Source organism: Eriocheir sinensis, unplaced genomic scaffold (assembly GCF_024679095.1).
Source record: "Eriocheir sinensis breed Jianghai 21 unplaced genomic scaffold, ASM2467909v1 Scaffold195, whole genome shotgun sequence".
In the NCBI taxonomy this organism is placed as follows: domain Eukaryota; kingdom Metazoa; phylum Arthropoda; class Malacostraca; order Decapoda; family Varunidae; genus Eriocheir; species Eriocheir sinensis.
In genome coordinates, this window is record NW_026111350.1 from 206,391 (window position 1) to 278,479 (window position 72,089).

The window sequence follows — 72,089 nt, forward strand, 5'->3', positions numbered from 1 at the left end:
AGTATTAGAAACAGAAAATAGTATTAGAAAAACTAATGAAATAATAATAGTAGTGACGGGGTAGTTAGTGAAGACCCCAAAGTTAATAGAAATAGTAGTAGTAGTAGTAGTAGTAGTAGTAGTAGTAGTAGTAGTAGTAGTAGTGGTGGTGGTAGTAGTAACATATAGGAAAATTTAATTATGATATTAGTAATATTAGTGAATGAATAGCTTGTGATAGTATTATAAATGAATGAATAGTATGTGATATTAGCAATAGTAGTAATAGTGACGACCCTTGTGATAGTATTGATAGTACTGAATCAAGGGAAGAGTGAGTTATTCAGCACCACAACACAACCACAACTCTCGCTCCCACGCCAACAAATACCTTCCCCGGCGCATCACAAATGTAATCAAGCCAAAGACTCGCCTGTGATATAAGCAGGAGAGCTTCTGTGAGGGCGCCCGATCAGCTGACTCGACCACACACCACCACACTCCCTTCAGACGCGTGGCAATGGGTGTATTTATTCATTTATTACAACAAGGGAGGCAGCACAAGGCAAAAAAAAAAAAAAACAGAAAAGGCCGGCTAGACGCTGCTCCAACAAAAGAAGACAGAACGAGAGGCCAGAGGAGAGGTGTCTTTATACTCTCCTCTTTACTGAGTTCAAGTCGTAGGCAGGAGGAAATACAGATGAAGAAAGGCTGTTCCAGAGTTTACCAGCGGAAGGGATAAAAGAGTGAAGATGCTGGTTAACTCTTGCATAAGGGATTTAGATAGCATACGGATGAGCAAGAGTGGAAAGTCGTGTCCAGCGGGATAAATTTAGATTCAACAAAAACATAGTGGTTTATCAGTAGAGTGGTGGATGAGTGGAGTAGGCTTAGTAATCATGTGGTGAGTGCTAATACGATAGATAGATTCAAGGTTAGATAAATTCGTGGATATTGAGGTTAGGTGCAGAGGAGCTGCCTTGTATAGACCTACCGGCCTCTTGCAGACTCTTCCGCGTATCACATCAACTATTTCCAAAGGCCAGAAAAGAGATCAATCGGGTTATCATGAGCGTTGTTTTTGGTTCACGGTACAGAAGAACAGTCATACTACCACCAGGGTCATAAAACTACCCCAGGAAATGCCCACAACTCCTGCGAAAGCCTTGTCAAGTGTGAGCTGGGCCGTCGAAATGTTTAAGAATATGACCCCTACTGTTCTTATCTCGGCGTTTCCAGGGGTTACTTAAATGGCTGTCATAAATCTATTCTCTTTATAAAGAAACTGCAGCTTCATTCCTGAGCAATATCACTGAGTTGCTGTAATGACAAGGTTCAATATAGTCCTTATAATTTCAACCCCGTGATAGCAGCCTTTGAAGTAGCTCCGTGCTGTACATTGAATCTGTTTTGATATGAGACAATTTTCTATTCAGACTAATGGCGTACCGATCGATGGACTGATAACTCATCGGGTACTTGCTGGGACAGACTGAGGACCCCGGACCAAGGCTGCTCTCCCACCCATCCCCCTCACCCCCATATGTGAGGGAGCCACAAGTGCGTGTGTCGCGGCATATGTTGTGTTGATGCGTTCCCCAGCGTTACCGAAGTGATGGAGCGACGATAACTGGCCATGGAAAGGGAAGGGTCGGCTATGAGTGTTATATTTTAGGTTCATAGTATAGAAACCTCATCAAACTACCACTAGAGTCATAAAACTATACATGGAAAAGCCCGCAACTCCTTACGAAAGACTTGTCAATATGTGTGCTTGGGCTCCGACCCTTAGCCACTGTCACTCGCCTTCTTTTGTGTGTATTTCCTTCTGCCTACGACTTCACGCATACAAACAGGAAGTATCAAGAAGCCTCTCCATCTGATTCTGATACTCTTTCTCTTATTTGCAGGAACAGCGCCAAGTTCTTTTTCTTTAAACTTTACTTTGCCATTGAGCTGCTTCCTTGACTATGAGAGAATGTTATTACTTGGGCAGGTCTTCTTTCCCTCACGTTACGTAATGGACTTATGACTCGTATACAAGCTACACTTCCATGGCCTCCTCCCTCATTCGTCCTTGTCCCGGAAGAAGCAATCGGCACAGCGCCCGCCCATGCAGCTGTTCGTCCGGCCTTATGGTTCTGTCGATAAATGGACGCACGAGGCAGCCTGGGAAAGTAAATTGGCAGTAACCCGAATGTCACTGGCGGCCCGACGCCCCGAGGGTTATGGCACATGTCGAGCCGGACCCCAAAGGACGCGAGCACACAGGCGACGAGGGTCCTTGGCGCGGATCAGCCGCTCGGCAAACACGACGGCCTGTGCCTCGGAGCCTTTGATCCGGGTCTGTTTGGGTCTGTCATACACACACAGGCCTTCACCTTACCTCTCTCTGGTCCTCTGAGTGGTACCGACAACCCGTAACAAACCTCCCTGTGAAACGCTCAGTGGTAGACAATAACATGGGCGGTACTACTAATTTTGCAACACTCGATCACTGTTCTATTGCTGAAACACGACTATTATGATTGGTTGCTGAAATACACGATTAATCTTGCAACATTCGATCACTGTTCTATTGCTGAAACACGACTATTATGATTGGTTGCTGAAATACACGATTAATCTTGCAACATTCGATCACTGTTCTATTGCTGAAACACGACTATTATGATTGGTTGCTGAAATACACGATTAATCTTGCAACATTCGATCACTGTTCTATTGCTGAAACACGACTATTATGATTGGTTGCTGAAATACACGATTAATCTTGCAACATTCGATCACTGTTCTATTGCTGAAACACGACTATTATGATTGGTTGCTGAAATATATACACGATTAATCTTGCAACATTCGATCACTCTGTTGATTAAACACACGATGGACTGTGCCTCGGAACCTTTAATCTCGGTCTGCCATCCCCAGCCAGGCCTCTACCTGACCTCTCTTTGATCCCGTGAGTGGTAAAGACACTCACAACCCCGTAACTAACCTCCCTGTCTCATTCTCAGTGCTATTACTAACACCAACACGCCCTCCCTTTGATCCTCTCCTGGCCTACTGACACTAACACGGCCGTATCTAACCTTCCTTCGGTTCTCTGAGTGGTACCGACACGAAGATAAGAGACAGATAGCTGTTCGAAGATAGAGACAGATAGATATTCCCGTTGAACACTCCCATACCTGGCCTCCCTGTGAAGCGCTCGGTGGTAGACACTAACATACGCAGGACTACAGTTTGCAGCACTATATTACTACGGTATTCTAATAATGAAACAATGGCTGAATCTTTTTTTTACTTCTAAAGCTTAAATTATCTAACTGGTACTTGGTCACTTCCAGAAACTGCCTGTATCTTTTTTTTCTGAACCGGAAATTATCGAACTATACTCCCTGTTACGTGTCAAAATTGTATATTTTTCTTTCTTAAACACAGACAAGTTATATATATATATATATATATATATATATATATATATATATATATATATATATATATATATATATATATATATATATATATATATATATATATATATATATTGTTACGAATGTGCTGTATGTGAATGATTGTATGTGTAATGTGATGAAATTGTAGCATGATGCAATGTTAGCTCAGCATGGTGCAACTCTACTTGTTGGGACAAGAGAGACAGAGGGGAGCCCGGGGCCACCGGCCGCCGGGCAGGAAGTGCTGAGTCGGCAGAGTGGAGGGTGGCTGAGGAGTTGTAGTGGAGAAGGCGCGTGTCTGGGCTTAGGGAGTGTTGAGCTGCTCCGCTCGCGAGCTGTGTGCATCCGGTGTGCGTGTCTGCCGTGCCCCTGTACTGTGCCTGATTAACTGTTCTGTGCCCTTGAAAGTTGCTGTACTGTGTGAGGAACCTGTCATTAAACTAGAACTTAGTGTTCAACGTGTATCCTTTGTGCCCTGCCTCGTTCTCTCCTCCCCTCGGTGTTCTGTGTGGGCCGCTGTGAGTGACTGGTGCCCGTGTGGTTGTTCTGAGGATCACGCCACCTGCCTGCCCGTGTATGGTGTCTGGTAGGGGGGGTGGCGTAACACTTGGTGTCAAAGGAGTGGGATAAGTGAACAGTGAAGCGCGCCGAGTGTCATGGCGTCCCCCAGTGATCGCCGTGAGGGTGAGGAGACGGGCAAGGCCGAGGCTGACCCGGGTGAGGTGAAGCCGGGCCAGATGGAATTGTTCGCTGCCATGCTGGCCAGTATGAGGCAGGATTTGGATCAGAGGGCAGACGAGAGGGCATGCGAGCAGGCTCGGAGGGCAGAAGAGAGGGCAGACGAGAGGGCTCGCGAGCAGGCTCAGAGGGCAGAAGAGAGGGCAGACGAGAGGGCTCGCGAGCAGGCTCAGAGGGCAGAAGAGAGGGCAGACGAGAGGGCTCGCGAGCAGGCTCAGAGGGCAGAAGAGAGGGCAGACGAGAGGGCTCGCGAGCAGGCTCAGAGGGCAGAAGAGAGGGCAGACGAGCAGGCACGCCATCTTGCCGATATCCTCCAGAGCAGTCTCTCGTCCCTGAAGGCGGAAACCCAGCAGTACACCGACAAGGCCTGCGACAGCGTTAAGAGTGAACTGCTGGGAGAGGTGCAGACTCTGAAAGGCGAGGTCCAGGGCCTGAGGGAGGAGGTGGAGGCGGAGAGGCGGCGGCGAGAGCTGGCAACGTCACGCGGGGAGGAACAAGAAGCGTCACGCGTGCTGGCGGCAAGCACCAGGGTGACGGACTTGCTGGGGTCCTCATGGGGCCCCTGGCAAGAACCCCTGGGCCCTCGCAGCGTTGTGTCAGAGCCAGCAGCTGCCGCAGGAGGTTGGGGAGCCATCGGAGCTGCCCCCTTGGGTCCAACTGGCGCCGGAGTCGGACCCACTCACCCCGCCTCTCTGCCGCCGTCACCGCCGCCCTCTCCATGCCGGCCGGCTAACAGCCCACGTGCTCCGCTTTCCCCCCCATCCAGCCCCTCGGCTTCCCGCCGTTCGGGGAGGCGCAAGCCGGCGGAGTATGACGGGAAGGTGGCCTGGGAGGCCTATGTTGCCCAGTTTGAGATGCTAGCTGCTGCCCAGGGCTGGGACGAAGCTGAGAAGGCGCTGCAGTTGGCAACAGCGCTTCGGGGCCCAGCTGTGGAAGTGTTGGGGCACCTGCCGCCGGCCCAACGTGCCTCTTACGGGAGCATGGCGGAGGCCCTGCGGCGTCGTTTCGGGCACCACCTTCAGGCCGAGGTGTACCGAGCTCGCCTGAAGAAGCGGACTCGGGAGCGCGGCGAGACACTGTCGCAGCTGGCGCAGGACGTGGAAGCGCTGGTCAGAAGGTCGTATCCTGCTGCCCCGGAAGAGATGATCGTGGTGCTGGCCCGCGATTTCTTTGTTGACGCTCTGCACGACCAGCAGCTGCAGATTTACGTTAAGCAGGCGCACCCTGGGGACCTGCAGGTGGCGCTGGCGAGGGCCTTGGAATTCGAGGCCTTCCTGAAGACGACCAGCGGCCTAGGGGCGGCCCCCCAGCCCCGCCGTGACCTCCGGGGCCGGAAGGCGAAGGTGGAGAAGAAGGCGACGTCGAGGAAGGCGAGCCCGGACGGTTTTCTCGGCTCGTGTTGGGGCTGTGGCAAGAAGGGGCACATGCGCAGTCGTTGTCCGAGGGAGCGAAGGACGCGTTCCCTTGATCGACTGAGTTCGAGCGCCTGCCTCAAGCCAAAGGAGGTAGTGCAGGCGGGAAACCCGGACAGGCTGGAGAAGGGGGCCGAATCCCAGCCGTCAGTCCCCGGGCCCCGACTTGCGTAAGCTGCCGCCGGATAACCAGTGCGATGCAGGTGGAGGGCTCAGTGGACGGGAAGCCATGCCGCCTGACAGTGGACACCGGGGCTGAGAAGACCTTGGTGCGGCCTGATATGCTGGCCGCCACGCGACTCCCAGACGCGCCACAGAGGCTGTGCGGCGTCACGGGGCACTGTGTGCAGCTCAAGGGCCCAGTGGAGGTTCGTATCGGCGTAGGCAGCGCTGTGGAGCGGCTGCCGGTGTACGTCGCCGATCTGGACGAGCCGTGTTTGCTGGGCCTCGACTACCTGACGCAGAGCAAGGCTTGTGTCGACCTCGGACGGAAGCTGGTGAGGGTACGCGGTCAAGACGTGCCTTTGCTTCCGGAGGTTGGCTGTGCAGAGGTAGTCGCGGCTGAGCGTCTGCACCTTGCCCCTAGGACGGAGGCCAGGGTCCGGTGTCGCCTGTCCAGAGCGATGCGTGGAGCGGAAGGCATGGTGGAGCCCACGGAAAACCTGCGGCTGGCTGACGGCGTGGCAGTCGGACGGAGCCTCGTTGGGGCGGGGGAGGAGTTAGTTACGGTGCTGGTAGCTAACTTCTCCGACGAGGCCCGGAAGGTACCCGCTGGTGCCAAGCTGGGCACCTGTGAGGAGGTGGAGCGCCCAGAGGAGACGTCGGGCAGCAAGGAGTCGGCCGCTGTGGGGCCGCTGCCCGACTTCCTGGAGGATTTGGCGCACCGGAGCGCCGCTAACCTGACGGAGGCGCAGACGGAGAAGATGCGCCACACCCTGGCCCAGTACGCGGACGTGTTCAGCAGGGGTGACTTGGATCTGGGCCGCACGGGGTTGGTGAAGCATAGCATCAACACGGGAAATAGTGTGCCCATCAAGAGCCCGCCCCGACGTATTGCACCAGCCAGGCGGGAGGAAATGCAGCGCACTGTCAACGAGCTGGCGGCGCAGGGGGTGATTGAGCGGTCAGACAGTCCTTGGTCCTCAGCGGTAGTCCTGGTTAAGAAGAAGGACGGCACGCAGCGCTTCTGTGTGGACTACCGGGCGCTGAATGATGTGACTGTCAAGGACTCTTACCCCCTGCCTAGGATCGACGACACGCTCGACGCACTGGTGGGTCCAGGTGGTTCTCCACACTCGACCTGAAGTCGGGTTACCACCAGGTGGAGATGGCAGAGGAGGATAAGCCGAAGACCGCTTTCTCTTTCGGGCAGGGTTTGTGGCAGTTCAACGTCATGCCCTTTGGTCTCTGCAACGCCCCTGGCTGTTTCGAGCGCCTGATGGAGAGGGTGTTGGAGGGCCTGCAGTGGAAGACAGCGCTCGTCTACATCGATGACGTCATCGTCTTCGGGAGCACCTTCGAGGAGGAGCTGGAGCGGCTGGAGGAGGTACTACAGCGGCTGAGGAAGGCCACCCTCAAGCTCAGCCCCAAAAAGTGTTCGCTCTTCCAGCACGAGGTACCGTTCCTGGGGCATGTCGTCAGTCGGGACGGCGTGTGCACCGACCCGCAGAAGGTGGCAGTGGTGGAGAAGTGGCCCGTTCCCACCAATGTGGCGGAAGTTAGGAGTTACCTGGGCCTGTGCACGTACTACCGCCGCTTCGTGCAGGACTTCGCCAGCGTGGCAGCCCCTCCACCGGCTCACCAGGAAAGGGCGTGCTTCCTGTGGACGAGGAGTGCCAGGCCGCGTTCGACGGCCTGAAGAAGGCACTGGTGGAGGCACCGGTCCTGCCTTACCCGGACCCGAAGCTTCCCTACCTGTTGGACACCGACGCCAGTGCCGAGGGCGTCGGGGCGGTCCTGTCACAGGTGAAGGACGGAAGGGAGCACGTCGTGGCCTACTACAGCGCCAAGTTCAGTAGACCTGAGCGCAACTACTGCGTGACGAGGAAGGAGCTGCTGGCGGTGGTGAAGAGTCTCGAGCACTTCCACCCGTACCTATACGGCGCTGAGTTCACCGTCCGGACCGACCACGCTGCCCTGCAGTGGTTGAAGACGCTGAAGGCGCCGGAGGGTCAGCTGGCGAGGTGGTTGGGGCGTCTCGAGCAGTATAACTATCGCATCGTCCACCGCCCGGGTCGTGTCCACAGCAACGCTGACAGTCTGAGTCGACGCCCGTGTGAGGCTGGCTGCTCACACTGTGCCCAGAAGGACTCTGACCCTCTGTGCCTCCGCCTGCAGGTGCTAGCGGGCGTCGCTGAGGGGATGACAAGTGGCGTAAGGCGCAGCGTGAGGACGCTGATCTCGCTCCCATCATCCAGTGGCTCGAGGCTGGCGGGGGGCAGTGGCGGTGGAGAGCCCCGCCACCAAGTGCCTAGTAGATCAGTGGGAAACTTTGCGAGTAGACGAGAGAGGTGTGTTAGTAAAGCGCTGGGAGGCGTTGAGCGGCGTGGGTGGTGACGCGTGGGTTGTAGTAGTGCCCCGAGCCTTGCGCGCTGAGGTGCTGAGGGAGTTACATGCCGGGCTTACCAGTGGCCACTTGGGCGAGAAAAAGATCCTGTGCCGTCTCCGTCAACGCTTCTACTGGGTGGGAATGCGAAGTGACGTGTCCGAGTGGTGTAGAGCGTGTGACGTGTGCAGTGCAAAGAAGGGCCCCGCCAAGAGAAACCGAGCTCCGTTACAGGTGTACTGCGTTGGGGCGCCCATGGAGCGGGTGGCCGTGGACATTGCCGGCCCGCTGCCTCTCACGCCACGGGGTAACCGGTACATCTGTGTGGTGATGGACTATTTCACCAAGTGGCCCGAGGCGTATGCACTCCCTAACCACGAGGCCGAGACCGTGGCGGGCGTGCTGGTGAATGAATTCTTTACCCGGTTTGGTGTACCCGCGGAACTGCACTCTGACCAAGGCCGTGAGTTTGAGTCCCGAGTGTTCCGGGAGTGTTGCGAGCTGTTGGGGGTGCGCAAGACCCGGACGACGCCCCTCCATCCGCAGTCTGACGGCATGGTGGAGCGCTTCAATCGGACCCTTGCGCAACAGCTGGCCAAGTATTGCGGGGAAGGCCAAGAAGACTGGGACGTCAAGCTGCCCGCTATGTTGATGGCGTACCGGTCCGCTGTGCATGAGGCAACGGACTACACGCCCGCCCGCCTTATGTTCGGCCGGGAGCTAAGGCTACCGGTGGATTTGGCCACGGGGCGGCCCCCCGACGTGAGCTTGCCCACCGTCACCTCTGGCTTCGCAGCGGCACTGCAGGAAAGCCTGGCTGAGGTGCACCGACGCGTACGGGGCAAGCTCAAGGTGGCAGGCCAGGCCATGAAGGAGACATACGACCGGCGCATGAGGGACGTGAGGTACTCCGTGGGTGACAGAGTGTGGCTGCATAACCCCCGCCGTAAACGAGGGCTCTCGCCGAAGCTACAGAGCCCCTGGGAGGGGCCGTACACGGTGGTGGCAGCCCTCTCTGACGTCACCTACCGGATTCGACGGGGACGAAAGCGCCCGTCTGTTGTCCACGTGGACCGGCTGTGGCGTTACCACGGTCCAGGGCGCTACTCCTGGGGCCACGGTGAGGAAGGAGAGGACGTAGGCCCCAGCAGCAGCGACGAGGACGTGTCAGAGGTTGACCACGGGGCGAACGAGAACATGGGCGGTGCGGGCGAAGCGGCAGATGTCAGTGACGACCCTGAGCAAGTACCTGGGGCCGACGACGCGGCTCTGGGTGCCACCGCCTGCCTGCCGCCGCCCGCATCCCAGCGGCGCCCTCGGCGAGAGAGGCGTCGGCCGGGATGGTTAAGAGACTTTAGTGATGTCCCAGGGGACTGATTAGTTTGATTAATTTCATGTTTTGTTTGTTGAATGTTGGGGCAGCCGGGTCGACTGCCTTCTGAAGGGGGAGATAGTGTTACGAATGTGCTGTATGTGAATGATTGTATGTGTAATGTGATGAAATTGTAGCATGATGCAATGTTAGCTCAGCATGGTGCAACTCTACTTGTTGGGACAAGAGAGACAGAGGGGAGCCCGGGGCCACCGGCCGCCGGGCAGGAAGTGCTGAGTCGGCAGTTGGGAGCAAGGGTGGCTGAGGAGGAGTTGTGGAGGCGCGTGTCTGGGCTGATTGAGGGTTGAGGTGCTCCGCTCGCGAGCTGTGTGCTTCCGGTGTGCGTGTCTGCCGTGCCCCTGTACTGTGCCTGATTAATTGTTCTGTGCCCTTGAAAGTTGCTGTACTGTGTGAGGAACCTGTCATTAAACTAGAACTTAGTGTTCAACGTGTATCCTTTGTGCCCTGCCTCGTTCTCTCCTCCCCTCGGTGTTCTGTGTGGGCCGCTGTGAGTGACTGGTGCCCGTGTGGATGTTCTGAGGATCACGCCACCTGCCTGCCCGTGTATGGTGTGTGGTAGGGGGGGTGGCGTAACAATATATATATATCTATATATATATATATATATATATATATATATATATATATATATATATATATATATATATATATATATATAGACGAAACAAACAAGATGTATTCGTGAGCACTCAACGTTCCTATTTATAGATTATTTACGAGGCACCTCACCATCAAAGGTCATGGGGAAAATGTCGCTATCTGTGGGCCATGAGTGTCCTGCTCGAATCTCACGGGATGTGTTGGCGTGGGACAGCAAGGCAATGGAGACCGTGGCCCGCGGGGAAACACTCGCAGCCTCGTGAGTGGCGGACCGTCAGTGATAAACGTCAGATCATGGGGAAAGCGGAGTAAGGAGAACATTAAGGTTGAAGGCGGAGGAGGAAAAAAATTAAGGGTGGGGAGTAAGGAGGAAATTAACCTCAGGTCACATGGAGGAGGAGTAGGAGAGGATTTAGGGAGTTACTGAGGGATGGGTGGCTCGGAAGGAGGATCCGCCCGCAAAAATGTGTGACGTCACGGAAATGGGAGGCGTAGGGGATGAGATGTGAGTGAAGACGACGAGAGAGACAGTAAACCGATCTACTGCTTTAACTTGGCATATGCACCACAGTCACCTATCAAAAAGAGGTTGCATCCATTTCTTGAGCGGACTGATGTCATTGCCGCAGCTGTCATGGGCCCCAGGTTTAAGCTGGCATGGATGCCATGTAAGAAAATGCAAAAGGAAAAGGTTTCCAAGATTGTGGACCTAATTATTTCAGAGTCAACTCAGGCGACCTTGAAGAAGAAAACATTTCAAGAGAGTGAGCTTTTCGTCTTTTCGGCTGGCATGAGTGCAACACGACCTCGTCGTTTTGCCTACATGCCTCCAGCTGGGCAAATAATGGCAAGAACCTGAAACGTACTTAGAAGAAGGTGTTTTGCCTTTTGATGTCAATCCACTGAGGTACTGGCGTGATGCAAAAAGCTTCAAAAATTTGAAGCACTTTGCCAAGAATATTCTAGGGTGCTGTGCAACAACATGGACGCCCCGGGAAGCATGTCACATCCACGAACATAAAAAAAAAGTCCCCGCAGAGAAATTAAACAGCTGTCGTGATGATAACAGAAAAAGAGCAAAGGGCGGGAGGCGAGGGGGATGAAAGGGATGGAGGGAGATGAAGGGGAGGGAGAATGGAAAGGAAAGGGGGCTGATGAAGAAGTTTGAAAGAAATGTATGTATAGAGAGCAAGGATGAAAGAAAGGGAGAAATAGAATGAAATAAAGAAGAGAAAAATAGAGGACAAGACGACTAAAGAGAAGTGGCAGCCCAATACAAAGGTTAGGAAACTTTAGTGGGCCGTCCTCGTGAGTCAACACGCTCACTGGTGTTCTCCCTCAGCAGGTGTGTGAATGCAATGTACCTGAAAGACGTTAATTGGTGAACCAATTCTTACTATGTAAAATCAATCAATCAGTCAATCAGAGAAAGAAAATATAATTAAAAAGAAAAATTGGAAGTAAGAAAGAAAAGGGAAAAGGATGGTGCGCCGGAAGCCGCGGCGAGGATTTCTTATGATGCTTGTGCGCGTCCCCGAGGCCCGTCGGTCCTTCATCCAAGAACCGATAAACGCGGTGACCGGCGCCTTCACGGCATTTATGATTAATTTTATAATCCAGTCTGGTAGTTTTAAGAAGCGAGTTCTTGCATCCGCCCTATTCGAATCGGCGGGGCGGTGGAGCGCCAGCGAGCCCAAGGTCTCCCAGGCGAGCATGGCAGGACTGAAGGGCTCCCGCCCGGGCGCCTCGGCGTCCATCGGGACCCCGACGGAGGTGCCGGAGATCTTTCGGCTACAACGCCGGGCAGGTGGGGCTCGTTAGCCGTGGCAGGCAATCTGCCTAGGAGAGCAAACTCCGAACAACAAACCCGGGCAGGTGAGGTTCGTTAGCCGTGGTAGGCAATTCACCTAGGAGAGCAAACTCCGAACAACATACCCGGGCAGGTGAGGTTCGTTAGCCGTGGTAGGCAATTCACCTAGGAGAGCAAACTCCGAACAATAAACCCGGGCAGGTTGGGCTCGTGAGCCGTCATAGGTAATACACCTTGGAGAGCAAACTCCGAACAATAAACCCGGGCAGGTGGAGGTCGTTAGCGAAAGCAGTTCATCTAGGAGAGCAAACTCCGATTATAAAACCGGGCAGGTGAAGGTCGTTAGCGTGAGCAGTTCACTTAGGAGAGCAAACTCCGATTACAAACCCGGGCAGGTGGAGGTCGTTAGCGAAAGCAATTCATCTAAGAGAGCAAACTCCGATTACAAACCCGGGCAGGTGGAGGTCGTTAGCGAAAGCAGTTCACCTAGGAGAGCAAACTCCGGTTACAAACCCGGGCAGGTGAGGTTCGTTAGCCGTGGTAGGCAATTCACCTAGGAGAGCAAACTCCGAACAATAAACCCGGGCAGGTTGGGCTCGTGAGCCGTCATAGGTAATACACCTAGGAGAGCAAACTCCGAACAATAAACCCGGGCAGGTTGGGCTCGTGAGCCGTCATAGCAATTCACCTAGGAGAGCAAACTCCGAACAATAAACCCGGGCAGGTTGGGCTCGTGAGCCGTCATAGGTAATACACCTAGGAGAGCAAACTCCGAACAATAAACCCGGGCAGGTTGGGCTCGTGAGCCGTCATAGGCAATTCACCTAGGAGAGCAAACTCCGAACAATAAACCCGGGCAGGTGGAGCTCGTCAGCCGTGGTAGGCAGTCTGCCTAGGAGAGCAAACTCCGAACAATAAACCCGGGCAGGTGGAGCTCGGCAGCCGTGGTAGGCAGTCTGCCTAGGAGAGCAAACTCCGAACAATAAACCCGGGCAGGTGGAGCTCGTCAGCCGTGGTAGGCAGTCTGCCTAGGAGAGCAAACTCCGAACAATAAACCGGGGCTTGTGGTGCTCGTTAGATGTCGTAGACAATCCACGTGATGGGAACACCAATGTAAAGGAAAATAAAAAGGAACACCAGATAAAGGAAAATATAGTAACAAAACATCAAGAAAATAAAATAAAAAACACAGATCATCCACCTTCAGGCCCTAACATCTCCAACATTATGGATGAGTCTTTTCTGGGGAGAAAGAGGCTCATCCAGACCAAAGAACATAAAAAAGGGATGATATAGAAAGGAACACCAAAAAAATGGGAAAAAGAGAAAAAAACATCACAAAAGAAAAGTAACAACAATAACAGAACAACGTCAAGAAAAGTAACATACAAAGAAATATCATCCACCATTCGGCCCCAAACTAACATCACCAAAATTATGGGTGGGTCTTTTCTGGGGAGAAAGAGGCTCACCCAGACCAAAGAACATCAAAGAGGGATGATATAGAAAAGAACACCAAAAAATTGGGGAAAAAAGAGCAAAAAAACATCGCAAAAGAAAAGTAACAGCAATAACAGAACAACATCAAGAAAAGTAACATACAAAGAAACATCATCCACCATTCGGCCCCAAACTAACATCACCTTCTGGGAGGAAAGCGGCTCACCCAGACCAACGAACATCAACAAGAGGATGATATGAAATAAAAGAACATCAAAAAAGAAAAACAACAGCAAAGAAAACAAAGAAAAAGATAAAGAAAAGAAAAGGAAAAAGAAACAAAAAGAAAAAGAAAAACACCAAAATAAAATAAAACAAAAACAAAAAAATTATCCAAATAAATAAATAAATAAACAAATACAGAATACAGTAAAATTAACGAACTAACTAGCTAATTCAAACTGTCTAACTATTAAACTACCTATCTAACTAAGGGTATTATACAAGAGTACTATTGGACTACCTATTAACTAACTAACTATCAAATCATCTAACGATCGAACATGTATTTGTCTGACTCCTTATCTATTTATCTGCATGGCTATCTATCATTATGTTTATCTATCCATTTTTTTTTTTTTTTAGGAAGCAGCTCAAGGGCAAAAGTAGATGAATAAATAAAAAATCCGCATAAATAAAAATAAGTTCTATCTCTATATCTTTTATTTGTTTATTTGTTTATCTTATCTGTTCATCTTATATATTTGTTTACTTATCTATTCCGTCATCAGTCATGGTCAGTTCTACCTACACGTTTCCCTGCCACAATTTTTTTTTCATTGTGTAGTCCTTAGTTCCAGTCCGACCTTGAGCTGGAAGGGAAGGACGGAGGCAGGGAGGCAAGAAGAGGGAGGAAGGGAGGGAGGGGGGAGGTAGGACAGAGTAATAGGAAGAATTTGGATTATATCGGTTTGCCCCCCCCCCCTCCCCCTCTGCAGCCAAAAAATAAAACGAAGAAAAGCGCCAAGTAAAAAAAATAAAATAATAAATGGTAGCTAACAATGATAAAGAGTTTGCTAAAAAAAAAAAGGGAAATCGATGAGGTAAGGACTTGGCAGTTTTCTTTTCTTTCTTTTTTTTTCAACACAGAAGACAGAAAGCTCAAGGGCCAAAATAAGAGGATACAGAAAAAAAAGATCGCTACGTCGCTGCGCCCCAATCTTTATCCTTTTGATTATATATATATATATATATATATATATATATATATATATATATATATATATATATATATATATATATATATATATATATATATATATATATATATATATATATAAATATATAAATATATATATATATATACATATATATATATATATATATATAGATATATATATATATATATATATATATATATATATATATATATATATATTACAGTAAGATTGTGAAACTAGGGATTTCGTGAAATCCCTAAAACTTTCAGGGAATTCGTGAAATTACTGTTTCACTTAGGGACTTCATGAAATTACTAAAATATCTAGGGATTTCATGTATTTACTGAAATGATACTACAGTTATTTCATGAAATCCCTGATGATAGTAAATACTTAATGAAATTACTAAAATATCTAGGGATTTCATGTATTTACTGAAATGATCCTACAGTTATTTCATGAAATCCCTGATGACAGTAAATACATAGAACAACAGAAGATTTGTTAATATGTGTTAATATGTGTTATGCCACACTTGCAGTCAAACTTTGGGTTAAAGCAGACACAATCAAAGTTAACACTGGCCTTTAATAGTAAGTTGTAACCCTCCACCACACAATAGCACACGTACACCTGTTCACTAGGCAGCGCATCATTATTTACACTGACAGGTCTAGAAGCAAGTTTTCGAACCACTGAAGTTCCGATTCTAGAAGCAAGTTTTCGAACCACTGAAGTTCCGATTCTAGAAGCAAGTTTTCGAACCACTGAAGTTCCGATTCTAGAAGCAAGTTTTCGAACCACTGAAGTTCCGATTCTAGAAGCAAGTTTTCGAACCACTGAAGTTCCGAGCATTCCCTCTCTAAGTTGAGAGTGGTTTGAAAGATCAAGTGGTTGGAGCACCCTGTACAGTTATTCACCACCACCTGCTCAAGGACTATCAGCCATGGCTGTACATTTTGTTTACTCATGACGATGCTTTGAGGTGACGAGGGTTTACAGTGAAACCAGTAAATACATGAAATCCCTAAATATTTTAGTAATTTCATGAAGTCCCTAAGTGAAACAGTAATTTCACGAATTCTCTGAAAGTTCTAGGGATTTCACGAAATCCCTAGTTTAGGTACTCATCTCCGCACCGTTGAATCTTTGAGCTTGTGGAAGGCAAGAACCTGTTATATAGTTACCGGCACCATCTGAGAGGGTGTTTAGTAAGGCCGGAAATTTTTACACTCCTAAGCGAGCAAAACTCGGCCCGAAAACCTTCCGGGCATTAATGACGACAAAATGCAATTATGATGTGAAGTGTAAACTTGTGAAAAAAGTATCTATATATTTTTTGTATAATTTCAGGAGTATTTTTATTTGCATCTTTGAAATCTGGAATAGGAGTATTTTTATTTTTATTTTTATTTTTAGATTCAGGAATATAAGTATTTGTATTTGTATTTTTAGATTCAGGAATAAAAGTATTTGTATTTGTATTTGTATTTTTGGAATCCCGAACAAAAGTATTTGTATTTGTATTTGTATTTTTGGAATCCCGAACAAAAGTATTTGTATTTGTATTTGTATTTTTGTAATCCCGAACAAAAGTATTTGTATTTGTATTTGACTTATATAAAATCAGTATTTGATCCAACCCTGCACCTGACCCGTCATCCGAAAAACCACACCGCCTTCTACCGCACCAGCGCACTGCATTCCACCACCTCACCTCCCCCCCCACCACCCCAGACCCCCATATCCCTTTCATATTGTACATTTTCCTTTTTTTTTCTATTATATTCCAAAAGTGTATTTGTAACGTGTATATTTTCAGCTTTACAGCTGCTATCATTTAATAAACCGTTTATTATTATTATTATTATTATTACACACACACACACACACACACACACACACACACACACACACACACACTCTATTTAGGTCTGTTAACATTTATTTACGGCTAGTTACGTCAATGTTCTGTTTGTCACACACACACACACACACACACACACACACACACACACACACACACACTATTTAGGTCTGTTTACATTTATTTACGGCTAGTTACGTCAATGTTCTGTTTGTCACACACACACACACACACACACACACACACACACACTATTTAGGTCTGTTTACATTTATTTACGGCTACTTACGTCAATGTTTTGTTTAAGTCACACACACACACACACACACACACACACACACACACATGCACGTGATGCCCTCCCTCCCTACCCCCCCTTCCCTGCCCTTGGTCGCGTCATCCAATCAAGTTTTAACAGGCACAGAATCTCTGGCTTGCCACCACGAGAGAGAGAGAGAGAGAGAGAGAGAGAGACCACACACACACACACACACACGAGAGAGACGAATCGGATTTTCATTGTTTGTCACATTCACGGTACAGAAGAAGTCACACTACCACCAAGGTCATAAAGCTACTCCTGGAAACGCCCACAACTCCTACGAAAGCCTTGTCAAGTGTATGTGCTTGGGCGAGGAAATGTTTAAGAATATGAACAGACGGAGAACACACACTTACAGCTTTCCTTTCCTTTCCCCATCATCTCTTTCTGATCTCCTTTCTTTTCTTTTTTCTACCCCCCCCCCCCCAACCTTTCCTTCTTGTACTACATTCCGTCTCGCCCCAAGCCTTCAAATTAACACCCTCGCCACAAAAACATGAATTATACGAAGGAACAACATCGCAAATACTCGTCTGCTGTCCTGAGGTTTGTTATTGTAAAGAAAACTCCATTACCGTTGACTTTTCCGTTCTACCGCAAGGCATATAGATAACCTCAGGAGTGTCTCCTCTCTCTCTCTCTCTCTCTCTCTCTCTCTCTCTCTCTCTCTCTCTCTCTCTCTCTCTCTCTCTCTCTCTCTCTCTCTCTCTCTCTCTCTCTCCTTCCATGCATTTCGTAAAGCAATCACTGCGTAAGAAGGAGGAGGAGGAGGGACATATGAAGGAAGGAGGAGGGAAGGAGGGAAATGAAGGAAAAAGAAGGGAGTTGATAGGTGGTCTTCAGTACAGCATGAGGGTAGAGTTCGGAAGAGTGGCGGTGACTGAAAAATTGCCAGCTTGAATGTAGCGGCGGCAGGGTTGCTGATTTAAATCATGATGATTTAAATCACTGATTTAAATCAAGATTTAAATCAAAAATTTTTTTTTTAAATCATTGATTTAAATCAATATTTACTTCTGCCCAAACCAACATGGAATGTAAAGGAAAAATATAAAAACAAACACATACTTACACCTGCTTTATATATTACTAAGGTATAGAACACTAAAAGCTTCCTTTTATAATACAACAAAAATTTCCACATTCCATTAAAAAAAAATAACTCAAAGGGTTTTACTTGTAATGAACTGTACTCATTTCTGAGGAGTAGAATATTAAAGCACTTCCTTTTTTCTTTTTTTCTTTTTTTTTCTTTTTTACGTCGTGGCCTATTGCGCCGGTAGGCTTCTTCCTGGTGGCATATTCGCCAAGTCTGGAACACCTCGTCTCCACGGGAAATTAGGACCAATCACAGCGCGCGCTCAGCCAGGCCACGTATTGCCAGCTCGTGACGTCATTACTTACCATTTATTTACACAGTTTTATCAAATATATGTTAATTATTTCGTGACAACACACATATTTTCAACAGTTGAGATGTTTATACTGATGTTACTGATGTCTGACACATTATAACACAGAGCAGAAACACATAACTGATAACTGTGACGAGCTAAGTTATCTGGGAACACTGACGGAATATCGTCCCTTGCTCCTCGGGCTGTGTTAATTTATTTTCAACGGCTGAGATGTTTCTACTGATGTTATTGATGTCTGACATGCTATAACACAGAGCTGGAACACATAACTGATAACTGTGACGAGCTAAGCTATCTGGGAACACTGACGGAACATCATCCCTTGCACCTCGGGCCGTGCTACTTTATTTTCAACAGTTGAGATGTTTCTACTGATGTTATTGATGTCTGACATGCTATAACACAGAGCTGGAACACATAACTGATAACTATGACGAGCTAAGCTATCTGGGAACACTGACGGAACATCGTCCCTTGCTCCTCGCGCCGTGTTACTTTATTTTCAACAGTAGAGATGTTTCTGCTGATGTTATTGATGTCTGACACATTATAACACAGAGCTGAAACACATAAGTGATAACTGTGACGAGCTAAGTTGTCTGTGGGGGCGTGAGCTGGATACAAGGGGAGCGTGATTCCGTCTGCCAAAAATTGCATTTTTGCAAGAAAGACACCCACCCACCCACCCACACCCATTGCAATAAATAAATAAATACACACATCGCAAGAAATACACACACACACACACACACACACACACACACACACACACACACACACAGGCTAACCATGGAGAAGTATATATCCCTAACCTATCCAAATGTAACAAGCAGTGATACATTACTGAACAAAATTTTGTATCTTTACCTAAAATAATTTTTGACCAATATCCCATCATTCTGCTCTTTACATGTATGCCAAGTGGAAATACTCCCAGTTCACCATATATCATGTCATTGCTAGTATTCTTATGAACTCCCAATGCCTGTTTTAAAAATTTCATATGCGAAGGCTCTAACTCTCTAACTCTGTAAAATCCCCAAATCTCTGAAGCATAGGTCAGTACGGGCAACACCGTGGTATTAAATAGTTCAGTTTGCATGTCGGCTGGCAAGTCAAATTTCCTACACTTTCCTATCAGTGAATACATTGCCCGTGTTGCCTGTTCTTTAAGCTCCAGCTCGCCTTTACGGAACCTTCCTTTGTAATTAAATAACACACCAAGATACTTATAGTCTTCCACTACTTCAATATTTTCACCTCCAAATTCAAATTTGTAGTTATCAATGTTGGCTCTTCCTCTACTAAACATGACTATTTTTGTTTTGTTGCAATTAAGTTGTAGTTTCCACTGATTACAGTACAAATTCAAAGCAGTCAAGGCTTGTTGCATTCCCTCCTCACTATCACACACAATAATTGTATCATCTGCATACATTAATACCAGGAGTTTTTGGTATGAATTTAAGAAATCATCACCAAAATCTACATTATTACAATTAATTTCAAGCAATTTACTTTCAGTATCATTAATATGAAAAGCAAACAACAATGGCAACAAATTTTCTCCCTGCCCTACCCTGCATTACATACAAAGGTGTCTGATGTCTGTTGGTTCAGCATGACACAAGACCTGATATTGTCATACATGTTTCTGATTACAGTAAATATTTTCCCATTCACCTTTTCCTTCACCAACTTGCACCACAAACCTTCACGCCACACCATATCAAAAGCTTTCTTGAAGTCCACAAACACACAAAAAAGCTTCCCTTTTCTTCAGTTGAACAAATCAATTATACATTTAAGCAAAAATATATGATCCAGTGTAGAGTACCAATGCCTAAAACCTGCTTGTGTTTCATTAATAATAAACTTAGTATTTGAGTATTCATTAAGTCTCTCGTTAAGTGTTGAGGTAAGCAGCTTTCCCATACAACTAAGCAAAGTGATCCCCCAGAACTAAGTCTATATACTACCAAGTCGGGTTATGTGGATGACAAAAGTGAAAAACTTCTGCGCATCTTGTGAAAGGTGGCAACTCAGCGAACGCCGTGACGTCAGTGGTTCAGTCGTGGTTCAGCTGCCTGTGTGTACGGACGCGCTCTGGATAGTTGTGCGAGGGCATGTTTCGTAATTAATAAGTGATCATGTCTAAAAAATGTGCTGTTAAAGGGTGTGAAAATCGCTATAGACATAGGAAATCAAATTTGACTTTTCACCGCATCCCAAAAGACCCTGAAATAAGGAAGAAATGGGTTCTGGCGTGTAAATATGATGATAGCCGCCGCCGCCATGACACCGACGCCAGAGTATGCTGCACGCACTTTGAGGAGTCTTCATATGAGCCCACCAGTTTAAAGTATACACTACTCAATATAGCAGTGCCAAAAAATCAACGACGACTTAAGGCTGGAGCTGTACCAACGATATTACTGCCACACCAACAAGGTGAGTGTTGATTTTTTTTTAAGTGAATTAGATTTGAATTTAAAGTTAGATTTGACGGTGCTGACTGGCATACCGTGGGCGGTGTAGGGATGTTATCATTATCCTTGATGGCACTTTGGGATGAAATATTGAGTTCCTGTAATGCAGTGGTTCTCAAACTGGGGGTAATTACCCCCATGGGGGTAATGAAGCCGTTTCTGAGGGGTAATGAGGTATTTCTAAAATTAAAAATACTTTAGAGTAAAATTCAGTAAATTGATAAATAATAATAAAAACATGTAAATTAAAGAATTATTTAATGACTAACTAATATCGAACATATGCATTTTATGCAAGTTATACCAAAAATAAAATTGTTTTCTTCAATAAAAGGCTGAAAGAAAATGGGAGTACCATGAGTTTTTGTGATGTAACCGAGCAAAACAGAGTGCAGAAGGTAAACAGGGTAAGTTTTACATCGTGCCTTACTCATGTTACAGATGATGAAGCCCAGAATGGTGCCACAGACAGCTGTGTGACCTCATCACCTCACACAGGTCAACATTTTGAGACCAAAGGTAAGTTAAGCTATTGCTTGCCCCCAATGTATTGCAAGTATATACTATATAAAAAAATCTTGCAACAAGAGAGAGAGAGAGAGAGAGAGAGAGAGAGAGAGAGAGAGAGAGAGAGAGAGAGAGAGAGAGAGAATTTTAATGTCCATTAATGTGCTTTCATGAAATGATTTGTGCCTTACTCATGTTACAGATGATGCAGCCCAGAATGGTGCCACAGACAGCTGTGTGACCTCATCACCTCACACGGGTCAACATTTTGAGACCAAAGGTAAGTTAAGCTATTGCTTGTCCCCAATGTATTGCAAGTACATACTATATAAAAAATCTTGCAACAAATTAAAGAGAGAATATTGAATATTTTAATATCCACTGTTGTACCCACATAAAATGATTTGTGCATTTCTCATGTTACAGATGGTGCAGCCCCGAATGATGCCACAACCAGCTTTGAGAATGACAGTGTAGGGGAGAATGAGCTCCACCTTCAGGTTCAGCAGCTGTTACAAGATAGAACATCATTACAAAGAATAGTTGCAGAAAGAGAAGCGAAGATAGTTGTTCTTCACAAGGCAAAATGAAGAAGGAAAAGGAGTTGAATGCTATGGAAAGGAAATAGGAAAACTACAAGACAGCTTACGGTGTTCTCAGGACAAAATATGCATAGCCAAGAAGAATCTTAGCCAAATGTTCTCACGCTCACAAATTGATCATATATTTGCTGAGAAAAATATTACTAATTGGAGTGAAGACGATATCAGCCGAGCACTAACTCTGAAAAGTTTAAGCCCAAAAGCTTACTTTTTTCTAAGAGAAAAATGGAACTTTCCCCTGCCATCTAAGTCAACATTAAATCGACATGCCAGGAAAATGGATGCGGAACCAGGAATTTTATTAGCTATTATGAATTTACTTAAATTCAAAGCAGAGGCTATGCCAGAGCGAGACCGAGTTTGTGCTCTATCTTTTGATGAATGTAGCATCTCAAAGGAATGGTCATATGACAAGGGTAAAGATATTCTCTATGGTCCCAAACAAAGTGCCCAGTGTGCAATGATCAGAGGATTATTTGCACCTTGAAACAACTTGTATTTTATGATTTTGACTCTCCCATGACAAAAGAAATTCTCTTAGATATCATTATTAATGTAGAATTTGCTGGATTTCCTGTTGTTGCAATTGTTAATGATCTTGGGCCCACCAATGTAAAACTCTGGAAATCATTAGGAGTCTCAACAGAAAATACCTGTTTTTCAAATCCAGCGAATTCAGAAAGGAAAATTTACATATTTGCAGATGCTCCTCACCTTATTAAATTAATAAGAAATAATTTTCTGGACTCTGGATTTCTTTTAGCAGATGGAAACAAGGTTAGTCATGATTGTGTAACCGAGATTATAGCACGAGCCAAACATGACTTGAAAATCACCCACCGCTTGTCTGATAAACACATTCATGTAACTGGGCCAAGCAGAATGAATGTCAAATTAGCAGTGCAGTTGCTTTCTGGAACTACTGCTAAAGCATTGAAATACTTTGGAGAAAAACAGTTATTAACTTCTATGAATTGGAAGTGCACAAGCGAATTCATTGAGCTGTCTAATGCTTGGTTTGATGTTTTTAACTCCAGAGTTTGGTATGATGCAAAAAGTAGCAGGAATGCCTATGGAACAGATATAAGCACGCAGGACATCATACTCTCTAGAATGACAGGCACTGTGGCAGCAATGAAAGTTTGTGGCAGCAACAAAATGTATCAATTCCAAAAAGGACTGATGATTTCATCTCAGTCCCTCCCCAAACTTTTTGACATGTTAAAAGAAATGTTTGGAATTTCGTATCTGCTAACTTGTAGGTTGAACCAGGATTGCCTAGAACATTTTTTTGCCATAATTCGGCAAATGAGATTTTTGAGATAATCATGTCGTGATCTGCGATAGTACTGGGAAGGCAATCAGAGGTAACAATACTTTCTTTTTTGTTTGTGATTAGGACATCAAGTAGTGTGGCAGACTGGGGGGTGACACGTGTTGGTTTACTTATTACTTGGAATAAACCGCAAGCTTCAATTATTTTCTGCAGGTTGCTGTTGTTAACTAGAAGGTTATCGTTAAGATCGCCGAACACATACATGGGTTTCTTTCTTAGGTTAACGTGCTTGAAGACTTCCATTAGATAATCATATGAGGTAGCGGGGGCTTTGGGATGTCTGTATAAGCATCCTACAATGATTGATGGTAGTTTTCTGCTTTGAACTGTGATCCATATGTTTTCGATTCCAGTACAGGGTTCAACATCTGGTGTAATGATCTTGGAGCTTAGATTATCCTTAGCATAAAGACACACTCCACCTCCGCGGCCCTTATCGTATCGAAATAAACTGTTACCTGGTATTATTATTAGTGAGTCAGGTGTTTGTTGATGAAGCCAAGTCTCACTAACACAGAGAATGTCAATATCACGGTCATATAATAGTAATTTTATTTCCTCGAAGCTAGATAGAAGAGATTGGGCATTGATGTGTTCTATGGAGAGACCGTCCTTAGCTTTACTATAATGTTCAACGGCAACGTCTTCTTCGCCAATGACCTATCCTCTGTAGAAGTTACATAGTCTATTTTTGTGGCCTAATTGGTAACATGTTGTGCACCGTATTTTATGGTCAAACCTGCATGTGTTTTGCGTGTGGTTTGTTTCCCTACAGTTGTAGCACGCTCCTCTTTTGCGTGGCCATGGTTGCGGTGGTGGTGATGGTGTGGAGCTCTGGGTGTGGGGGTGGGGGTGGCTTCTAGTCCATCCATGGGAGAGATGCTGTTGAGAGTTGTCATATCGGAGGTGGGAGGTCGGGTAGTGAGGGTTAGTGCCCCTCCTATCGTCAGGTGTGGGACCAGGTGTTGTCAGGTTACTGTCCCGCCTTCCGTGACCCCCATGAGGGTAGGGGTGGGGGTGGCGCGGAGGATTAAGGTCAATGTTCCCCCTTCCGTGGTTCCCAGCAGGGTGAGGATGGGGGTGGCGAGAAGGATTAGAGTGGTGGGCCTGGGCGGATGGGGGTGCGTAGGTGCGCCGCCCCGCCCTTCTCCATCCGTCGCTGTCCACCTGGTGTGCTGGTGAGGTGGGGGTGGGGGGTGGCCAGGTGTCCTCTGTGTTTGCTTGTTAGGATGTTTGTGGAGGTAGTGTGACTGGAGATGTTTTCTGAGATTTTCCTTGTTAATGTGTCCCTGGAGAGGCGTACACTGGCCAGCCATGGCACGAAGTAGTCTTGTGGCCCCTAGTCTGATAAGCATGGATCCTTGGTGCTGGCCATAAGCGTAGTAGCAATCCTCATCAATGTTACCATCCCCCAGCCTGAATAGCGGGTCAGGGTTTATAATGGGTATTTCATTTTCATTACCCCATTTTTGTAGGTGTTCATTGAAGTCATTTATTTTGGCCTGCAATGTATCACTCTGCAGGCTTGGCACCAGCTGACTAACATAGATGTCCATGTTTTCGTTTTTCGTTTTTAATTCACTGATCAAGGCTGCGAGGTTATCCAGGGCTACTGTGTACTCGGATCTTTCTAGAATGTCAAAAAGGCCAGCGTAGATTATGCAAGTGGCCGGAGACCAGGAGAGTTTTTCTTTCACCCAGCAGCTCATGAGATCATAGTTTGCCTCCCCTAATGTTCTCACACTCCAGCTGTCTGATAAATCCGATACCTGGATGTTGCTGAGATTGACGTCACCAAGAATTAGATGTTTTTTCACTGGAGAGTCATGATTAGGCTGTGTTGTCTGGTGCACATCACTTGTATTACCACTTGCCTGTGTGTTTTCACTCGCTTTTTCCTCCAGATCACTGATACGGTGGTTTAGGCTAGTTAGGCTCACCGTATTTCTGACCTCAGTATTAACGTCACTATGACCTCCTCTACTTATGATCCTTTCAAGTTTAGTTAGGCGTTCATCCAAATGATGGAAACAGGTGTTCATTTTCTTTATTTCCTCGTATGAGTGTTCGATTTCGTTGTTCATACTTTGCAGCATTCCGTACAGTTTATGTATTTCACACTCCAGTTTCTTGTGATTCACTGTAGGTTCTTGAGGGTCATTACTTGAGTTTGAGTTACTGCCGTGTGAGAGAACATTGTCACGATCACTGCCCTGAGATGCTACACTTTCACTTTCGCTGTTGAGAGATGCAGGACTTTTGTCACGATCACTGCCCTGAGATGCTGCACAGACGGGTTCACTACTGGGGTACCCAGCACGTTCACTTTCACTTTCGCTGTTGAGAGATGCAGGACTTTTGTCACGATCACTGCTCTGAGATGCTGCACAGATGGATTCACTACTGGGGTACCCAGCACGTTCACTTTCACTTTCGCTGTTGAGAGATGCTGGACTTCCGCGTTCACAAGAATGATTGTTAACACTACAGCGTTTGTTGGTTGTCGATGTGCTGCACGGTGAAGGAGCTCCGTCGCTGTGGTTTGCCATTATCATTTCCACGAGCTGATCTTTGTTGGCCCACATTTGTTAGTCCTATATTGCGGCAGTGTTTCTGCAGTTGCACTTTGGTGAGGTTGTGAAGGTATTCTGTGGTAGGATTTGCCATGGAAGGTTCATTCTTGTTTTCCACACGTGTTGTCTCGAGTGCAGAGGTAGACGAATCCGTGTTGCTTGCTGATGATGGTATTAGAGATGATGGTATTGCAGTATGCGTCTTTATTAAACACTGACACGTATGTAGTCGCGTTGCTCTAGTGTGTTATCCCTGAGTAGTGAGGTTTGAGGGATTTGGAGCACATGTCCGCAGCTAGCGCGGAGCGACCACTACCTCTCCCTACGGCGGTCAGAGAGAGAGAGAGAGAGAGGAAAACAAAGAGATAATCAGAAAATGGAGGAGGAGGAGGAGGCGACAGAGGAGGAGGAATAGACAGAGGAGGAGGAGGAGGAGGAGACAGAGGAGGAGAAGGAGGAGGAGACAGAGGAGGAGGAGGAGATGGAAGCAGAAACATGGAAACATGGACTAGCAGGCAGCAGAAAGCCTGTTGCCTCTTTACTAGTCTGCCTGCGTTCAGTGATTCAATCAATCCGTTTGCCATAGGAGTGGCTTGCAGGGAAGGATTAAAGCACTTGTGTATCTACTCTTGGGAACGTTCAGTTCACTCCCGATGCAGCAAAGTGGCGATCAATGCGTTTCTTGAAGGAGTTGATGGTCTCTGCGCTAACCACTTCTGCAGGAAGGCTGTTCCAGTGGCGAACAACTCTATTCGAGAAATAACTCCTGCCGATGTCGGTATTGAATTGTTTTTCCGTTGTTTCTTGTTCTCAGGTTAGTTTGTAGCGTGAAGAGTTTGGAGTGATCAACGTTGCTGAGCTTGTTCAGGTACTTAAAGACTTGTATCATGTCTCCCCGCAGGCGTCTCTTTTCCAACATGAAGAGGTTGAGTCGCTCGAGTCGCTCTTCATAGGGCTTCGTCCTCAGTGATGGTATCATCTTCGTGGCGCGGCGCTGTACTCTCTCAAGTAATTCAATGTCTTTCCTGCAATTAGGAGACCAGAATTGTACGGCGTATTCCAGGTGGGGCCTTACCAGCGACTTATACAAGGATAACATAACTCCCGGCGTCTTGTATTTGAAGTTCCTCGATATGAACCCAAGCACTGAATTAGATTTCTTACAGGCGGACTTGCAGTGTTTTGTTTGTTTCAAGTCACTGCTGATGGTGACCCCAAGGTCTCTTTCTTCTTGCACTACATGTAATGGTTCGCCACCCATGTGGTATGTGTGGTAGCTGTTTCTGGATCCGATATGCATTACTTTACATTTGGTAGTGTTGAAGGACATCTGCCATTTTTCTGACCACCGAGTGATCTGGTCCAGGTCTCTCTGGATAATTTCGCAGTCTGCCGTTGTGAGGGCCTTCCCACCCACCTTTGTGTCGTCGGCAAATTTTTAAAGATTGGATTTTAATCCTAGTCCTAGGTCGTTGATATATATGATGAAGAGTATGGGTCCCAACACTGACCCCTGTGGCACTCCACTTGTGACCGAGAGCAACTCGGGGAGGAGGAGGAGGATAAATCAGAGAGAAAGAAAGACGGGAAAACCCAAACCCTAAGGAAGGGCAAGGAAGGGAAGGGTAAGGAAGGGAAGGGAGGGGTAGGGAAGGGTAGGGAAGGGAAGGGAAGGGAAGGGAAGGGTAAGGAAGAGAAGGGAAGGGAAGGGTATGGAGGGGAAGGGAAGGGTAGGGAAGGGAAGAGGAAGGAATGTTTGGAAAGAAAAGGGTGAGGAAGGGAAGAGAAGGGTAGGGAGGGGAAGGGAAGGGAAGGGAAGGGTAAGGAAGGGAAGGGAAGGGTAGGGAAGGGAAGGGAAGGGAAGGGAAAGGAAGGGAAGGGTAAGGAAGGGAAAGGAAGGGTATGGAGGGGAAGGGAGGGGTAGGGAAGGGAAGAGGAAGGAATGTTTGGAAAGAAAAGGGTGAGGAAGGGAAGAGAAGGGTAGGGAAGGAAAGGGAAGGGAAGGGAAGGGAAGGGAAGGGAAGGGAAGGGAAGGGAAGTGTAGGGAAGGGAAGGGAAGGGTATGGAGGGGAAGGGAGGGGTAGGGAAGGGAAGAGGAAGGAATGTTTGGAAAGAAAAGGGTGAGGAAGGGAAGAGAAGGGTAGGGAAGGGAAGGGAAGGGTAAGGAAAGGAAGGGAAGGGAAGGGAAGGGAAGGGAAGGGAAGGGTATGGAGGGGAAGGGAGGGGTAGGGAAGGAAAGAGGAAGGAATGTTTGGAAAGAAATGGGTGAGGAAGGGAAGAGAAGGGTAGGGAAGGGAAGGGAAGGGAAGGGAAGGGAAGGGTAAGGAAGGGAAGGGAAGGGAATGGAAGGGTATGGAGAGAAAGGGAGGGGTAGGGAAGGGAAGAGGAAGGAATGTTTGGAAAGAAATGGGTGAGGAAGGGAAGAGAAGGATAAGGAAGGGAAGGGAAGGGAAGGGAAGGGTAAGGAAGGGAAGGGTAAGGAAGGAAAGGGAAAAAAATACCCCTGGGAATGTCGGGTTCTAATAAGTGTTTTTTCAGGTTCATGGTACAGATGAAGGGTCAGACTACCACCAGGGTCATAAGACTACCCCTTGAAATATCGGGTTCTAATGAGTGTTTTCTCAGGTTCATGGTGAAGGGTCAGACTACCATCAGGGTCATAAAACTACCCCTTGAAATATCGGGTTCTAATGAGTGTTTTTTTCAGGTTCTACGCACAAAAGAAGGGTCAGACTACCACCAGGGTCATAAAACTACCCCTGGAAATACTGGGTTCTAATGAGTGTTTTTTCAGGTTCATGGTACAGATGAAGGGTCAGACTACCACCAGGGTCATAAGACTACCCCTTGAAATATCGGGTTCTAATGAGTGTTTTCTCAGGTTCATGGTACAGATGAAGGGTCAGACTACCATCAGGGTCATAAAACTACCCCTTGAAATATCGGGTTCTAATGAGTGTTTTTTCAGGTTCTACGCACAAAGAAGGGTCAGACTACCACCAGGGTCATAAAACTACCCCTGGAAATGTCGGGTTCTAATGAGTGTTTTTCAGGTTCATGGTACAGATGAAGGATCAGACTACCACCAGGGTCATAAAACTACCCTGGATATCCCCGCACCTCCTTCGAAAGCCTTGCTGTATACGTGTGCCTTGAGCATTGTGGCGTTTAAGAATACGGGCCATTTTCCCCCGCCAGTTCCCCATCCTCGCTCAAACAGTAACCCAGCGCTGCAGAATAGTGACCCTTCACCACTAAGGACATTAAGGAGCGTCCGGTTTTGAACAGGGTTGCCATATCTCTGGTAATTATGTATGAATCACTCTGATTTTATGCTGTGAAGTATTGACAACCTGTACATCAATTTTAGACATTCAGTCCCATTCTAGTCTCCAGCCCCGCCAGCCCCAACAGCCCCTTCTGAAATTTACGAGTGCTATTTTGGCGTTATTATTGGCCCCACACACTTCATTTTTTTGTGGCTAAGACACGTTATTATATAGTGTGTTTCTACGCTTTTAGATTTTTAAATTTTGCTTTTGTTTTTGTTTTATGAATTTTTTCATGTTTTTTTTTTTTTTTTTGCAAAAAAATAATAATATAAAATGACAGCTCACTTATATATAAAAAAACGAAGCGTACTTTTGATTAGGAAACGTTCCTCTGCCGCTTAGTTTTTGTTTCATTGAAATCAAGCTAAAACTGGCCCCAAAATAGATTTTAGAAGGGTAATAACTTATGTTTTGAGATACGGGCCGATAAAGTTTATTCATTGATCTCACACCTGCCATTACATACTAGGAAGGTTTTCAGGTACGATATGTTTTATTATGATTATATGCAAGCTAATAGTACAATCAGGTGTGTTTTTAAGCGTATCAGGCTCCTTCTCCCACCCCTGCCCTTCCTAAAGGCAAGGTGTTATCTTGTCAAGCGAGAGGTACCAACGTTGCCCATACTCCTCATGGTTGTTCAGCTTGATGTTTTCAGTTAGAAGCCACCAGATACATAGTCTGCTGATGCTTCTTCTTTCTTCTCTGGCTTTGGCTTCCGCTGGGCTTGGCTGTGCCTCCTCCTGTCTTTATCTTGTGCTGTGAGGGATCTTCTTAGTGCCTTCGACTTGATATTGAAGGCTGTCAGCAAACATGCCTTCTGGTACCCGAAGTTGTGGTCTAACATTCCTAGGGCACCCATCATTCTTCTCATGCCTGCAAATCCAGCATCATCTATCACAGACAGGTATGTCAATGATATGTTGGTCCTCAAGATCTTGGATGTCTGACGCCCAGCTATCACTGCTTCCGGTTTCGAAGTGTTCTTGAAGTTACAGCTTGTGCAGTGCATGTCTATGGTGTTTTCGTATGCATCAGGCTTGAAACTATAATCATAGGCAGGATCTGGGCATGAACAACGAGAGGAAAGTAGGCTTTTCAGCCTCCTTTTCGTCAGCATGACAATCTCGTCGTCACTTTCCACATCTTCATCTCTAGTCTCCATGTCTAGAAGATTTTCTCTAGCAGAGAGTAACGAAGTATCTTCTGTGTCCTTTCCTTGACTCTCCTTTGCGTGGGATGTGCTGGGCTGTGATGTGCTTGCCGTGGGAGTGACGAGTGTGGCGGAGAGTGGTGGTGGCGAGTGCGTGGGCGGCACGGGTTCATCTGGCGCGGTGGTGGTGTCAGGTTCAGCATGCTGTATTTTTCTCCGTTTCACATCGATGCTCTTCATCCAGGCATGCTTACTCTGCTTCTTCCTCTTAGATACCCGTCCCATGGCTGTGAGCAGGCAAAAAGCAGGAAACAGCGGGAAAATAAGCAGCGATCTCGAGTCTACGCGAGGACAGATGGCGAGCGCCTTCTCTCCTTCACTGCTTGGCAGGCACAAGCATCTCGGGCTTCTCGGCTGACAGTCCTAGATCCCACACACACTAGCTTTTAGTGTTCCCATATCATGTTCACCAAAAAATATAAAGATTTTGTCGTTCTTTCCACAGTTTTGGGGGAAGGAACCCGACGCTATCGATGTAAACAAACAAACGTGGTTGAGTACCGGACCTTTAAATGGGATTTAAACCAAAAGTATCGCGTGTTTTACCATAAATCTTTGTGAAATGATAGCCAATGTGTAACCCAACCACATTTTTTTTTTCACAAAAAGTAATATTTTTCATATTTTTTCGGTCTTCAAACCGGACGCTCCCCTTAAGGTCAAAATGGTAAGCGTGCAAGGGTTAGGGGAATGGTAAGGCAATTTAGCTCCAGTGATATCGCAATAGCCTTCCGGTGATAAAGCTTGTCTTCACGCGACCAAGGAGTGATAGATGTTCCACGTGTTCTCCGAGAAAGGGAGCACCGCTTTCCTACGACGCATTTCCTGCTCCCTCGTGTGTGCGTGGCATTTACAACAAACACTGATAGATATTTCACGCATACATATTGCTCCGTATAAGGGGGCGCCACATTCCTACGACGCATTTCCTGAATTGTGTGGATCTGCTGCACGGGCGGGGGATTCATAACTGATCTCCACAGAGTTTCTTGGTGTAGTCTATAAAGTCAGAGATTATCCCAATCTAAGAATGATGTCACACCATGGTTGTTTTGCTCACCGAGGTTACAAACTATTAGCGTCACCAGATGTTGCACAGTTGCAGACGGGTAAATTTGTGTACAATGCCTTAAATTCATAATAGGATGATTGTGGATTTCGATGTTACTCGGAATTTTCCTAACAGAAGACCTCATAATCTTAAAACCCCATTTTGTGGGATGTCTCTTGCACGAAAACGAGTTATTTATAGAGGCACGAGGTCTTGACACCATGGCATGAGAACGGCAAATACTGTGTCGTTTTTAGGTAAGAGTTAAGTAAGGGAAGGGAAGAGAAAGGAATGTGTGGTGAGAAAAGAGTGAGAAAGGCAAGAGAAGGGTAGGAAGGGAAAGGAAGGGAATGGTAAGGAGAGGAAGCAGAAAGAAGGTTAGTGAAGGGAAGAGGAGGGTAGGCTAGGGAAGGGAAGGGCAGGGAGGCTTACAGGGGAAGGAAAAGAAGGGAAGACAGAGGGAGAGATGGGTAGGGAAGGGAAGGGAAAAAAACTACCCTTGGAAATTGTTGGCTTGTTGGCTTCAATTGTGAGCGTGTATGTGAATTCTTATATGCATGTATATGCATGCATGCTTATATGCATGTGCTTGCATGTATCTCGTGATGTGCTCTGCCATGAGGTATGTATACGTGTGCCTGCAAGGCTTTGTATGCTGATGTGGACAGGTCGATTTATGAAAGGCAAATACAAGTGTATATATAATTACTGTTGTAGGCCCTTTCTCTCTCTCTCTCTCTCTCTCTCTCTCTCTCTCTCTCTCTCTCTCTCTCTCTCTCTCTCTCTCTCTCTAAGTCAAAGGCTGTCAGTCAAAGGCAGTCAAATTCATTCAAAGTCAGTTTGTCAGCCATAGTATGTCAGTCATAATCTCTCAGTCAATCAGTCAATCATTCAAGGTCAGTCAAATCAGTCAAAGTCAATCGTTCAGTAAAAATTAGTCAGTCAATCAAAGTCAGTCACTCAGTCGAAGTTATTCATTCATTCAGTCAGTTAGAGTCAGTCAGAGTCAATCAGTCAGTGAAAGTCAGTCAGTCAGTCAGGGCCAGTCAGCCAAAGTCAGTCAGTCATTCAGTAAATCAAAGTCAGTAGGTCAGTTACTCATTCAAAGTTTCAAAGTCAGTCAGTTAGTCAGTTATAGTCAGTTAGTAAGTCGAAGTCAGTCTCAGTTAGTCAGTCGGATTCAGTCAGTTGGATTCAATCAGTCAGTCAGTCAGTCGAAGTTAGTCAGTCAATCAGTCAGTTAAAGTCACTCAGTCAAAGTCAGTCAGTTAGTCAGTCAGTCAGTCAATCAGTCAGTTAAAATCAGTCAGTTAGTTAAAGTCAGTCAGTCAATCACAGTGAGTCAAAGTCAATCAGTAAGTCAGTCCATCAAAGTCAGTCAGTCAGTCAGTCACAGTCAGTCAGTCGGTCAGTCAAAGTCAGTCAGTTAGTCAAAGTCAATCAGTCAGTCAAAGTCAATCGGTCAGTCAGTCAGTCAGTCGGACTCAGTCAGTCAATCAGTCAGTCAGTCAGTCAGTCAGTCAGATTCAGTCAGTTGAAGTCAGTCAGTCAATCAGTCAGTTAAAGTCAGTCACTCAAAGGTAGTCAGTCGGTCGAAGTCAGTCTGTCATTCAGTCAGTCAGTTAGTCGGTTTCAATCAGTCACTCAAAGTCAGTCAGTCAATCAGTCATTAAAGTCAGTCAGTCAAAGTCAATCAGTAAGTCAGTTAAAGTCAGTCAGTCAAAGTCAGTCAGTCAGTTTAAGTCAGTCAGTCAGTCACAGTTAATCAGTAAGTCAGTCAAAGTCAGTCAGTCAGTCAGTCAAAGTCAGTCAGTCATCCAAAGCCAGTCAGATAGTCAAAATCAGTCAGCCAGTCAATGTCAGTCAGTCAGTCAGTGAGTCAGTCAATCAGTCTATCAAAGTCATCAGTCAGCCAGTTAAAGCCAGTCAGTCAGTCTATCAAAGTCATCTGTCAGTCAGAGTCAATCAGTCAAAGTCAGTCAATCAGTCAAAGTCAGTCGGATTCAGTCAGTCAATCAATCAGTCAGTCAGTCAGTCAGTCGGATTCAGTCAGTCAGTCCGTCGAAGTCAGTCAGTCAATCAGTTAAAGTCAGTCACTCAAAGTCAGTCAGTCAGTCGAAGTCAGTCAGTCACTCAGTCAGTCAAAGTCAGTCAGTCAATCAATCAAAGTCAGTCAAAGTCAATCAGTCAGTCAGTCAGTCAGTCAGTCAGTTAGTCAGTTAAAGTCAGTCAGTCATTCAAAGTCAGTCAGTCAGTCAGTCAGTCAGCCAGTCAGTCAGTCAGTTAATCAAAGTCAGTCAGTCAATCAGTCTTTCAAAGTCATCAGTCGACCAGTTAAAGTCAGTCAGTCTATCAAAGTCATCAGTCAGTCAGTCAGTCAGTCAAAGTTAGTCAATCAGTCAAAGTCAGTCAATCTGTCAGTCAGTCGGTCAGACTCAGTCAGTCTCTGTCGGTCAGTCAATCAGTCTCTCTCTCTCTCTCTCTCTCTCTCTCTCTCTCTCTCTCTCTCTCTCTCTCTCTCTCTCTCTCTCAGTTGATAACAATGCTGTCCCCATTCCTTACTCATCATTATAGTTGCAGTTATTTGAACCAAAAATATGGACATTTAATTTCTGTGTGCTGTCTACGCCAAGAAAAATAATGCACACGGTATCACAACACTTTTTTTTCTTTCTTCTTTTGTTCCCTCTAAATACTATACATTACTTTTATTGGTGTGGGAACATCGTACATCAGAAAAGGCACAGCTTCCCTCAACCTTTAGAATTCTTAATTGGTTTCAGCGGGCATTATTTATTTGTTTATTTATTTTTGTGGAGGCTCGTCTGTGTGGCAGAATGTGACACACCTCGTCCCAGTCCATTAACCTACTACCACTGGCAATGGTCATTCTCATGTTGTGATTAAAAAAACGGAGCGGTTAATAAAGAAGGGAACATCATGCAGCTAACGGTTCCTCCATTGGAAAAAAATATTATTATGATCATAATTAGTAGTAGTAGTAGTAGTAGTAGTATTGAAACAACTAATATTGTTATTATCATTGGTATTGCTAATTAATGGTCTGACGTGAGTAGCCTAAAGGAGATTCTCTCTCTCTCTCTCTCTCTCTCTCTCTCTCTCTCTCTCTCTCTCTCTCTCTCTCTTCAATATTATCTCAGCTAAAATTAAGTCCTCACTCTACAGAAACAGAATGCGAGAAAAGAGCAATGTCCATAGATGTGCAGACTAGGCTATTTCCTAGGCTATGGACTATGCAGACTACGGGCTAGGCTACCTTATTCTTTTACACACATCCCAGAACAATGTTTTGATTTCCTTCATTTACTCATTTTAGTTCATAAGTTTATTACATTAAATAAAAAAAATAATAGTTTTATGTTAACCTGGTGGTAGTTCCACTTCTGTAGCCATCGCCTCTGTTGCGTTTCTTCGCCAGTACTCGCTTCCATTTATCTTCTTTTCGACTTCTTTTCCTTCCTCTTGAATGAGCGGCTTTCTGACCAACATAATTTTCGTCTCCGGAGTTCATAACAGAAAAAAAGAATCACCCAACCTTGTGAAAAATTGTATCAACGTGAATCTGACGGACGCCAGGGTGGTGTCGTGCGCTGACTGGAGAGCTGGGCCGATAACCTGCACGCTACCGGCTGGGAGCTTGCCATGTTCTTCCACGCATTTAAAGGCGGCTTTACACCTGGCAATTCCTAGTCGGCAATACAGGCGCGGCAATACAGTTTTCTGCAGCTGAGCGCGTCCGTCTTGTATTGCCGACTGCAGGAATTGCCAGGTGTTAAGGCGGTGTCACGGGCAAAATTGAGCCTCGGGCAATATTGAACCTCGGGCAAAATTGAGCCTCGGGCAAAATTGAGCCCGGGCATCAACATGCCTCTGTTATCTTAGCTCAAGCTCGTGTATATGGGCTTCTTTTCGTCTGATATGACGTCAAGAGCTAGCATGATCATCATTCTTTATTATAATGACAAAGACCATGTCAAAATTTGCCCCATTAACTAAGAAATTACATAAAGTTCGGCAGCTTTTCCTCGTCGCCAAGCCATCCTCCAGCAGCGCTCCGACACCCATGATCGCACATTCATTTTTCACAAAAAATAGGATACCAATCACATTTACATCAACATATTTCCACAGGTGAATACTTAGGCCATGTTCACACCAAGTTGTGACACCTGAGATTCATTAATAACGACAGGGGAAGGAAAAATATAGGCCCCTGTCAATGGCAAAATTGAGCCTCGGGCAGAATTGAGCCTGGGCATCTATATGCCTCGGATTTCTTCGTTATTATATGTTGTAAGATCGTTCTGTTGACATGTATGGGTAAATTAACGCTTTCTGTATCTACATATAGAAGGAAAACGCAAAATTCGCCCTAGTAAATCAGAAATTACATAAAGCTCGGCAGTTTTCCTCGTCGCCAAGCCATCCTTCAGCAGCGCTCAGACACCCATGATCGCACATTCATTTTTCACAAAAAATAGGATACCAATCACATTTACATCAACGTATTTCCACAGGTGAATACTTAGGCCATGTTCACACCAAGTTGCGACACCTGGGATTCATTAATAATGACAGGGGAAGGAAAAATGTAGGGCCTTCCTTGTCTCTAATTAAACGACGTCGATGAAACCGTACACGGCCTGAGATGGTACCAAGACCTGTTTGTAACAACTACATCAACACAAACTCCTCCCACTACTGCTGCAAGCCTGCATATCCATGCCATTTCAACGTAATGGAGCAAAATAACCCCGGTCAAAGGTAAGTCTTTGAATCTTTTCATTTACCCTCTTTTTTTGCCTTTTTCCCCTCTTTCAGGTCAGGTTAGGTTAAGGGCAAGGTTAAGTTATGGGCTATGTTAGGTTATGTTAAGGATTAGGTTAGGATAGGATACTTAGTATGGAGGTCAAAGAGCCCCGGCTAGGAGGTTATAATGTTGGTTTTGGGAAATTTACATAGATTTGTTGGAAATTCTTGCCAAATCTCGCCTATTTAGGCCTCCCCTCCATAAACTCTGCTTTTCCGACAAGTCCTCAGTGGGGTTAGGGTATTGACCAAGGTGGCATTAGGTTTGTTCGAGTACCTAGGTTAGATTTACGATGGGTTAGCTTTAATTATACGAGCATGTGAACAAAAATTGTTTGTTTTTTTGGGTGAACATATACTGTACTATAAGTTCACCTGTTTCAGATTTTCAGATGAAACTTCACTTTTTTGGTAGATTTTTATGTGCTTTGAACAAATCTAGTATATAACCATTTTCATTGCAAATCAACCTTTTTCAAACCCTTCCCCCACATAACTGAAGGATTTCCAACGAAAATAAGCAGATTCATACAAAAAAACACCATAATCTACCAGAAAAATGTATTTTCATCTCCAAGCATGTGGTAAAGTTGCAGTTTTGGGCAATATTCCCTAACCTAATCCAACTTAACACATTGGTTGGTACTTATTGGCACTGGATCAGTACCTAACGCCACTTTGGCCATTACTATCATCACTTTGCTCAGTACTTATTGCCATCGGGTCTGCACGTTTAGATTTGAATCCCTTCCTCTACCCTCTTTACTCCCCCCCCGCAGACCATCATGGTGCAGGGTAATGTGGATGGACTCTGGAGGAAATGATAAATTATATAAAAATTAATATCTCAGGAATGAACATTCTGATAGTAAGATATACACCGTTGTGTTGTATGTGACCCAAGTTCTTCATTAAGAACAACAAAGTTTTTTGCAATGAGATAGGTGAACTTATCAATTTTTGGTGTTTTGATTGCTTTGTTAATTGATTTCGTCACAAATGTGTAGTTTCTGAGGAGGAATGGGATGATAAAAACTGAATTACGACAGAAACAATGAGGAGATTCATTTAAAACTCATCTAAATCTACCAGAAGAATGTACATTTATCTGTCATTAGGAGACAGGTCCTAATCTTAATACTGTATTTATAAACCGTTTATTTAAATGGAATATTTTTTCTCTCTGGAAAACAATAGAAGTGTGTCAATTTTTCAATTTTTAAGTTGACAATGTTATATTATTCCTGAAAAAGAAACTATCTTCATAAGGAAACCATCATGAAATGCACAGGAAAAAATTGTCTGTGCGTCAATATAATCTAAATGAAACCTAACTCAACCTGGTCAGACCCTAATGCCACTTGGTCAGTACTAATGCTCCTAGTCAGAACCTAACGCCACCTGGTCAGTATGATTTTTGCACCACCCTATCTTTCGACCTATCTCTTTGTCAGAGGGATATAGATGCTATCCATAGGGTAGCTTTCTCATGGGGACTGCATTATAACACCAATAAGAGTGTAGTACTAATGTCAGACTTGTTTCTGGAACCAGTACATAGACTCTTGGGTATTCTGGTTGATAAGTCTAAAATTCCACTCTCACCTCAAAATCACAGTCAGTAAAGCAGCAGGACTGGCTAACAATTTGTTGAGGTCCACTCTTTGCACAAATATTGAGTTCATGGTATCCCTTTCTAAAATCCTTTGTTAGAGATAGGGTCCCCTTACCAGATGGACCTAACCAATTGACAGTCTCTCAGAGCTAAACTATTCTGATTGCACAAGAACTCTGAAGTCTTCACTCAGTATGTAGTGGGCTACTTAGGTCAGATTTAATTCACTGTTGGACGATATTCCATGGAGAATCGACAAATTGCCCCACTTGACCTTTTCCTCCCTGCTACCAGTACCATGAATGTCACCAGAGGTCACACATTAAACTTTCATCAACCCCATACTAATGTTGAATATAGATGCTATTTTTTTAGCATAAAATTCATTGATCATTAGAATTCCTTAGTTACCTGATGAGGTTGTGGGTGTTGATTCCATTTAAGAAATTTTTATCCTGATTATTAGGGGATCCGTTATTTTTTTTTTTTTTTTTTTTATTATTATTATTTTTTTTACATGTGGCCTATAGCGCCAGTAGGCTTATCCGTAGGGACCTGATGGTCGGCCCTAGCCCGTCATGGCGCAGGCAATTGTTTTATAATGGCTCCATTATTACTGGCTCATGCTTCCCCCCGGAGCTCATTCTTGATTCCACTTGCACTGTAGAGTTCCTTCTAGAGTCCGGGTCGATAGGTGGTTTTCAGGACAGCATGTGGGTAGTCTTAGGCCACTTGGCGATAAATAACTATACATAGACTAAACCCCACAATATTATCCATACTAGAGCAGGTTGTTCTTGGATGATACAAATGGCACACTATCCAGCTCTTTTAAACTGTAATTACACCATCTTAGTACTAAACTACTGTTAGTCCTGGCGTCCCCGCAGATTCTAGCTGCTTCATTTATATACTACCAAATTTCCTTTATGAACCATTTGACTGGTTAGTAAACCCAACACCCCCTGGTCAGAAATTGACAGTTAAAATACATTGGATATTATAGTGCCCAGAAATTTGAGAGCCCACATCTCTACTATGATAGCCAATTAAATTGTTTTTCATAAGGGAACTATTGGTTTTGAATTACCACCCAAGCTAGGTCAGACAGGGGGCTGCCTTATGTAAGCCAGAAGAATTTTGGTAGACCTATAATGTTTTTAGACTCCCAACATATTGTTATCTGATGGCTGCAACAATATTCTTATTAAGAATGTATGTTAATTTTCAGTGAGCAAGAGTTTGTGCGTTTGCACACTGTGAAGCAGTGGCTGCGAGGGGAAGAACCAAATATGTTGCCACGCAAAAAGAAGAACCTGAAAAGATTAAAAGAAAAATGCTCGCTTGATGAAGGTAAATTTGATAAATTACCGATGAATAGCTGAATAATTTTATTCCACAGGAACATCATACGTGTGTGTGTGTGTGTGTGTGTGTGTGTGTGTGTGTGTGTGTATATATATATATATATATATATATATATATATATATATATATATATATATATATATATATATATATATATATATATATATATATATATATATATATATATATATATATATATATATATATATATATATATATATATATATATATATATATATATATATATATATATATATATATATATATATATATATATATATATATATATATATATATATATATATATATATATATATATATATATTTTCCTGACTTATCAGTGAAGCTATATATTATCTACAGATGTTTATTAAAATATATTTTGTTTGTTTATTTTAACAGGCAAATGTGTGACATTATTAAGGCTAAGAATCATATTATTGCATAATATTTTTTTAATCCTAACAGGGTGTTTTGTCATAATAATGTAAGTATATATATATATATATATATATATATATATATATATATATATATATATATATATGTATATATATATATATATATATATATATATATATATATATATATATATATACTTCTTTATTTTAACAGGGTTATGAATGATATTATGTTGGCTGTCTTGTCACTGTAACTACAAATATAAATTAATATCATGCATGTATTCTACATATATAAGAAACTAATGACTGTAGCTGAATGAGTCTGAAATCACCAAGATAACAAAAGTAAGTTTAATATTGTGATTTGGGTTGTCATGAAAGTCATTGGCACAGTGCAGGTTATCTTTTCTGTGCCAAAATTATTAAGCTTGACCAGGGGGGTTTCTCGGGTTAAAAAACATTCGGGGCTACGAGAAAAACAACCGGGGCTCAAGTTAACAGTGAGCGAAAAAAAAAAATGTGTGTGTGTGTGTGTGTGGGGGGCTGTTTTGATTGACAACCATGAACCTAAGATAAACACATACAGCTACTACCAGATTGCACAGTAAACTACAAACTGCTCAAACTACTGACTAGTATATGGCTTCAAAATGTAATCTTTAGTATGAACTACATCAATAACATCAACTCCGTTCAAACAGTGGATAATATTTATTTATTATTTTTGGAGGGACGGAGGCACAGGGCCAGGGGTGAAAAAGGTTCAGGGCTAGAGTCAAAACATTCAGGGCTCAAGCCCCGGAAGCCCAAACTAACGACGCCATTGAGCTTGACCTTATTTTCCTTTTGTTGGTGGTGGGTGAAAAATTGGATATTGATTTCTAGGTCGCATGTTTGATGTGTTGTGTCTCGTCACTGCAGTGCTTCTTGCTGACATGCATGCCTGTGAGTCATTGTAAAAATGGGGCCTATACCTTCTGCCTTATAAAACACAGTGCCATTAAGGCGAAAAATCCAAGATTCAACCAAAAATTCATACATTATAAATACTGAAAAAAGAAAGGAGTTTATTGTCTGTGTTCCTATTGTCAAATGCCAGATATTTTATATGTATACGGCAGGAACAAAAGCACGTGTCTGGATATAGAGTTACAAATCTGTATGTGTGTGTGTGTGTGTGTGTGTGTGTGTGTGTGTGCACGTGCTGGGTTAAAGGGAAAACGAAGCGCAATAGACAATGCGATTGCTAAAAATTCTCATGCATGATTTTACAGATAAACTATATCTCATCAAAGGGGCCGAGGGGAGGAGGCGGCAGGTTCTCCTGCATCAGGAGGACATATTGCGCATCCTTGCCCAGTATCATGATGATGCAGGCCACTGTGGTCAACATACCACAGAGGAAAACATTGCCTCTTATTATTACTGGCCAAGGACATTATGTCAAAGACTATGTAAGTGATTAGACAGTACATTGCGTGATCAGTTTCACCATGTCAGTGATGCTTATACATGTGAAAAGTCCTATTGTAAAGAAGAAAAATATTGTCTCTGTGAAGTTAACAAGTTGCCTGTATCAGATTGCTTCTTGATTATTGAGGAACATTTTAGTCTTATCACTTGTATATTTTTGCAATAAAATAAATGAATTTCAAATGAATTTTATTTTTCATCATTATTCTTATTAGCGCTTCTATGTTAAGATTCAAAAACCGTTTGGAATTCAATTCTTACAACTATTAACGGTTTCTTGGTCTCAAAACTCTTTTGAGCACAATAGTTTCATTTAAATGATTTATTTGCTGGTTTCCTGTTTTCAGTGCAGGCGTTCTATCTGGACCCTGGTCCTATGCTTGCTATTTTCTTAAGATGATTTTGTATTTCATTTCTTACTGTTCCCAGTTATAGCTTATAATTATGTTGTATCTGTTAGTGCTATTGGTCTTAAAAGTCCCTTATGCATGGTTGGCTTTGCCTTCTATTTATTAATTGTTATTTGATACTTGCCAAGTGTCTTGGAATACAGGAATAATACCATTATTCTTTTATTCCTGTATTAAAAACATTACTTAATGCATTCAGTATATTTGTCTTAATTCCATAGAGGGGTAGGCTCAGACTAGACATCACACCCTCACACCCTCTGGCTGTTTGTAAGGTATGTACAAAAGAGTAAATGCAAGTCTACATGTTTGTTTCCATAATACTGTTTGGTGATGCAGATATGGATATAATTTGGTGATGCAAGTATAGATTTCATATCTATAATACTGTGGTAGTTGCAAATGTGCACATTATGTCTATCTCACATTGTGTAGAATGTAGATGAAAGACTAGAAAAGTTCCATTGTCTTTGCAACATCAGAAATGGATTTCAAATAAACATTTTGTTTATCATCTACTGCATAAAATAACCCCATCCTTCTCATGCACACTATATATCATAATTTAAGGTTGCATCATCTTGAATTACGTTTCACAGCACCACACTAGCAATCTGCAGTCCTGAAACAATATGTTGTTGAATTGTTTCTACACTCCTCATTAGAGAGAGAGAGAGAGAATCATCTTTTTCAAGCAACTGATCAACTTCTGCAGGGCAGCCTGTTTTAGCTCTTTGATAAGTAATATTTGGTAAATTTCTTGGTTTCCCTATCATGATTTTCTCATATATTGACTCTCAGGTTGATCATATTTCCTGGGCACAGCTAATGTAAGTACTTTATCATGATTTAATGTTTTGAAAAGCATTGGTGAGTATTTATTAACAGATTTGTGGTTTATCCATGTTAGGTTAGTTGCCCTATCAAGTGTTGCCTAACATAACATCGCTCCTTAAAACCTTCTCATATATATATATATATATATATATATATATATATATATATATATATATCTATATATATATATATATATATATATATATATATATATATATATATATATATATATATATATATATATATATATATATATATATATATATATATATATATATATATATATATATATATATATATATATATATATATATATATATATATATATATATATATATATATATATATATATATATATATATATATATATTAATTCTGATAGCATATTAACACCTATCCTCACCTAAATTAACAGCACTGTAAAAACACTCATATTAATATTCACATGATGTAAACTACGTAATGTATACTGTGTTCTGAAAAAAAAAAAACTTCAATATCAGATCGGAGGTACAATTACGGCATGTAATATTGCAATGATCATCTCAGCCGTCTTTGACATTTAAATTTTCTGTTATCGCCAGACGCCTTGGTCCTTGGTACCATCTCAGGCCGTGTACGGTTTCATCGACGTCGCTTAATTAGAGACAAGGAAGGCCCTACATTTTTCCTTCCCCTGTCATTATTAATGAATCTCAGGTGTCACAACTTGGTGTGAACATGGCCTAAGTATTCACCTGTGGAAATATGTCGATGCAAATGTGATTGGTATCCTATTTTCTGAGAAAAATGAATGTGCGATCATGGGTGTCGGAGCGCTGCTGGAGGATGGCTTGGCGACGAGGAAAAGCTGTCGAACTTTATGTAATTTCTTATTTAATGGGGCAAATTTTGACATGGTCTTTGTCATTATAATAAAGAATGATGATCATGCTAGCTCTAGACGTCATATCAGACGAAAAGAAGCCCATATACACGAGCTTGAGCTAAGATAACAGAGGCATGTTGATGCCCGGGCTCAATTTTGCCCGAGGCTCAATTTTGCCCGTGAAAGCGGCTTTACACCTGGCAATTCCTGGCCGGCAATACAGCCGCGACGATCTAGCGGCTAGACCGGCTGTGTGCTCTCGGGACCAAGTACGTTCACACGTGGGAGGAGCCGCCATCAAGACGTAAACTGCTAGTAAATGCAAGGGCATGAATTCATCCCAGACACCCCAAAAGGCTACTGCCATATCTTAAAACCACAATGAGTTTGGTCCATTAGCCTAATATTGTAGAAATACTTTAAGTAAACGAGTTTTACCTTCAGTAGTATTGATTGATTGATTAATTTTGCGGCAGAGATATGTATTGGGGGAGCGAGGAGGCGTGACCACGCCACCCCCTTTATAACACAATTGAACTGGCTGAAAATGGACAAGAAGATAATTTTTGATGTTGCTGTCACTGTATACGTATAAGATAAAATGTCAGATGTCTCCAGAGTGGTTCCTGCACTTGCCTTCCACAACTGAGGTGACATAGAGTAGGTACACAGCAGGACACCCTACAAGTTCCCCACCAACACCCTGCATGAGGGACACGTCTGTTCTAGTGTAGACCCCAGGCTATGGAACGCTCTCCCACACCATGTAACACAATCAAATACTATACAAGTGTTCAGAAAAGACTAAAGAAATTCTTAAGTTATAATGACAAATATCAACTAGGATTCTACTGATGCCACGCTCAAGATATTTTGATACTGATTTTTATATAGTTTATTAAACTTTTAGCTCAAGTCTTACTTTGATATATATGTTATCTGATGATACCTGTAATGTACAGAAAAGCCTTTCTCTCTCTCTCTCTCTCTCTCTCTCTCTCTCTCTCTCTCTCTCTCTCTCTCTCTCTCTCTCTCTCTCTCTCTCTCTCTCTCTCTCTCTCTCTCTCTCTCTCTCTCTCTCTCTCTCTCTCTCTCTCTCTCTCTCTTTAACCCCTTGACTGCAGATTTCCTACCAGAAGACCTCCTCAACCTACAGGAATGGAACAAAAAGTGGCTGTTACAATTCAATGAAGAAAAATGTTAAGTCCTGCACCTTGGGAGGGGATATCCAGCACACCAGTACCACATGGGAAACACTCCACTATCCACCACAGAGGCAGAGAAGGGCCTGGGTCTATATGTTACCAAGCTACCAGTGAAAGCCAAATCCGTGCCTATCACAGTGGACGGGTTAACTTAATTTGTAGTACGCATCAAACTTTTGTTTTAGCAGACAGACAGGCGATTGAACCTGAACGAGAAACATGTGTCTCATTGTGTACTTTTCAAGGCTTGCAATGACACTTTACCTCGTGCATTATTTCAAAAGCCTATTACATACGTTCACTATATAGTTTTCATCACCAGTGGTGTGGGGCACGTTCCTCCCCACCTCAGAGCTGCCACTTTCAGCTGATGGGTGGACATTTCCCTCACTCTCTCTCTCTACATTTATTTATATATATATATATATATATATATATATATATATATATATATATATATATATATATATATATATATATATATATATATATATATATATATATATATATAATTTTCTCTTTAATACACTCAACACGACCCCACGTGTTATGAAACACGTGAAATTAATCCAGACAAGGAAAGGTTTTGCCGGCGCTGGGGATCGAACACACGACCAGCGAGACGGGAGAGCCGCTCCTTTACCAGTCGGCCAAGAGGTGCCCCCTGGCAGAGTGAGTTATAGGAGGCTCGCTCATCAGGCTTAGTCACTGCAGTATATATATATATATATATATATATATATATATATATATATATATATATATATATATATATATATATATATATATATATATATATATATATATATATATAAAGTACCGTCTCGAGTTTCGTTCAATCCGAGTTTTGCGATCCTCGAGTTTCTCGCTTAACCTAAATTCTTACCATCCTGACTTTCGCGCATTATCATCCCGAGTTTTGAGCTGCTTTGTCATGTACGGGTCACGTTCACCTACCATCGGCGTCAAGCACACTGCCTTTAACCCGGTAGCAGTGACGGGCTAAATTTGTGGCTTTACCGTGTAGCAGCGACGGGCAAATTGTGCCATGATATAAACCCCCAAAATAGATGATACATAATCTGATCACAAATACTTTGATATATATTATGAAATGGTTTGTGTGAGGGTGATTTTTCTCATTTTCTCGCTTAGAGGGACCATTAAGAAACATGATCCCTGCTGTAGTGTCACACTGGCCGTTTTCCTTCGAACATTGGGGCTACGGTCGGGAGAGAGAGAGACTTACACTAGTAGGCAATAATGAAAGATACTTAGAGCGAGCGATTCAATAGCTATTTTACGTGTTATATTATCAAATTTATCTTTAATTTTGTTTGTAAATAGTTGAGCTCCGATGACTTTCTTGTGGGTTTCATTTATATATATGTTAAACGTCAAGTGGGAGTCCATTTAAATGCCAAGATTCTTGATATGTTTGCTGGGAGTGAAGGGAGTCTTGCCAAAGATGAGAGTGTTGTTTTGGGGAATTTGTTTAATGACTGACCTGGTCCCAATAAAGAGACACTGTGTTTTATAAGTATTCAGCAATAGACCGTTTTTATTAAAGTATTCCCTGGCCAGTGAGAAGGTCGCTTGTGCTGCCATGATGGGGTCAGGCAGCGCATTAACTGTACCAGTTATCACGAACTGCGTGTCATCTGCGTACTGTACTATCTCGCGTCCATGTATCGTTTCAGAGAAGTCGTTGACAAAAATGGTGAGAAGAATTGGCCCTAATATTGATCCCTGAGGAACTCCGTATTATATTGGTGCAGTCGTAGACGTGGTACTATTGACTTTGACTTTTCGACTTCTATCAAGTAAATAGTCATGGAACCAAAATGAATCTATATTGACCTTGAGTAGTTTATCTATTAAGATATCGTGTTTTATACTATTGAAGGCTTTTGATAGGTTGCACAACGTTATAAGCGATAAATTTTTTTCATCCAAATTTCTGTATAGTTTATTTGTAACTGTGGTAAGGACGGTCTCTGTTGAAAGTCTAGGTCTGAAGCCGTGCTGAGTGTTAGAGAGAAGTTTCTTGGACTCTAGGAAGGCAGTCATCTATTGGGCTACAATTTTCTCTAATATCTTTGAGTGGTTCATACAAACCAAACATACCCAATGGCAAGAAGAGAGCAGTGTTAAAGACGACTGCTCTCTTCTTGCCAACAGCTAGGTTTGGTTCATGTGAGCCACTCACCAAATATGTACATTCTAACACACTCAAAGAAATGGTGAAGTTGTTTCTGTTTGTCAGAAACATCTGCCATGATCCCTGATGAGTCTGGTATGTGCATGTGTGTGTGTGTGTGTGTGTGTGTGTGTGTGTGTGTGTGTGTGTGTGTGTGTGTGTGTGTGTGTGTGTGATTGTTGTTACTCGATCCAAGTGTTTATGTGGTTGAAGTCTAGATGGGTGGGTTTGCCGCTCACGTGCAGTGGTGACAATGAGAAATTCTGGCAGGGAGGAACCACAGGCACGCCCAGTCCACAACCGCTTCTTCCTGCCATTTGACTGCAGCAACAAGTCCACAACTTGGGAAATGGCAGCACAAGCCGCGACAGCCCTTACTCTAGCAGACGACGCCTTGTCGATACAGGGCAAGTGCTTTGTTTACGTTGTGGATGTGGATACGGGCAACCGACCTTGGCCGTGTGTGACGCACACCTGGAAAAGTTGGAGTTAACGGTTGCCCTAGCTGCCTCCAACGCGGTGGGAGAAAAAGGCCCAGTGTGACACCAGGTTAAGGACAACCGACAATTCGCTCCTGGTTGGGCGTATGGGCGTTGCCTGTAACCCCAATGGTTGGAGGAAAACGGCCAGTGTGACACCGCCTTAAGGCAGTGATCCCGCTGAGTGGGTGAGCGCCAGAGATGACGTCATCGGACTCACAGCGAATCACAAGAGTGTTTTCAGAACTGTCAGCCAGTCATAAGGCAGCCGTCTTCAACTGCGGCCTCAAAACGACTCGTTCTCTCTTCCCATTTTCTTTCTTTTTCCAAGGTACATATTTTGAGATAAAAAGGGAGGAAAGGCGGAAAAACAGGTCAGCTTCACAGGTAAGAACAAATAAGTGCTTTCCAGTGTTTTCAAGACACAGTTTTGTAATCCTCGAGTTTAGCGCTAAACCCTCGGAACAAAGCAAGCGCGAAACTTGCTCCTTGTTAAGCAAACCCACGTCATGGCCTACATTTTAGATCCTTGTTAAGCAAACCCACGTCTTGGCCTACATTTTAGATCCTTGTTAAGCAAACCCACGTCATGGCCTACATTTTAGATCCTTGTTAAGCAAACCCACGTCTTGGCCTACATTTTAGATCCTTGTTAAGCAAACCCACGTCTTGGCCTACATTTTAGATCCTTGTTAAGCAAACCCACGTCTTGGCCTACATTTTAGATCCTTGTTAAGCAAACCCACGTCTTGGCCTACATTTTAGATCCTTGTTAAGCAAACCCACGTCTTGGCCTACATTTTAGATCCTTGTTAAGCAAACCCACGTCATGGCCTACATTTTAGATCCTTGGCCTACATTTTAGCTCCTTGTTAAGCAAACCCACGTCTTGGCCTACATTTTAGATCCTTGTTAAGCAAACCCACGTCTTGGCCTACATTTTAGATCCTTGTTAAGCAAACCCACGTCTTGGCCTACATTTTAGCTCCTTGTTAAGCATCAGCATAACCTTGTGTCACTCATGTATTTTTTTTTTTTTACAAGAAGACGGCTCAAGGGCAACAAAAAGTGTAATAAAAAAGCCCGCTACTCACCTCCACAACAGATAAAAGTAAAGAGTGGCCAAAAGAGAGGTCAATTTCGGGTGTCTTGCAAACTTCCTTACACACGAGCACAACAAAGGTACAGAACAAGACCGGGTGGAGTACTCACCGGCGCGGCAGCAGAGGCACCAGGAGGGTGTGGGTGTGTGGCCCTGACCACCAACTTGCCTGGAAAGAATATGTCTTGTTGTTGATAACTACAATAAACGTAATTATGAATTTTAATGAACATAATTGCTTTTTGAAAGCACAGGAACACGACTGAGTCTACTGTCTCATTATTAGGATACAAATTTGACCCCATGGTGATTGCAGTCCCTCCTCTGTTGCTCTGTGCTGGCTGCCTTAACTTGCCTGGGCTGAGTCATCTGTCAGGGTTGTCCACTTGTGACTTCCCCGTGACAACTCACCCTGGCCAAGGTGACACACTGAGCCGTGCCTTTACTTGGCACTGCCAAAGTTTATCACAAAAAAATGTACTCACAAAAGTAAAATAATAATCAACAAAAAAAATTATTTAAGAAAAAAAGTCATTTGAATAAAAAATTATTTGAATAAAAAAAATGATTTAAATCAAATAAATCATTTTTTTCTTATCAAGTGTTAACAGCACACAAATTGTGCTAGGTCGCCGTCTCATGACCCTCCAATACAAACCCAACACTTTACATTATGCAACTAGGGGTCTAAAATGGAAAATGCTGAATAGTAAAGATGGCGCCACTATAAACACTTGCCTGCACCACAACGGGCTGGGGCCGACCATCAGGCCCTACTATGAAGGCCTACCGGCGCCACAGGCCAAGACGGAAAAAAAAAGAAAAAAAACTATAATGCCATGTTGTAGGGTTCATCAGGGCTAACAAATGTTGTTATACAATGTCATGTCTACAATGCTTGGGTAAGCCAGGAAAACAACTTGAAGAGAACAACAAGATGGACAATCTGTATATAAAAATAATGATTTTTCTACCCTGCAAGTGTGCGCTGATGACTGGAAACTGACTCAGTGCACTTATTAAAGCTTATAAGTGTGTTTTGGAAGCCTACTAGTGTTTGTATAAAGCTGAACACTGACTTACACTTATTAATCCGGTGACAGCGACAGGCCAAATTTGTGGCTTTACCACGTACCAGCGACAGGCCAAATTTGTGGCTTTACCACACCAGCGACAGGCCAAATTTGTTGCTTTACCAGGTACCAGCGACGGGCCAAATTTGTGGCTTTACCACGTACCAGCGATGGGCCAAATTTGTGGCTTTACCACGTACCAGCGATGGGCCAAATTTGTGGCTTTACCACGTACCAGCGATGGGCCAAATTTGTGGGTTTACCACGTACCAGCGACGGGCCAAATTTGTGGGTTTACCACGTACCAGCGACGGGCCAAATTTGTGGGTTTACCAAGTACCACCGTCCGGCCAAAGTTGTGGGTTTACCACGTACCAGCGACAGGCCAAATTTGTGGGTTTACCACGTACCAGCGACAGGCCAAATTTGTGGGTTTACCAGCCAAATTTGTGGCTTTACCATGTACCAGCGACAGGCCAAATTTGTGGCTTTACCACGTACCAGCGACAGGCCAAATTTGTGGGTTTACCATGTACCAGCGACAGGCCAAATTTGTGGGTTTACCACGTACCAGCGACGGGCCAAATTTGTGGGTTTACCGTACCAGCGACAGGCCAAATTTGTGGGTTTACCACGTACCAGCGACGGGCCAAATTTGTGGGTTTACCACGTACCAGCGACGGGCCAAATTTGTGGGTTTACCACGTACCAGCGACGGGCCAAATTTGTGGCTTTACCACGTACCAGCGACAGGCCAAATTTGTGGGTTTACCACGTACCAGCGAAAGCCAAATTTGTGGGTTTACCACGTACCAGCGACAGGCCAGATTTGTGGGTTTACCACGTACCAGCGACAGGCCAAATTTGTGGGTTTACCACGTACCAGCGACAGGCCAAATTTGTGGCTTACCACGTACCAGCGACAGGCCAAATTTGTGGTTTACCATGTACCAGCGACGGGCCAAATTTGTGGCTTTACCACGTACCAGCGACAGGCCAAATTTGTGGCTTTACCACGTACCAGCGACAGGCCAATTTTGCCATAATAAACCCCTCAAAATAGATGCATAAACTGATCACAAATGCGTTGATATGTATTATGAAATGGTTTGCGTGGTGATGATTTTTCTCATTGATTCCCTTAGAGGGGCCTTAAGAAACATGATCCCCCCCAGCTGTCGGGTTAAGGCCTGTAACTGTGTATTGGTGACTGAACACTGACTTAGCAAACTTATTAAAACCTATTAGTATGTGTTTGAGGCCCAAGTGTGTATTTATGACTGAAAACAGATTTAATACACTTTTTAAGGCGTATATGTGTGTGTTTGAAGAGTGTAAGTGTGTGTTTATGGCTGAACACTGACTGCACACTTATCAAAGCCTATTAGTATGTGTTTGAGGTCTGGAAGTGTATATTTAAGGCTGGAAACTGGCATAACACACTTTTTAACGCATGTAAGTGTGTGCTTGATGCCTGGAAGTGTGTTTATGGCTGGCACTGACTGCACACTTACTGAAGCCTGTAAGTGTGTGTTTGAGGCCAGAAAGTGTGTATATATGAGTGAAAAGACTTAACACACTTTTAAGGCATGTAAGTGTGTGTTTGATGCCTGGAAGTGTGTGTTTAAGGCTGAGCACTGACTGCACACTTAATGAAGCCTGTAAGTGTGTGTTTGAGGCCAGAAAGTGTGTATATATGACTGAAAAGACTTAACATACTTTTTAAGGCATGGAAGTGTGTGTTTGAAGAATGTAAGTGTGTGTGTTTATGGCTGGACACTAATTTTGTACACTTATTGAAGCCTGTGAGTGTGTGTTCGAGGCCAGGAAGTGTGTGTTTAAGGCTGACAGGCTCTCCCTTCCGTTACTAACACACCCAGGTCTGCCGTATCACCCTCCCCCAATCCTACTCTTCCACTTTCCCTGGTCCCTGCTTCCTTTTCCTCCCTTTGCTCATCGCCTCCGGCTCCACCTCCCTCCTCCACTTCTTCACTCTCTCCCATTTCTTCTCCTCCATCATCACCATCTTCGCCGAGCTCTTTACTTCCACATCCACCGCGTCATGGCCACACTTCCCTCCCACTATTAACAATTAATTTCAGTAGTATTAAAAACAAAATAGCTCAATTACACCATCTAATCTCTACACATAACTAGGGATTGTCGTTTTGGACCTTTTTCTTTGTCCTGGGATTCCGGGATAAAATTAGCTCTAATCCCGGAATCCCGGGAATTCCCGGGATTTTCAATTGTCTAAAATTGCACATTATTCCTAGTCTCCCTTTCAGGTTTTTGATGTGCTTAACATTAATAGATATGCAGAAATATTACTGTAGATTGACTGTCTTACTAATTCCACTTAATGTTTAATTCCAAATTTCCAGCAAACACTTTGTTCCTCAACAAAGTAAAAGGAACAAGAATAAGAGCTAACTGCTTCCTTTACTGCTTTATTTTTGTTCTGCCTCCGAATTCCAATGCGAGTGACAATGTAAATTATAGTTCATTATCGATGATAAAAAAATACATTTGTTTCCATTTATATTCAGTGAAATGAAGAGAGTACTTAATGACAGAAAATGTAGTAAACATTCTTTATTTATATCATGAATTAAATGTTATTATTTACTACGTTATTATCCATCTTAAAATATGTTATTTTTCTTACTCTTTTTGGTATGTCATTACCCAAAGATGATAGTTAGACATTAGTCACATTACATGTCCAACATAAAAAAATCGTTATGTACCATCGCAGCAACCAGTAGCTAAAGCGTTGGGAACTATGGCAACAGCGATCAGCTGTGCGGGCAGGCAGACAGACAGACAGTTTACTGTCAACCGTCACTGGTCGGTCACTCACGCGAGGAGGGAAAGTGTGCTGTTTTTCTTGTAATTTTGTTAAGTTGTCACGCTCATTTCAATGTCGTATACATACAGCAACGTGGAATATGCAGACATGGTGTTCATTATACGAGCTGTGTTACGGGTAACGGGAGTGCCGTGGCTGCTTTATAATATTAAAGAGAATACCTAAACAGTAAGTCCTTCCTTCACACACACACAAAACATTCCACACCCTGTATATAAATATAGATAGAACTACAAGTCCACAACCATCCTACAGTCAAATTTGCCCCTATTTTTGTACTTAATTTCATCCCGGGAATTCCCGGGATGTGCAAAAATATCCCGGGATTATTAAACCTTGAAAATTGTCCGAGATCCCGGGAAACAAACCCTACACATAACCCTGACATAATAGTATAGGGACTGAGATTTGGTAACTCCTGATGTTGAGAGTAGTGAGCTTTTCCCTCCCCCCATTAGCATGACAGTATTCCGTAAAAACCGCCCGACAGACCTCGGCAAAGGTGGCGGTGTTATCATCGCCACCAAGCCGGGTCTTTGTGTTCAGCATAGGCCTGACCTTGACACAGACTGCTAAATCACCTGGGTCCACTTACAAACCTTCAACTGTAAATCTCTTCTTATTGCTGCTTTTTACAGACCGCCTTCTACTAATACAGACTATTTACACAACCTTCAAATTTCTCTTTCACGCATACAGGCAGACACACACATCTGGATCACGGGTGATTTCAACCTCCCCGACATTGACTGGACTGCAGCATCCCCATTTGGCCCTCCCGATGTTGACGCCCCCAACTCCATTATTCCCCACACAAACAGACGCCAACTACACGACACATTCGTTGACATCATAAATACATTTTCACTCTCACAAACAGTACTCCAGCCAACACGGACACACATTGTAACGCGCCCCGCTTAGCCACGGCTGGCCTTTGACCACAGCACACACACTTGACCTTTTTCTCACCAACAACATTCTTAACATAACAAACACTCAGGTTGTTCCAGGACTTAGTGACCACGACATACTCATCGTTGACGCTGACCTTCAACCGATTAGACATAAACAGAGACCCAGACAGATATTCCTTTATTCAAGGGCTGACTTAGACATGATCAAACAAGACCTAACTGCCTTCAGCACTGACTTTTTTGCGAGTGACCTAAACACAAGACTTCCTTCCACCAACTGGAACAACCTGAAACACACCATACACACCTCAATGAACAGACACATACCACAAAAAACACTTTCTAGTAGGTACACACTCCCCTGGTTTTCCAGGAATCTACGCAGACAACATCGCAAGAAACAAAGTCTCTACAGACGCGCGCAGACATACAACACAACAGATAATTGGACCGCTTACAAAAACCACCAAAAGACATTTGCCAAAAACATAAAAGTAGCGGAACGCAAACACATAGCAACTTACCTCGCAGACAACGTAAGAAATAACAAAAGAAACTTTTTCAGGTTCTTTAAGACGCGCAGACATGACACTAACACGATTACATCACTTAAAGACAACACTAACACATCAGTAACCAGCCTACAACACAAAGCACAAATACTCAACACACAGTTCCAATCGGTGTACACACAAGAACACAACCTGACACCAAACATGCCACACAGCCCCTTCCCCCCCATAGCCCCCCTTGACATCACGACTAACGGAATACAGAAATTACTGGAAGGACTCGACACAACCAAATCGACTGGCCCCGACAACATTCCCGCCTTCATCCTTAAATCCTTTGCCCCCATCCTTGCCCCCATCCTTCAGGCCATATTCGCCCAATCACTGTCATCCACCTCATTACCCTCTGACTGGCTTTTGGCAAACATTAATCCTTTATTCAAGACAGGTGACCGGACTGACCCTGCCAATTATCGCCCCATCTCACTAACATCGATTCCATGTAAAATTTTCGAACACATAATACACAAACACATAATGAATCACCTTGACACATCCTTACTGACTCACAACACGACCTAAACGCTCATGTGAATCGCAACTCATTACTACATATCACGACATTACGAGGCGACTTGACCGACGTGACATTAAACAAGTTGACACTATTGTTTTAGATTTTGCCAAAGCCTTCGACAAAGTCCCGCACAAAAGACTGACATTAAAATTGAGATACTACGGTATTTCAGGACCTATTCTTCACTGGATCACTGCATTTCTTACTAACAGGACTCAACGTGTTCTTCTTGACGGATCTTCATCTGACACTGTCCCTGTTTCTTCAGGTGTCCCACAAGGCACCGTTCTAGGCCCCCTTCTTTTCCTCCTGTACATTGACGATCTTCCACTGTCATCGCCTAACTCTTCCACTAGACTATTTGCCGATGATAGTTTAGAGCAGTAAAGACTACTGACGACTGCAGACTACTACAAAACGACTTGGACGCCCTCCAGCGGTGGGTGCACCTGGCAGATGCACTTCCGACCAGACCAATGCAAACTTTTAAGATTCACCAGAGCGCACAACATCACACTTACACTCTCCACAATTCAGATTTAGAATCAATTCACACACACAGGTACCTTGGTATCCATCTCTCAACTAACTTGAAATTCAACATCCAAATAGACCATATCAGTGCCACAGAACACTGGGATTCCTGAGGAGGAATTTACATAACTGCACACCTGACATTAAACACATAGCTTATGACACACTTGTGAGACCAACACTGGAATACTGCTCCATTGTGTGGGATCCTCACACACACAGAAACATTGATAGCTTAGAACAAATCAACACCAAGGCGGCTAGGTTCATTACAAACAATTACACTCGAACGCCTGGCATCACAACACGGGCAACAGATAAACATGGAACACATACGCAGACAAGCACACGCCTACACTTATGTACAAGATCACAAACACTCACATTGACCCACAAACATACCTACACAACACAAACGGTCAATGTACTCGTAACACACACATATCAAATATATCACACCAACACTGACGCATACAAGCACTCATACTTTCCACGCACCACACACCACTGGAACAGCCTCCCTCAACAGACTGCGGTACAATAGACTCATTCAGAAAACAAATACACACTCACTTGTCACCACAACACACCAACACTAATAATTACACTTGACTCACTTCCCTCCCCTGCACACCCGGCTCCCCCGTCCCCCCAACAGCCAACAAACATGTGTGTTATGCACCTGTACGGCTGCCCTGCGCATCATCAATCCAGATCCAGATCCAGAATTAAGACACCTCTCCTCTCGAGATCGACCTCTCTTTTGGCCGCTCATTACTTTTGTTTTTGTGGGAACAGCGATGAGCGGGCTTTTTTTTTACAGCTTTGTTTGTTGGCCTTGAGCTGTTTCTTTAGCTGTAATAAAAAAAAAGCAAATGAACAGAGGTTGCTAACCCATGGTTGCCCTGCACACATTCTAAATGTTTTGGCTCATGATTTGGAAATTGGTAACATAGAAGAACATGTGGTTCACGTTGTAAAATACTTATAAAACCATCACTCTGCCTCAGCAAGATAACGTGCGAAAGGCGGTCAACGTCTTGTTCTGCCCCAGGACACTAGACGGACCAGGCGTGGCTGACTGAACATATAGCAGCTCAGGTAAATTTGTGAAGTTGACAGGGAAAACATTGATGTCAAAGTTAGAGTGTTTTATTTGTTTATTTTTCCATTCTGTATTGTTGCCCTGCAATAACATCAAGATTTAAATCAATGAAATAACAAAAAATCAAACAATATAAATCTTGATTCAAATCAATGATTTAAAAAAAATCATTTGATTTAAATCTTGATTTAAATTAATCAATGATTTTTTAATCATTTGATCTAAATCTTGATTTAAATCAGTGATTTAAATCTTGATTTAAATCAGTGATTTAAATCAAACAACACTGATTCTCTCCCTTCCCCCCCCCCTCTCTCTCTCTCTCTCTCTCTCTCTCTCTCTCTCTCTCTCTCTCTCTCTCTCTCTCTCTCTCTCTCTCTCTCTCTCTCTCTCTCTCTCTCTCTCTCTCTCTCTCTCGCTCTCTCACAATATCACATTAAAATTGTCGTAAGTAAAGTTCCTAAAAAAGAAGAAAAAACGTAAAAAAAACACCCATGAAAAAACAATAATAAAACGTAGAAAAAGTGCAGCGCGGAGTACTTACCAACTTTGTATGTAAATTATGGCGATGTTTTTTCGTGCGCGAAGAGAGAGCGAGAGAGTCGAAATTTGGGTGGGCCTATTTCTGAGTGAGATTTTTTTTCAAGTTTTGTTTGTATTGTGATTATTTTTCGTTTGAGTATAGTTTAGTAGGTCGTTAACTATCCCTGTGTGTGTGTCTGTGTGCCTGTGTGTGTGTGTGTGTGTGTGTGTGTGTGTGTGTGTGTGTGTGTGTGTGTGTGTGTGTGTGTGTGTGTGTGTGTGTGTGTGTGTGTGTGTGTGTGTGTGTGTGTGTGTGTGTGTGTGTGTGTGTGTGTGTGTGTGTGTGTGTGTGTGTGTGTGTGTGTGTGTGTGTGTGTCTGTGTGTGTGTGTGTGTGTGTGTGTGTGTGTGTGTGTGTGTGTGTATATGTGTGTGTGTGTGATGTGTGTGGTTGGACTCGCTTTCGCCAGCAGGTTCCCTCCCGCTCATTATCGTCGATCTCTGGGAGGACCTCACACACACACCCCATCCCCCTTGCTCAAGGGGGGACAGTAACCACTCCAAATCACCCGAAAGAATCCGGCCTGAGCGGGGCTCCAACCGCCGCCTGTTTGGCCGTTAAGCCTCGCAGCGCACCGCTCTACTGATTGAGCCACCGGAGCGCTGCTACAGCATACCCCCAACTTTACCTTTTGATAGTTCGACAAGACTTTAAGCGTTGTGAATTTTGAATGTAGCTCAAAATAGATGTTCTGGATCGTTATCCACAAACATTCACATTCAATAAGGCTTTCATAGCGGTTTTGGGTGCTTCTATGGGTAGTTATGTAAGCTTAGTGATAGTCTGAGAAGGCCTCTGCACCGTGAATGTGAAAAACACTTATGAGCCAAAAGCGAATTCTTCAGCCGATGCATGGAAATAAACGCATATGTAAAATGATTTACTTCGACCTAAAACAAAAGCACCGCCTGAGAAGATTTGAGCAGAAGAAAATAATCAGTCATTTGCACCGTGTTATACTAAATATGATTCCTTGAGTCAACGAAACACGCTCTTGACTGATTGGTGTTAGCGTGGTGATGAATCTATTAGCACCACCATCACCAAGACCACCACCATTTCCTATTTTCACTACCATCACTTCAACTACCAAAAACAACCTATTCCTATCTCCACCACCACCACCACCAGCACCACCGAAGTCAACAGTTACTATCATTCTCTTCGTTTCCCCGTCAAGGATATTTTTCCCTCACTCTATCGACGCGGCCATTCACGGGCGAGGGAAAGGTAGGACGATGAAGAGCCCGCTCGAAACTGTGTACACAGTTACACATTTTGCCCCCGCCGCCGTCGAAAGCATTGTTGATGTGGTATCCAGAAATTGCTCAAATATTAGCCGGGAGAGAGCGGCGAGGCGGGGCGCGGGGTAGTCAACGGAGGCCGAAAAGTGACCAGGCTGGCAGAGTCGCCGCCGAGTTTGGGATTTTTTATTTTTAAGGCTGTTATTACTGTTATTATTGTTATTATTATTGTTCCGTCCGTTTTGAAGAGTGTGGCGGAGGTGGCGACAGTGTGTCTGTGTGTGTGTGTGTGTGTGTGTGTGTGTGTTGCCTCACGAGGTGTCAAGTAGAGTTCAAAGGCTGCTGCTGTGTTACGCCATCAACGTGCAGGTTACACAGTCACTGGACGCCCCGGGACACTCCGAGATGGTCAGCTGACATCACCGGAGCGACGACGGGTCGCGGCGAGCACTGCACACCCTGCGGGGCTCCATCGCGCTGCCTCGCCTCACAATGTAAAATGGCAGCCCCAAACACTGCCCCGCCACGGCCGGAGCTCTCACATGCCTACCGCTGCTATGTCATCTTCATACTGATTTTTTTTTTAAACACAACGTCCAGTAGGAGGAGTGCCAACAGCCCGCAGACACAGGAAAGCCGCCCACGCTAGTGTAATACCTGTGAATGAGTCATCGTAACGGCCATCACGTCACGGGCTGCCGCTGCCGCCCCGCCCTCCGCCACCGCCGCCACGCCGCCCCGACCCTTCGCTGCCCTGCCCGTCCCCTGCTGCTGCCCGGCGGGGTGCCTCCATTGGCCTGAAGCTCACATTACCTCGTCTCGGTGTGAGAGGCGCCAGTACCGGCACAGTAAAGGGCGACAGATAAAGCACAAAGTGGCCTCTGGTGACGTGCCCGCCGCCGGGCGACACCCGTCCTTCTCTCTCGCCCCGCTCCCTGCCTCTCATTCCGCGGCCCTGGCCTCTCCTGCCCCTCGTCACCGCACTGTGGGCATGGTAACAGTCACTTACGGCTGCTGGCGGCTCGTCTGTACATGAAGGGTGGCAGGAACAGTGACGCTGAGGGGAGAACACAATGTCGGGGTTGGCCGCGAGTTGACCAATCACATCACACGGGCCGCACTCACGCGGGCGCCGCCGCCCATTCCACCAAGCCCTCTTCTCTGCCTTCCGCCCGCTGTGCCCACGCCGCCGCTGCCTCACGGCAATGTATCATTTGCTCAATCCTCTCGTCACCTCATCTCCGCGTGAAGGGCGCCGGTAACAGCTGCGTATCCCTTAGAGCAGGGATTGGGGAGGGAGGGGAGGAGGGACTGGGCGCGCGCGGAACATGGCCGCGGTGGCTGAATCGACAGAGTAACACCACCGCGTTCAGGAGGACGCGAGTTCAATCCCCGCCCGGTGCCACCAAGCTGGGATTTTTCAGCCGCCGCCGAGTGGCTTAAAACTACCCACATGCTGTCCAGAAGACCACCTATCAACCCGGACTCTAGATTCTAGGATTAAAGATGAGCTCCGGGAGGGCAGCATGAGCCAATGCAAGATGGCGCCACTATAAACACTAGCCTGCGCCAGAACGGGCTGGGCCGACCATCAGGACCCACCGGGAAGAAGCCTTGGGCCGACCATCAGGCCCCACTGGGAAAAAGCCTACCGGCGCTATAGGCCGCGACTTAAAAAAAAAAAAAGCGCTAGGACCCATATCATGGAGGTAGACCCATATAGCCTAGTACAGCCTCGTTATCCTGCCCTAGCGACTCCACGCCCCTCCTTTCTCGTGTCCAAATGAAAGGGTTAACCAGAATCTCCCCTCTTTCATCCCTTCCAATAGTAAACTAAACAGCAGCCTCCCTTGAACGGCGTTTTCAAACTTTTTGCTACAGCTGTCGGCTTCATACTCGGTTAAGATAGTCTAGTCGGAAGATGGGTCCCCATGCACCATGGTGATATACTTTTCTCACTTACATTTTTGTAATCCTCAAGGTGTCTAGTAAACAGATTTTTATGTTTATGGCCCCCCAAAAAATCTCCGCCCTCCCAGAAAATCTAGAGTGTTTGCGGATAGTGAGTAGAAACCTAACTCGATTATAATGTGCTGCAGCTATAATACGGAATGTGTCGTCGGCTGTAGGCATATGCAGGCGCGGATACGGGGGTGGGGAGCCAGATGGCCCGGGCCCCCCCAAAAAAATATTAGGGTAACTAAAATATTTGAAATACACATAAATTGAGAAAACATAAAATATATTTAGGATACCCCTAAAAAGCTAGAGAGCTGGGGAGCGAAGCCGGCCGCCGCTAGATAGCTCTGGACGCTGTCCTCCAAACTTAAAAAGACTCCTCCTCTATAGGTTCCTTGGGCTTTACTATGCGGAGGTGGACGGGATGCTCAGGCAAAATTTAATTTTTTTCGGTGTCTGATGTAATTTTTCACTCTCCTACAGGGCCTGGGCACAACGGGCACGTGCCCAGGGACCCGCGCTCTTATGAGCCCCGCACTCGTCTAATAATCTATATACTCGTACAGGGCCATAGTACGCCGTACCCGGGGGGGGGGGAGTGTCGGACGATCCCCCCCCTCCCCCCCATCTGCTAAAATGTCCACTTTCTGAGAGAGTCAAAACGAAAACTGGTACCTTTCTGTTGCATTTCTGGAGAACTCAGGATTTTCTTTATATATTTTCAGTGTTTAAGTTACGGAATCGTATATTGAATATTATAGAGCAAGATTTAAAGGCCTAGGAAAAATCTTTGTGGCCTCATTCCTCACATGCAGGCAGAAAGTGAATTTTAGTGCAGGCCACTATCATCACTCAGCACTTCGAAGAGGAAATAAGGGAAGACTTCCTTGCCTTTGTGCACGCCCAAGACCTCACCGGTAAAGATTTAGCCTGGCTCCTTTTGCGCACCGCTGAAGACCTTCGATTGGACATGGCCAAGTGCAGGGGACTTGGTTTCGATGGAGCAAGTGCCATGATGGGAAAATTCAAAAGGTGTGCCGCAGTACTCATGAAGAAGTACACCCTGGCCAAGCCAATCCATTGCTTTAACCACCGGCAGAATCTAGTACTGACGAAGGCGTGTGACGTCAAGGAAGTGAAGATCGCTCTTCAAACACTGACCGAGGTGTATAACTTCGTTCATTCTTCGAATATGCGCTCTCTCCGCTGCACAGAGGTTGTCAAGCTTACCTCGGCCAAGCGCGAAAAGCTTGTTCTCTGTGCCCCACCAGGTGGATTGAGAGGCATGACGCAGTGCTGGTTTTCGTTGAATTTCTGCCTGTCATCGCTGTTTTTCTCGAGGAAGAACTTGATGCCACCGCTGGGCTCCTTCTCATCGCCATAGTGTCCCCCGCTTTCTCGTTGGACTGGTTGTAGTGGAGTGTATATTGGCGCATACTCTCGAGCCGAGCCGAACTCTTCAGAAAAAAGATGGCGACCTGGTGTCAGCCTATGCCACGACTCGTGGCATCGAGTCCATTTTTCCCAAATTCAGAGCAGATGCGGAGAATCATTTCCACGACGTGTTCATGAAAGCGGAAGAGCTTTTGGTCGAGGTGGGGTCATCGCATAACACCATCCCTGTGCCACGACTCTGTGGACGACAGACCCAGCGATCAAATGTTCCGTGCGAGAATGCTGAGGAGTACTACCGCCGGGCGGTGTACATTCCGTTCGTGGACCACGTCTTGGCTGAGTTGAAGAGTCGGTTCGGCGACTACACAGTGCCTGTCGCACTTCAGCTCAAGCAACTCCTCAAAGGCCCTGAAACAACGAATGTTGCGGCTGTGCTTCAAGCGACGAAGCTCTACGAGCTCGACATCGAATCCCTGACACTCGTGAAGGCACTGGGCATTGTCTGTTCCGGTCTTCCAAACTATCAAAGAAGCCCAGGCACACGCCGGCACCAGCATGTTCCCCAATCTCGCCATTCTCTTGAAAACTCTGTTGACGTTTCCAGTCTCCAACGCGGAAGCCGGGAGGTCTTTCTCGGCATTGAAAAGGCTGAAAACCTATCTGAGGAGAACCGTCGGCCAAGAGCGCCTGAACGGACTTGCCCTCCTCTGTGTCCACTATGATATCGCCATTTCAGTCGAGAGTGATAAGCAAATTCGGCGAAAAAAACCGCCGACTACTCTTTGCTTAGTGAGGCACTTGTTGAATACTTGGGAATTTGTAAATATATTTCTTTAGATCAGCCAATCTTTGCAAATGTGTTACCTCAATCCCATGTAAAAGAAGCCCTATAGGAATTCCCTTTTATCTTCAGCTGTGTCTAATTTTACATATTAACTCTTTTTTGTAAAGGTTAGGTTTGTAATTTATTTATGACCTGTATTATGATCACCCTTGCTGCTTACATATCGAAATAAACGTTTAGTTATCTTCGAATGCTCGTATGGTGATGATTTCTACCTGTTCAGATCTGCCTTTGCACTGGTCGGATGTACAATTTGAATTGTTTCTTTCATTTGTCACATATACGTTGATTGCTCGGGAGCTGCGGATTTTAAGCAAAGAACCGCCATCACTATCCATTGGCCGTCACTGTTTTGAGGCTGTCGCTAACTTATGAAATTTTACCATCGGGCCAAAACCCCAAATTGATTTTCTGGATCCGCCCCTGACTCCATGCCTTCCCTCCCTCCTCTCCTTGCTTCCCACTTTCATTCAACGCTGGTTAATTATAAGTTTAATGAAAACTTTTGATAGTATATATCTCTCTCTCTCTCTCTCTCTCTCTCTCTCTCTCTCTCTCTCTCTCTCTCTCTCTCTCTCTCTCTCTCTCTCTCTCTCTCTCTCTCTCTCTCTCTCTCTCTCTCTCTCCCAGAGACACGTCAGTCCTCGTCGACGGACCGACTTGGGGCGGGATTCATCAAACCATTTACCGGACCTCTGTTTGGTAAGTCTCGCGGTATCTCCGCCCACCCGGTAAATCGGCATTCATCAACCACTTACCGGAGCCGTGGTAAGGCCAAAAGTTACCGCGGCTCCGAGCACCCGTAACTGAGTTACCGCAGGCGTGGTAAGTGGGTAGATACTGCCGCGGCTCATGTTCGGAGGCGATTTTGAGCCTATGTATTTTTTACCTCGTTACGTGCCCTACACCATCAGAAGCAGAAAAGCATGCAGATTTAGGATCTGGGCTTATAGAAGCGATGTGACGAAAACCAGCTGAGTACGAAGGAGTTGAAGATAAATAAATGCAAGAAAATGTGTACTCCCTATTCATTTAACTTTGATTTTCGTATGTGTATTTACACATAATTGTTACAATTTTATGCTAGTGTGATGCAGAATTTTCTCAGGAAGATGATGGTGGTCTCCATTTTTCTCAAAAATGAATGTTGGGGTCAGGAAACAGGGTGGGAGTGAGGTGTGTGAAGTCGTCGGTTTGGGATGAACTGGGCAGACCAGTGCACGGCCTCAGGCCGGCTTCACTTGCAGGCCGCACTCTATAGTATGTAAGTCTGTGGAACTGTCCACCCACATGACTTTTCCTACTTGTTAAAACACTGCAGAGGGAATAATGTTTTGTCTGTGACAGTCACCTCCCGTCTCAAGTCTCCAATATTCTTGCTGTGGAGTTTAATGTCGTAAAATTTTGCTCTGACCTCCTCCACACTACTCACGAAGCCACTCGATCACGCCATTCACCTCAGCAGCCACAACTTCCCACGCCCATTGCTTGGCTGCACCAGTGAGGCATGATGACAATGGCCCCCTAGCCAATTTTGGTTGCGAGGGGTGAGTATGGGCAAACATTAGAATAATACCCAATCTTGTGATAGCGAGGCACGCAGCTGGCATTGGCGACGGAAAACTATGAAGGTAACATACAAAAATGTTCAGAATATAGCTAGGCTACATAAGCGAGTATATTTTTATTTCAAGAATAAATATACAAGTAACGTGCATTCATTCGTAAAAAACGCATCTAATTGAGGGATCACCACGCTAATTATTTGTTTTAAGGCAATATTTACGCCTGTACAATACACATGTCTTGATTTTGAAATCTGTGTATTAGTAAACAAACGACACGTGAAAGCTGAAATACAGCATCAAAGGTCGCACGTGATTGGCTGTCCAGCCCAACCAATCGTTGCTAGGGTGCGAGTTACCGGAGCGTTACCATACCGTTGATGAATGCCGTGTTTGAAAGATGCCGCAGCTCTGGTAGCGCTCCGGTAAATGTGAGAGATACCGGAGGCGTGGTTGGTAAGATTGATGAATCCGGGCCTTGGTCTGCTAGATTTTGATCGCCTATAGAGTCGGTCTGTCGGCACCCTGCTACGGGCCGCCTGGTGCAGGGGGGAGCGATCTTTTTCCTCTTAACTTCCCTCTTGTCTTCGGACAAGGGCCCGTTCCCCTAGTGATACTAGGGCTAAATCTTTAACAACAACCTTTCCTACCTTCCTTCCCTTTCTCTCACTCCTTCCGCCCCCCCCCCCTCTCTCTCTCTCTCTCTCTCTCTCTCTCTCTCTCTCTCTCTCTCTCTCTCTCTCTCTCTCTCTCTCTCTCTCTCTCTCCCCACAGTGCCACTGAGATTAATGATAAGTAGAAATATTAATAAATGAGTTTTAAAGATTAAGTAACAAGTTAAAGGTAGATGGTTTGTTAGAAAATATTAGGCTATAGGGAAGATAAAGATGAAAATACCATTGACAAGAAAAAAAAAGGAGGAAAAGGAAGAAAAATAAGTGGACGAATAACAACATCAACAGTTTCTTGCCCCCGCCCTGCCCCCGAACACACCGGAATGGAACTTCGACTCACCCCACAAAAAAATCACCCACGACAACGGAAATAAAAAAGAACGTGAAAGATAAAATAAAAACCTCCTTCCTCAGCCAGTCACTCTCAGCACTTAGCGACACGCGAGCCGCACTAATTGAGCTGAAGTGGCCGAGCAGGAGCGAAGGAAGTCGAGAAAATGGCCAGAATTAAAATGTAAGCCCCTAAGTCACACACACACACACACACACACACACACACACACACACATACACAGTTACTCTTTCAAGCCAATTTCAGAATTAGACTTTGCACACACACACACACACACACACACACACACACACACACACACACACATTTACTATTTCAAGCCTTTTTCAGAATTAGAATTTTCACACACACACACACACACACACACACACACACACACACACACACACACACACACACACACTCGGCCATTATTTCACTCATGCAATTTATATATTTTTAACTGGACATAATAACACACACATACATAGAACACTCGCCATACCTTTCTCTATCCTTGTTATCTAATATAAATGGTGAACGATGAGTGATGGCGAGGATTTCAACGACTACTTAAGAAAACTAAATCTCTTAATACGCACGTAAACCACGGAGGACATGTCACAGAGAAGCTTTTTTTTTTTTTTGGGGTATTTCGTTGGGATATACCCCAATGGAGGAAGGCAACCCCCCAGACGGCTGGTAGAGAGATACCCAATTCTTTCAAGGAGGAGGCCCAACAACGGGCTGAGGGTGTCGGAAAGCCCACCTTTCCACCCCATGGCACGGGATAGGTCTCGAACCCACGCCCTAGCAACCCGCCGAAGCGCAAGGCCGAGACTCTACCACGGGACCACAGGAGCCCCCACAGAAGCTTAACACAATCACCATACCTTCCTATACCACTTTGAATGACGGCAAATACCGACGGATAAGTTATGGTGAGGATGTTGAACGATTAATTAAGACAAGAGAAATGCAACGCTCGCTACGGACATAACCAGGGGAGCCAATAACACAGGAGGGAAGCTGTGAACCCATCTTCCTCCACCTTCGTAACGCGTGATGGCTGACCAGCAGTGAGTGAAAATGAAGATGTTCATGGAGATGACCAAATTACACAGCAACCATAAGCGTAAGTGACACGTAGATAGGCTCAAAATATTCACCATACCTTCATCTATCCTCCTGACGGGCCGTGGAGGGTGATCGGTGACGGATGACGCGGATGACCAGCGATAAAGTTCACGACACTAACCACTACAAAACACGCGCGAGAGACACCGCCGCCATGCTCTCAATACGATGATCCGCTTCCCCCTACTTCCTCCCCTTGCCTGGTCATTCAGTGGTCAAGAGCTGGTCAAGTGAAGGTCTTTAGTCAGTCGAATAGAAAAGCAGTGATAGTTTTAACCACGTATAAGATTAGATTCCAGTAAGACAAAGCCTAACAGGTTTTCATGGGTATTAAGGTACGATGTGAAGCTGATGAACCATAGTTTCTCTTAGTCTGTCCCCTTTGGGTTTGATTACTCTTAGTCAAGGCTTCAAAGGGTCGGCACACAGCTCGACTCGCCTCAGTGCTGCCCTCTGGCGGTGCTAACGGGAACCGAACCCCCGCCCATCTGCTGGCTGAAATGTTGCCACCCGAAGGTGCCGCCTGTATTTATAGCGAGGAGTGACGGGCCGCTGTTACGGGCCGGATTTATACATATTGGAATAGACATTTCTACCTGGTTCTCCTGGCTCTCCAATCCGCAGTTCTGGCCCTCATGAATCCCTAAATTATCCCAGTTTACCCCTTCAAGATGTCTTCGAAGCCCCTCGTAATTTGCTCTTCTAAAATCTGGCACTAACACTGGGTTTGGTTCGTGGGTTACCGCCCAGTCTAAGCTAAAACGAACCGTTCTGTGATCACTTTTTCCTAACTCTCCGCCCACCTCCAACTCACGTAGCAAGTTCCCATTATTGGTTAGGACTAAGTCTAATATGTTATCTCCTCTGGTAGGCTCAGTAACTACCTGCTTAAGGAAATTATCTTGTATAACTTCAAGAAAGTCCTCGGCTTCCAGGTCACCCACTAGATCTTCCCAGTCTATATTCCTATAATTAAAGTCCCCCATTACGCAGACATTTCTACTCATACTCGCCCTGCCAATCTCCTGTAGTAATATACTCGTGTCCTGCCTGTTAAGGTTGGGTGGCCTGTATATAACTCCTAGAGTTAGTTTTTCTTTCCTTTGTAAACGTCCACCCAAACTGATTCTGAATCCATGTTAGTTTTGACTGAGTTGTTAACTAAACATTTAAGTGAGTCTTTAACATATAGCGCAACTCCACCTCCTTTCTGCCCCTTTTGTCTTTGTGAAACATCTGATAACCCGTTATTTCAAATTCTGATCTAAAATTTCTATTAGCAGTGTCTATCCATGTCTCAGTGATCGCTATTATGTCAAAATTTTCTGAACAAGCTTCACCCCTTAGTAAGTATATCTTGTTTCTGAGGCTCATGCTGTTAGTATAGAAGATTCTTAGCCCGTCCTCTGTTACTCCCTAGAATTACTTCTAAGCTGCCTGGTTATATTATGAGCTACTATACATTTCAGCGGCGGACAAACGCTGTTTTTCGTAAATATCTCCTAAACGAATCGTTGGATCAGTATGATATTTCTACACACTACAATTATCGTCCGGACCTAATTTATGGCTAACATACCACATTACTATATGTGTTATGGGAGGAGTTTACTCGTGAAAAATAACACAAACCCGACGAGTCATGTTGACGCATTCGAAGGAAAGTGTGCCCCCAGAACACCTCCCAAACTATTCCTGACCACAACTACTTCTCCCCTTCTCGCTCTCATTATCCCTCCTCATCTCCTAGCTCCTCGCCTCCCTCATCACTCTTGTGTCCCTCCCTATTTCCTCCATCACTGTATTATATATTAGAATGTTATGTAGGTGTATATGTATATATATGATTATTAACTAAGAGCATGGTACAATTCCATGGAGGCAAGACGTATTTCACATTGATAATTACTGTACAACACCTGGGTGCGCCTCGGCAGTCAATGAGTTATACCCTGCCTCTGCAAGTCATAGCCTCGGGCTGGGGAAGGGGGGTGGTGAGTAGGGGGGTGAAGAGGGAAACGAGGAGGGGGATACTGCAATATTGGGGTAGGGAAGGAGTGGTCTGGGGGTTGTTCGGGGCGTTGGTGGAGGGGTTAGACGAGTACCCCACACTCGTCCGATTCTGTATAACACCTTAGATATGATGACTGGATTAGGCTTAATATCAGTCAGTAAACTCCTAACATAACACATATTGCAATATGGTATGTCAGCCACAAATTAGGTCCGGATGTTAAAGGTAGTGTGCTGAAATATCATACTGATCCAACGATTCGTTTAGGAGATATTTGCGAAAAACAGCGTTTGTCCGCCGCTGAAATGTATAGTAGATGTCCCCTCCCATTACTCCTCCCATTGCTCCCATTACTCCTCCCCCCCCTCGCCTATACTAAAAAATCCCTCAGGGTACCAAGTGCTCGCTCAAGGGAGTCTGAGAGAGCCTCAACACCCTTGAACGTCAAGTGTATCCCGTCACGGGCGTAGAGGGCGTCGTTGCCAAAGAAGAGGTCCCAATTGTCGACGAACATTGCCAGACGACCGTGTAGGTTTTTTCCCTTGAAAAGATCAGTTATGGCCGCGTGGTCCGTATACACCAAAATTATGTACCCCATCACCATGTCTCGAAAATGCTTCAGAGCCCACACAATGGCAAGAGCCTCTAGGTGGGTAGAAGAACAGTTATTTTCCGGAGATGTTAGCACTCGACTGGCGAACGCTATTACATGCTTTTTGCCGGACTTATCTGTTTGCATCAGCGCGGCTCCTACTCCACTAGCCGAAGCGTCGGTACAAAGCTGAAAGGGGTCCTTGAAATCCGGAAAGACAAGGACCGGAGCCTGTGTAAGCGCTTTCTTTAAATCCTCAAAGCTCGTTTGTTGAGCTGGGAGCCACTGAAATGGTACGTCTTTCTTTAACAGATGGGTTAGGGGACTCGCGCGTGCTGCGAAGTCCTTTATGAAAGGCCTGTAATAACCTGCGACACCCAAGAAAAACCGTACTTTGTCTGTAGACGTTGGCTGAGGGAACTCGGCAATAGCCTTTATTTTGTCGTCCACTGTGTGGATGCCGAATTCGTCCACGACATGCCCCAAGAACTTGATCCGAGGCTTTAAGAATTCACAATTGGTGATTTTGAGTTTTAATCCGACCTCTTGAAGTCTGTGTAGGACTGCTTTTAGTGTTTCCATGTGTGCATGCACGTCTTTACTTGCTATGATGATGTTGTCTAAATACACATAGACAGAGTTGCCCAGCAAGTCATCAAAAATGCTGTTCATTGTCCTTTGGAATGTCAAGGGAGCTCCTTTGAGCCCGAACGGCAGCCTCGTCCACTCATAGTGGCCATGAGGTTGTGCTGAAAGCCGTTATTTCACGTGACTCGGGGGCCATGGGCAGTTGCCAGTAGCCACTGACCAGATCAAGACTCGTAAATACTTTATTTCCTCTACCGAGACACATCAGAAGATCTCTAAGAACGGGAAGCGGAAAATGATCATCCACGGTCGCGGTGTTCACACGCCGGAAATCAATCACAGGACGATAAGAACCGTCTTTCTTTGGAACCAGAAACAAGGGTGAATTCCACGGGGAATTCGATTCTTTGATGACACCTTGTTCTAACATTTCAGAGATAAGTTGTTGTACGACCTCCCTCTGACTGTGGGGGAGTTTATACACATTGATATATACAGGATTTGTATTGGGTTTTAACTTAATGTGGTGTTCAGCACACTGCGTAACTCAAGCGGCTCGCCTGGTAGAGCAAGCGCCCCCCTATAATGTTCCAGGAGCTGGACTAAGGTTGGCTTAATTTCGGAATAATGTGCAACTTTTAGGAATGCCTCTAAATTAGCTGTGTCTTGTTCGGGAGAAGCCTGACACGCCGAGGTTATGCCTGAGACTTGGGCTGAAGGGTATTCAGCTGGTTCCGGGGCGACATTTCTCCCATACACTAGACACTGGCATAATCGAACACCGTGTTTTAAGGATACAGGGGATCCTGACGTGTTTATTACCAATGCCTCTGCAATACCTCCCTCCTTGACTGTCGCGAGAGTCACCTCCACCGTCACGCGGTGTATGTGAGGAGCTCCGTCGATACACACGTCACTGCCCGTTGGAGGGGCGTTAGGCAAACGGATTTTAACAAGTTATGCAGCACGATCCGAAACTATTTGAGGACCTTCTACGACTGCCGTTACTGTCCGCCACAAGTCTGCAATGTTTTCGTGTGGTTTGACCGTAAGAGGTGACACTTGGGCGGTGACAGACCCTGAGTCTGTGGTGTGTTGGTCATTTTCCCCCTCTGAGGGTGGGATTACAGTTGACAGAGGCGATGGATTTACCATCTCCTGTATGCGTCGGCCTTGATACACGATCGCGTTGCTTTCAGGGTTTATGGTTATGTGCAGGTCTTTCATGGCGTTTAATCCTAAGATCCCATCCACAGGTAAGGCAAACATGCTAGAGACATAAAAGAAATCTCGAAAGGGACATACTTTTTCATGTAAGCTGACTGTTAGTGGTACTCGCCCAAGGATTCCCAAAGTGGTGCCCGTCACGCCTATCACATTCAGGTCGTTCTCTTGGAGCGGCCAATTTTCTCCTCTCGCCTGTCGTGTCAGTGACCCGTAAGCGGAGTCTGAGATGACATTGACTGTCGCACCTGTGTCTACCGCTAAGGTGAGTGAAATTTTGCCCACTTTGCAAGAGAGGGCAATTATGCTTGTCCGTCCCAAGGCGGCAATGACGGAGTCAAGTTGCTCCCAATTAGTATTGGCCTTAAAGGACACGTGGATGTACGCCTTGGGGCTGTCACGAAGTCGTCTTTTTATTCTGAGAAGATGAGGAGTGTGGTTTACTGTCCGCCGAGGACTTGTACTTCTGTTCCTCCTTGATTTTTTGTATTGCAGGACAACTGTCTGAATCATGAAAACAATTCCCGTGAACAAGGCAAAAGGCAGCCTTCCGCTGATGGTTTGGCCTAGGGTTCCTGTGTGATGAATGATGCCCGCCCTGTAACCTCCTGACCTCCTATCAGAGCCCTGTCTTGAATGTGTTGATTCCCTACGTTTCGCGAAGCAAGAATGTACAGAATGTCCTGATTGTTTGCAAAAACTACAGGTGAGAGATGCCTTACTTTGAGCCTGCAATGTTGCGGCTGTTGCGAGGGGTTGATGGTGAGGGTGTCCTTGAACCTTGAGTGGGTTGTAAGTATGCCGACGAACCCGGGGGTGAACGAATTCTGCGGCCTGGAATTGATAAATAATGAGTGCCTGAACATAAGATTACCTTAGTAAATTCACCGGTTTTGGTATCGTGTTCCGTACCCTCTTCGTCTGTGGTCTGTGTTAAATGCATAAAAGTGTCGCCGAGTTTAGCGACAGTGTCTTCGTTCATACTATGGTGTAAATCAGTTACAACATCGGAGCATATTTTGATAGCTGTAATTATTAACCAATAAACGTAACGTGTATGAATTAATAGTTTGCGCCGAAACCCTAAAAAAAAAAAAAAAGAATGGCTAGCAAGGTGCCAGTTAGACGTAATAAAAGTTAAGGTTATAATGGAATGTCATAATGTTATGGGTATATGAAAAAAAATAATAACTCCATAAATACTGCGGTATTTTGGGTAGGAGAAAATTAAGTGAGTATACCTTTGAAGCTCTCGTTTTCCCTCGAGCGGCGAAGAGAAAACGGAGGCAGGGCACACTGAGGAAGATTAACTTTGATCAGGGAACTCACAGTATACCGCTAGCAAACAATAAGAAAGGATCAATATCGTATGCGAATGAACGTTACTCTCACAATTATGACTGATTAACAGTGTTAGGAACACAGAAATAAAAAGGTCGTGCCTCTGCTCGAAACAAAACTGAAATAAGCCGAGCCGGCATATTTTGACATGAAGGGAATATCCACAAATACCAAGATTAAACAGCTGATGTAGTGGAGAGGGCGAAGGTTGGTGATGCCCTGGGGTACGTGCAGTCGTTGGAGTCGCGTCAGGAAACCTCAGCCGCGGCAGCAGCGGCGGTGAGAGATGAGGGAAGGGCGGACATCGGTGGACTCGTAATGGCTGTTGGAAACTGCTGACCCAGCGATTTGACCGGCCGTGAATGGGTGCCGGAACACTGCCGCCAGACGTAGGACGGCTGCGGCGTTCTTGTTATATTGAGAGATGGGCCGCGGTGGCAGATAAGACGACTTGGGTGTGTAACCTCTTGAGAAGACGCCTTGCAGGAAACGGTAGTGGTAACTGCTTGCAGTCACCGGGAGATGTCCGCGGGTACCCTTGCTGACTATTTGCCGAAAGAGGTTTGGGCCGGTGCTCCCGGCAGCGGCGGTGTTGCCGCCCGCTGTGGTGCGAGGGGCATGTGGGTTGTTCCAAGGTCAGCTGGGCGTGCCTCCTCCCGCGGGCGGAGGCCCGAGGGTGTATCATGGAGGGCTTCGAGTGAGCTGTGAGTGGCTTGCAGTGCTCGTAGCAGTGCTGGCTTGAAGCGGGGGAGCGGCTTGTAGATTGTGGCCCTCGCTTTCGGCTGCGTAGGCCTGTAGGTGGCTCGAGGCTTGACGCCTGTATAGAGCTTGTAGCTGACGCCTGGTGAGTTGCTTGTAGCTGGCGCCTGGTGAGTTGCCGCGGGTGTGCTCGAGGCTTGACGCCTGTATAGAG

The 72,089-nt window shown here is 44.9% G+C and overlaps 1 protein-coding gene and 1 long non-coding RNA gene across 2 annotated transcripts; one reads left to right on the forward strand and one right to left on the reverse strand.

The window, feature by feature from the left end:
• Positions 1-11,720: 11,720 nt before the first annotated feature.
• Positions 11,721-12,755, reverse strand: LOC126990741 (uncharacterized). The gene is made up of 3 exons (XR_007744699.1): positions 12,624-12,755; positions 12,489-12,556; positions 11,721-12,168 (listed from the first exon to the last, which is right to left on the reverse strand). It is a non-coding gene; the product is annotated as an uncharacterized LOC126990741 (long non-coding RNA).
• Positions 12,756-20,326: 7,571 nt separating this feature from the next.
• Positions 20,327-21,788, forward strand: LOC126990744 (uncharacterized). The gene is made up of 4 exons (XM_050849407.1): positions 20,327-20,653; positions 21,133-21,210; positions 21,401-21,478; positions 21,625-21,788. The coding sequence occupies exons 1-4, from the start codon at positions 20,353-20,355 to the stop codon at positions 21,786-21,788; spliced, it is 621 nt and encodes a 206-aa protein (XP_050705364.1). The 5' UTR covers positions 20,327-20,352.
• The last annotated feature ends 50,301 nt before the right edge of the window (positions 21,789-72,089 follow it).

Excerpts from the sequence above, each read along its gene's own strand:
- LOC126990744 (XM_050849407.1), top strand. The coding sequence starts at position 20,353 with ATGTCTAAAAAATGTGCTGTTAAAGGGTGTGAAAATCGCTATAGACAT. Across the intron at positions 20,654-21,132 it reads ATTACTGCCACACCAACAAG|ATGATGAAGCCCAGAATGGT; the intron begins GTGAGTGTTGAT and ends CTCATGTTACAG. Across the intron at positions 21,479-21,624 it reads TCAACATTTTGAGACCAAAG|ATGGTGCAGCCCCGAATGAT; the intron begins GTAAGTTAAGCT and ends CTCATGTTACAG.